General features: G+C 34.1%; 3 protein-coding genes across 46 annotated transcripts; all 3 read right to left on the bottom strand.

Moving 5' to 3' along the window:
• Positions 1 to 12,183: 12,183 nt before the first annotated feature.
• LOC141672407 (homeobox-leucine zipper protein HDG12-like) lies at positions 12,184 to 39,201 on the bottom strand. 8 transcript variants are annotated; one of them, XM_074479000.1, is made up of 22 exons: positions 39,045 to 39,201; positions 38,899 to 38,960; positions 36,535 to 36,673; positions 36,147 to 36,311; positions 35,136 to 35,273; positions 34,898 to 34,974; positions 31,080 to 31,147; positions 28,951 to 29,132; positions 28,058 to 28,381; positions 27,808 to 27,975; positions 27,510 to 27,685; positions 27,333 to 27,411; positions 27,180 to 27,242; positions 27,034 to 27,102; positions 22,824 to 22,919; positions 20,311 to 20,667; positions 20,066 to 20,167; positions 19,673 to 19,882; positions 18,966 to 19,140; positions 18,584 to 18,843; positions 18,397 to 18,486; positions 12,184 to 12,823 (listed from the first exon to the last, which is right to left on the bottom strand). In XM_074479000.1, exons 8-22 carry the CDS (start codon positions 29,128 to 29,130, stop codon positions 12,491 to 12,493), a joined length of 2,682 nt encoding a protein of 893 aa, XP_074335101.1. In that variant the 5' UTR covers positions 29,131 to 29,132; positions 31,080 to 31,147; positions 34,898 to 34,974; positions 35,136 to 35,273; positions 36,147 to 36,311; positions 36,535 to 36,673; positions 38,899 to 38,960; positions 39,045 to 39,201; the 3' UTR covers positions 12,184 to 12,490. The 8 variants fall into 8 exon arrangements, with proteins under 8 accessions (XP_074335101.1, XP_074335097.1, XP_074335099.1 ...); XM_074478996.1 differs by lacking the exons at positions 36,147 to 36,311; positions 36,535 to 36,673 and adding exons at positions 32,347 to 32,511; positions 32,735 to 32,873; XM_074478998.1 differs by lacking the exons at positions 36,147 to 36,311; positions 36,535 to 36,673 and adding an exon at positions 32,735 to 32,873.
• Positions 39,202 to 44,526: 5,325 nt separating this feature from the next.
• LOC141673025 (B3 domain-containing protein Os01g0234100-like) lies at positions 44,527 to 46,438 on the bottom strand. The gene is made up of 4 exons (XM_074479758.1): positions 46,239 to 46,438; positions 45,928 to 46,134; positions 45,399 to 45,489; positions 44,527 to 45,281 (listed from the first exon to the last, which is right to left on the bottom strand). Exons 1-4 carry the CDS (start codon positions 46,317 to 46,319, stop codon positions 44,527 to 44,529), a joined length of 1,134 nt encoding a protein of 377 aa, XP_074335859.1. The 5' UTR covers positions 46,320 to 46,438.
• A 9,517-nt stretch (positions 46,439 to 55,955) lies between these two features.
• On the bottom strand, positions 55,956 to 69,360 carry LOC141670562 (uncharacterized). 37 transcript variants are annotated; one of them, XR_012554624.1, is made up of 21 exons: positions 68,545 to 69,355; positions 67,657 to 67,836; positions 67,520 to 67,578; positions 67,272 to 67,361; positions 67,071 to 67,109; positions 66,351 to 66,444; positions 66,151 to 66,188; positions 65,041 to 65,129; positions 64,818 to 64,921; positions 64,619 to 64,739; positions 63,557 to 63,630; positions 63,016 to 63,096; positions 62,486 to 62,727; positions 61,760 to 62,361; positions 61,130 to 61,219; positions 60,319 to 60,433; positions 59,294 to 59,359; positions 58,905 to 58,983; positions 58,761 to 58,829; positions 57,624 to 57,699; positions 55,956 to 56,762 (listed from the first exon to the last, which is right to left on the bottom strand). XR_012554624.1 is itself a non-coding variant. In XM_074476477.1 (20 exons), exons 16-20 carry the CDS (start codon positions 61,151 to 61,153, stop codon positions 57,165 to 57,167), a joined length of 519 nt encoding a protein of 172 aa, XP_074332578.1. In that variant the 5' UTR covers positions 61,154 to 61,219; positions 61,760 to 62,361; positions 62,486 to 62,727; positions 63,016 to 63,096; positions 63,557 to 63,630; positions 64,619 to 64,739; positions 64,818 to 64,921; positions 65,041 to 65,129; positions 65,256 to 65,497; positions 66,151 to 66,188; positions 66,351 to 66,444; positions 67,071 to 67,109; positions 67,272 to 67,361; positions 67,520 to 67,578; positions 67,657 to 67,836; positions 68,545 to 69,360; the 3' UTR covers positions 55,956 to 57,164. The 37 variants fall into 37 exon arrangements, 17 of the variants coding, with proteins under 17 accessions (XP_074332578.1, XP_074332588.1, XP_074332589.1 ...); XR_012554623.1 differs by having other exon boundaries at positions 58,761 to 58,826; positions 68,545 to 69,354; XR_012554622.1 differs by having other exon boundaries at positions 58,905 to 58,969; positions 68,545 to 69,354.
• Positions 69,361 to 72,089: the final 2,729 nt, after the last annotated feature.

Raw genomic sequence — 72,089 nt, 5'->3', positions numbered from 1 at the left:
GGCATGATCAACTTCTTGAACTTCTTCCAGTGAATTAACTCCTCAAGTCTGTAGATGAACTTTGTTTCTGAATCCTTTGACAGATATTACTTTGCGAGATCTCTCTGACGGTAGATCCACTATTTACTTATTACATTCTTATTTGAGTTGAGTTGAATCCTCGAATATACAAATAGGCTATGACATATGACTTACAATCTCCCCCTATTTGTTTGTTAGACAATAACACACAAATACCTAGAGGATAACTCGACTAAAAAATAAGAAAAAGATATAAACATACATGCACAGTAAATAGCAGAAAATTTCTGGATGAGATTTAACATTTTCCAGATTCCAAGTAGATGTTCCTCTAGACTGAACATATCTTCAAGTAGTTTCATCTTCATTTGTACAACCACATTTCCTGTTGAGAAGCCCATATCTCTTGCTTCTCCCCCTATGAGAATCAACTGATTAAAGAAGATCACCTTCGTTTTACCACCTCTCCCGTACAATAGGATCCGCAGATAAAAACCAATGGTACTCCCCTAACAGCTTCTTCCCTTATCAGAAAATCACCTTGTGTTTACCACCTCTCCCGTACAATAGGATCCGTAGTTACAAACAACAATGGTGTGGTGTAGTGTACAAGTAGGATCTTTTTCTTACTCCCTGCTATTTCTCCCCCTTAGTTGAGGAATCCTCCAAACTATTACTTAAGCTTCTATCTTCCCCTTTAAAGAAGGAATGTATGCCGTCGTCTGAAGGAGTTCTCATATTTCACTTGGTTGGAAAAGAAATAACAAGTAGTTTCTCTGAACATATCTTCAAGTAGTTTCATCTTTCTTCCTCACTGTGAGTGTGTGATTGTGTTTTAGTGTACCTCACATGTGTTTCACTCTTCTCTCCACTCGTGTTTACACTCTTTCTCACAAGTGTATCACTCTTCTCTCATAGCTCCATAATCCAGCTGTACCTGCAAGGAAAATCACCTTAGCCATCCTTAAAGGAGGTCACAGGTGGTGCAATGGGAGTTCACAAATCCCCATCCTTGTTAAACTCGTCAGATAAATCTGAGTCATAATCTACAAGTTGCTAGTTTCCCTTTTAGGGTTCCAGATTTGAATTCTGGGAAGGTAAACAATGATCCAAAGATTTTAGTATAAAGATCAAGGTTCCCTTCTAATGTCTGTGAAGACACTTCCTTGTGACTCATCAGGTAATATCTGAATCATTGTCAACAAGTTGCCGATCTGCACCTATGTCAGATCCACTATCCGCAGATGCATCCAGGGGATTTAAGCCTGGGGAGGTAGATACTGACCACTGACATATGGCTTTTGGATCAGTATCCTCTCCTAACACCTGTAAAGGCAATTGGTCCACTAACGAACCTTGAACAATCGAATCTGACCTTAAAATGGTCGAAACTCTTGTTTCCGTCAACTCATCCTTTGTGTGTGTAACCTCTCCTTGTGCATCAAGAATTGATTATGTTTGAAGTGGTGACACTACATCGGATACCTTGGCCGACAGGCAAAATTCAATAGACTCACCCTGTTGAGAGAATGAATCTAGTAACTGTTTTTGTACCTTTTCAGCCATTACATCTTTTTGAGAAGATGTATGGGGGCTAGCAGTTGTCTCGGTTTAAATACTACTCATCTATGTATGAGACAGAGCTACTGGGTTGACTACAGAACCTTCCTTATGTGGTGCACTAGGCACTATCTCCCTCACGCTCATTCATACTACATTTAGTGGTAAGAGAGTGTTGGTTGGTTCTGTTTTTTTGTGTTTGTCTTTACAGTCTGGGATAGATGTTGTGGGTTTTCAACCTCATGACTGTCAATGAAAGAAAGTCATTGGAGACTGAACCTGTAACACAGAATATATGGTAATAGAGAGAAAATGATTTACAATAGTGATTTCAAAAGATTTTACATGACATAAGAAATCACTAATGTAGAAAGAAGTTTGATTTTGTTTTTCAATATGAATGGGTTTTTGATAAAACATTGATCACTTAGGGTAAAGTCTAAGTAATTCTCATTCATGTCAAAAACTTACAAATATCTGCAACATAATGTTAACAAGATATCATTGACCGATACTTGTCAAGTACTTTAGATACTAATTGTTATGTTGCATAAGCAATATACCACTGCACATATAAAACAATATGATTGTGCTTAGTGATAAGATAGTTATTAATATGACGACTCTACTTATTCATATAAAATTATAACTTCTGTTAGAGTGTCATACCATGTTCTTGACGATTGCTTGAGCAGTATACTAGTTCATACCAACCTGAAGTGAGATTGTGAAGAAGAAATTGCATAGTCCAATAGATCTGCAGCTGCAAAGTCCATGAACTGTGGTGCATTGACTTCCTCTTTTGACTTACCAACCAGGAGTACACTTGTACACATCTTACTAGAGTCCAATTCCAAGTGTAATGTGCAGCAGGTGCCTGATATGTCGTAATATTCTCAAGTCTCGTCACTGGTGCTATATGTTAGATACTGCTTCCTGATAATAACCTAGCACTATATACAAAATTACAATGATAACATTCCCAGCTTGCAAACAGCCATATCCCTCAGATAAACCTTTGCTGTTATCTCCAAAGGTAACCATGGGGCCAGCTTTCTCAACCACATTTGATAGCAGGGCTCTATCTCCGGTCATATGTCTTGATGATCCACTGTCAAGAATCCACACTACCGGTTATACTTGTTTAATGCCCTGCACTTCAAATGGATTAGACCTTCTTCGGAACCCAAACTTGGTTGGGTCCGGCATACTTGTAGAACTGTCCTTTGTCAGGCAAAACAACATTTTTAATTTTAATTGTCTCAACTTTCTCAATGACTGAACATTTGACCTTGTAAACAGCCTTAACAAATTTCTGTTTAAGCTTAGGCACAAATGTCTCCTTTCTAGCCTTAGAAGGACTAGCAGTCTTAGACCTATCATGCTTCTTGTTATTCACATGCTGACGAGGAGTAGTCTTATCATTAGACACATGCTTACCATTAAAATAAGCATACATCATATTAAAAGCACAAGACATACAATTAGCAACACCACATGCTTTATGAGAGTGATTAACAGCAGGCAATTTATGCATGGTAGACATGGAATTATTGTTATCCAACTCATGTGTGTCTGAGTTAGTCTCAGTTGCTTTCACAACTTTGACTGGAACTTTCGACTCACTTGACTTGGAAACAATCTTCTCATTAGCATGATCTTCAGCACGTATTTCTTCATGAATAACAGAAGAGGTCGCATCAAATGGTTCAGCAATTGATGCTTTATAGAGAGGTTCATCAACACCCTTAAGCACATGTGGTACTTCCCTCCCTTTAGCACATACATGAGGAGGGGAGTTTATGCCTAATTCTCCAATAGCAGCATTGTAATCATAACCTATTCCAGATGTTTGATTAACAGCTTGCTTACTGTAGAACTCTTTAGCCTTCGAACAAGAATTGAAGTAGGCTCTAACCTTAGTCTCAAGACCGGTGATCTTATCTTTGAGAATAGTTTCGAGTTTTCTATAACAGTCAACTCTATTCTCTAGAAAAGATACCTGTTCTTTTAATTTGTCTTGATTAATGTGCACAAGTCTTAATTCATTGACCTCTTTCTCAAGGTCTGTGATCTGTAAACTTAACAGTTCATTATCACGACGTGCACAATCTAAGTTACCTCTTAGATGATAAACCATTTCAGCATCAGAAAGTTTTACCTCTATTCTTGACGATGAAGCTTTTCCATCAATAGCCATAAGAGCAAGATTTCCTTCATCTTCATCTTCACTGTCAGTATCATCCCAGCTTCTTCCCTTTGCCAGATAAGCCCTTTCAGAGTTCTTTCTTACTTGCTTTGGCTTCCTACATTCTGTGGCAAAGTGCCCCAACTCATTGCAGTTATAGCATCTAATGGTGCTTCGATCAACCATCCCTGTTTTGTACCCACCACTGCTGGTGTTAGAGGATGAAGATCCACCTTTCTGGAATTTGTTGTAGTTGGACTTGTACTTAAGCTTGGGATTCCTCCTGAATCTAACATGGGAGAATCTCTTGACAATTTGGGCCATTGATTCATCTTCCAATTGCTCCAGCTCTTCCAAGGAATAAAAATCATCACTTGATTGATTTGTAGTAGGAGGATCATATTCTGCTACTAACTCATTTTCCTCACCCTTGGAAAACTGTACCATTCTTTCTAACTGTTGAGATTGTTGTTATTGTTGACCTTCAGCTACAAGTGCATTAGATGTGTTGACCATTCTATCCTTCCCGTAGACTTCCTTCTGTTGAATCTGCTCCAACTCATAAGTTTTTAACACTCCATAGAGCCTGTCCAAAGAAATCTCACTCAGATCTCTAGCTTCTCTAATGGCAGTGATTCTATGTTCAAGATGAGCTGGCAGTGTTAAAAGGAACTTTTTGTTGACCTCCCTGATTGAATAATACTTTCCATTGATGTTCAGGTTGTTGATCAACGCATTGTACCTCTCAAACACTTCAGTAATTCCTTCTCCTGGATTTGATTTGAAATGTTCATATTCAGAGGTTAGGATTTCCAACTTGTTCTCCCTAACTTCCTCTGTGCCTTCATTAATTACCTCAATAGTTTCCCACATGTGTTTGGAATTTTTACAGTTCATCACATGTCTGTTCATCAAGGGATCAAGGGAATCAATTAATATTAATTGAAGGCTGGCATCCAAGGAGGCTTCTTCCTTCTCAGCAGGAGTAAAATCTTCAGGCTCTTTTGGATAGGTTCTAGCTTCAGTAGTCACCACACCATCTATTATTACCTCCGGTTCAATAACCATCGGAGTTTTTATACCCTTCTTTAACAAGTTTGAATATTTGGGATTTGCAACTTGTAAAAATAATAGCATCTTCTTCTTCCACATGATATAATTCTCTTTATCAAATTGTGGAATTTTAACGGTTCCAACTTTATGTGAAGTCATTATGAATTTTTGAATAAATAAAAATTCAAGGAGTTGAAAAATCACAAAAGTCTAGGATCTTGATTTGTTCGTTAATCAGAAGGCTCTGATACCAATTGTTGGGTCCCAATGAGTTTGTAGAAGGGGGGGTTGAATACAAACAGTACCGAATAATCGAATTAAATGCGGAATAAAAAATGTGAAACAAAATTCAAGTTAAATAAAAATATTATTAAACTTGAAAGGTGTTACAACAACTGTATCGATTACAAGGAATTAATCTCAAATTAATTATCACAAATCTAGAATAAATTCGACATGAACTTTTTCTATTTTTGTAATAAAAAAGATTCAAATGCTAAACGCAATTTGAGATTAAGTTCTAGGGATTTTGATCCGCTAGATTGTTACACAAGAACAAGATAAAGATTTCTAGTTGATTGGATTTAACTTTACAAGCTAGAAATTTGATCTTTGAAATGCAGCAGAGAAAATGAAATATTTCTAAGGCGGCTGCTTCTTTGTTCTTGATTGGTTTCTGTATTTGATATTCTTGATAGTGAATGTATTGCTGCTTCTGTCTTTTTGTAATCAACCGAATAGAATAGAGCTGGCATGACAATCCTTTTGAACTAGCAAGACTTTCGGTGAGACAATCAGTTGAGCTAGTATGACTATCAAATGAACTAGCAAGACTATCTCATTGAACTAGCAAGACAATCTGCCTCTCAGTGTAACTTTCGGTGAGACTATTGAAAATGGCCTAGCATGACAATCGGTATGACAATCCTGATTGTCATGCTAGTTCATTTTCAATTGTCTTGCTGATTTAAGACTTGAATTTAATCCAATTAAAATTCTGAAAATTCCTAAAATTAATTCTGAATTAATTAATCAATTAATTCAATTAATAAATAAATTATTCTTCGCAGATATAATTTATTTTCTTAATTAAATTAGATGAATTAATTAATTAATAGAGAATTAATTCTAGTCTTGAGCAGCAACCATTCTTCTGCAAATCTTCTGAAAATCACTGAAAATTATGAATCAATTCCACCACTTCAACGTTGACACTCGATGTACTGTCTGGTTCATGAGTGACTAACTTCCGTGACGTTTCTTCATGTCTTGACTCTGACACTTTGATTTTCTTCAGATTAAATCCTTGTAATTAATTGATACTCTGACGAGATCTCTGTCACTTGATTAAATCCACGATCTTGATTTATATCACTGAGGCATGATCAACTTCTTGAACTTCTTCCAGTGAATTAACTCCTCAAGTCTGTAGATGAACTTTGTTTCTGAATCCTTTGACAGATATTACTTTGCGAGATCTCTCTGACGGTAGATCCACTATTTACTTATTACATTCTTATTTGAGTTGAGTTGAATCCTCGAATATACAAATAGGCTATGACATATGACTTACACTCTCTCTCTCTCTCAATTTATTGATCATTTCTCTTTGTTTCATTGTTAATTCGCTAGTCGTGTGACGATAGTGTGCTTCAATTTTGACATTCTATATGGTTTGAGGTATTTTTTATCAATTGATTTGTTTTATTAATTAATTTGCATTCATATGAATTTTAATTCATTGTTGATGTTCTAGGTTGTGGTCTAATTTGTTGGGTTTGTGAAATTAGGGTTTCGTAATTGATTAATTTTGTTAATATAATAAGAAATAGCTATTGGAATGTGAATTGGGAAAAAATGAATAGATCAGGTTAACATATTAGGAGTTTATTAACATAGTGATTGTGGTTTGGTATGAGATGGCTCGAACTAAGTAGGATGCTCGTAAGTCTAGTGGAGGGAAGGCACCGAAGAAATAGCTTGCTACAACCCCTACTAGCGGAGTTAAGAAACTACATCGATATTGTCCCGGCACTGTTGATCTCCGGTGTGTATTTCTTATCTGTCGTTGTAATTATAATGTGTTTATTATAGTTTATATTTTTTAAATGATGATCAGATTTGATAATTGTATTGTATTGTGTAATGAAATTCGCATATATCATGAGAGTGTCTAGTTGTTAATTAGGAAACTCATGTTCTAAAGACGGGTTCATTAAATTGCATAGGACTTTAAGGTTACTATTTGACTGCTAGTTTCTAATGATTTTCGATGTTGTGATTTCAATTGTAAGATATTTTAAGTTAATGTGCCTAATTTTGTGTTATTGTATTCGTGCAGACTAACAAGGTTTCAGAGTCATGATGTTTTAGCATTGCAAACTTGTGTGCCATTTGTGCAAAATGTGTCACCATTATGGTTAATGATATTCAATTGGCCAGGTGGATTCACGGTGAACGTGCTTAGGCTGCTGATGTCTCTCTAGCTTATTGGTGCATGATGCTGGAGTATAATGATGGATTGCAGTTTTTTGTTTATTGGAAATATATTTATGCACAAATTGGAGTCAAATTATTGGTCGTATAAGTAGGATATTATTACATGTTGGTTATATAAGTAGAATATGTAGTTGGTACGGTAGAATGTTCTCGTTCAATGTTGAAAACTTCTGGTATAATGTAAACGTAATATAGTATGTTGATTTGTTCTTTGTTATAGTTCTCTTGTGATAATGTATGTTGTTTGTTCTTATGTTATATCTCTGGTGATAATGGATGTTGTTTATTTATAATGTGTTTAGATTGGAGGGTAGTTCTTAATAATGTGACAACTTTTATCACTATTAGCGTGTAAGAATTCATGCTAAGTCTTTGATCTAGACGAACTCATTGTTAGTTGCATATGACTTAATTTGATTTAATTGAATTAGTTAGATCTGTTTTTGAGTGAGTTAGTTGTTCTGGGTTATTTGTTGAATGATAAAATTGCACGTATTTATGGTTAATTTTACTTGTAAACATATTTGTAAAGTTGCAAATGTTTTGATTGTATATAAAACACCCATTAATCTGCATTAAAATTTTATTATTAGTACAATAATAATATTGTTACATGTATGATTGAATGTAGTTGTATGTATGGTTGAGGTTAGTTGCACTTGCGGTTGAGTATAGTTGCACATGCTGTTGATTTTGTTGAATGTAATAATATGGTTGAATATGATTGCACATATAGTTTAATATAATTTTAAAGTTGATTTTAGTTGCATATATAGTTGATTTTACTTAAATGTAGTTATAATTGGTTTTATGATTAAAGCATATGGTAGAATTATAAACTAATTGAATTTTTAGTTATGTAATTGATTTTTTAGAGGCTATGGTTGAATATGGTTGTATACTTGGATTTTAGTTTTGAATATATTTACACATATTTGTATAATATAGTTTTAAAGTTGATTTAGTTGCATTAAATAGTTGATTTTAGTTGAATATTGTTGCATCATTGCATTTAAGTTAAATATAGTTGCAAAACTAATCTAGGGTGTGGGGCCTCCTAAACCTTAAGAACCAAAGTCCAATTTAATCTTGGACTTAGAGTATATAGCGAGGTTGCATTAACAGCTACATAATCGTCGTATTTTATTTGGGTTAAATGTGTTTGCATATCAAGTTGAATGTAGTTGTATACTAATTTTTATGCAGTGACAGTGGATTGCTTATTGTATCAGTCTTAGAGCATTTGGTAAGGGATGTGCAGTTTCCTAATTTTCCTTACGACATATTTACCTATAGATCTAAGATTGCTTTTTTATGTATTTCTATGTAATTGCAAAGGACATTTATTACTATGAAAGCGAGCCTGAGTATGTTGAACGTCATAATGGAAAAGAGCAAAGTCCTCCAAAAAAGACTTTATAAAAAAGGACCAAAGGTGGAAAAGTTCAATTGAAAAGAGAAATGCATGACAGACTCTGTTAGGAGGAAACACACACACGTATTCGAGATTCAATTCTACCAATACAGAGTACGCACACAAACACACAACAATATATTTGACGTGGAAAACCCATGTCCCAACTTGTATTATTAATCAAAACAATTATCAATAATACATCAATACATGACACCTTAATGGTGTCCCAAACTGATACTTGAGCCAACCAATGCTCAAGTATCTCCCACACACGATACCTAAGACGACTACATCTCTTAAAAATACTTTAAAATAATAACATGACTATGTATATATAGCCATCACAAACTTAGCCAACAAAACATACCTAATCTGATTACAATAATAATTGTCTGCCCATACAATTATTACCTATTCCCATTATGATAATAATTGTCAACACATACAATTATTACTCAATCCCATTATGATAATAATTGTCAACAAATACAATTATTACTCAATCCAATTATGTCTTGTATCACCAAGCCCATATCACATATTGGGTTTAACCCCAACAAGACTCTACATATATCAAGAAGCAAATATGGGATTTTACTTGTGATTCACAAGTTGTGAATGCTGATTTGTCATATTATATTATAATTTCTAATGACTTTAGATTTGTTGTTAAGTAATAGTTATGTTGATGTATATGACTTGTAAAATTTGAATTTCATTAATTTGCATACTAAGTTGAAAGTAGTTGCATCTCTTTGATTATAGTTGAATATATTTACATATTTAATTTTTTGTTAAATTTGTATTCATCTTTAAGTGAAAGTGTGCCAAGCGTCTTCTCGTGGGAGTTGAACCTTTTATGACTATAATGTAACATATAGTGGTTTAGGTTGCAACAATTTTATAATTTAATACTCCACCCCAATTTAACATTTTTTTAATAGTTAAGCGTTCACCAATTCCCTAATTGGGTTTTAAGATTTTTTAAGTGAATTTATAACGTACAACGACTTAAGAAACAATGTAGCAATCATAATCAATGTAGAAACCATAAACAACCAATCATCCTTCATTGTATTAAGAAAAGTCCTATTATGTTTGCACCACTGTATCTTATTTTTATGTTGCTGAACTTGTGTTTGATCACATTTGCTATAATATTTGTTGTTGCTTGTCTCTGATCTTTAAACCTTATCTCTAGATCACAGGTGTAATTGTTGAATAATTTTCAAATTACAAACTGATCGATTTTCCCATTCCAAGATACTCGCAGCAACCACTTGCAATTCTGGTCAACACATATAACTAAGTATATATTTGTGCAAGACTTCTTCACCTTTTACTTGATACTCCATTTTTAGGATTGTTGAATCCATTTGAATCTTTAGTTCTTCATATATGAGTTTGACCAAGATTGTATAGTTGCAATCTTTTGGAATGCGCAAACCAAAAACTTCAAATTTTATGTATTTTGTATCGTCATTCCAACATCCACCGTATTGTACTATAATAAAATGATTGTCCATTCCTACAATAAACCAACATCATGAAATAAACTGATTAAGAGCCATAAATCTATAATAAATAAGAAATGATTTTAACTAAAAAGCAACTACATCTTTATCGACAGATCGTTGTGCTAAAATCAACTCAAAAAAACCCTTACAATCTATAGTATATGGCTGCCAACAAACCAAAATCAACTTAAACAAAAACATCTACTGCAAGTCATCGTCGTCAAATACATATACTAAAATCAACTTAAAGCAACCATAACAACCTTTAGTACATGAATTCTAACACAACAATATAAAGTCAAACAACAAATTCAACGACAATCATTGTCGTCAAATACGTCACAGCAAAATTAACTTAAAACCAAAAATTCAACGACAATTCATCATCGTCAAATATATAGTCTAAAATCAACTTAAATCAACAATAATATCTTAACTATATGAATTTTAACACAACGTCAACCCAAACTAAAAATTCAACCAAAACTCATTGCCGTCAAATATGTACACTCAAATTAACTTAAATCAACTATAACAACCTTTACTATATGAATTTTAACACATCAGCATGAAAAACAAAAAATTCGACCAGAACTCATTATCGTGAAATACGTACACCGAAATCAACTTAAATCAACTATACAATCTCGATTATACGGACTTTAACACATCAACATCAACTGAAACAAAAAATTCAACCAGAACTCATTGTCGTCAAATTCATACACTAAAATCAACTCAAAACAGCAATAACAACCTCCAGTACACCTCGTGACATGATCAGACACCTCCAATGCAACTGAAATCAAACAAATTCGTAACACGATAAGCTGTTGATTAGAAAACTTAACACAACTCAATATTTTTGACAAAAAATTAACACATGGTATGATTCGAGACCTCAATTGCAACTAAAATCAAAGCAAATTAAGGTGCTTCTTTCAAATTCCAAAAAATAATCCCAATTTTTTAAGAATAACTTAGAAAACTATATACATACATATAGTAGAAGAGAACTCGCCCATTACTTCAAATAAAACCTTATTTAAGCAACTAAAGTAAAAACAGATCTAACATTTTGAAGTTAATTCAAGATTACGAGTTAGTAATTAATCTGATTTACCTTAGAAACGATTTCCAAAATTAGATCAAAATAGATTTTGATGGTGAAGAAAGCATGGAAGTTGTGTGGTCTGGTGATAGCAAGAAAACTGAGAGAGCGAATTAAGAAATACTTGTTTTCAATCTAATTGGGCCAAAAATAAGTTACTATATTTTTACAATTTTTAAACAAAAAAAAAAGTATAACTGCATTTTTTTTTAAAAGTTAAAGTAAAATTGCAAAATTTTACTTTTTAATATATATTTATGAAAAAGCTCAAATAATTATAGTACACATTAAAATTACATAAATTAAAGATCTTAAAAATAACTATTGAACACATTGAAATTACAGAACACTAATAAAAAATACAGATCACTGGTATAAAGATGCACTATACACAAAAATATTAAAGAACACATTAAAATATACAGTACAGAAAAATATAAAAACCATTAAATAAAAATGACAAATGAAAAAAAATCAGAATACAAGAATGACAAAACTGACCGTCTGTACCAATAATGTATGATTAGTTCTAACATATTGAAAGCATTAAGCAAAAAAATTATTAATTTTCAAATTAGACACTCAATCCCAGTAGTTCTTCATCAATGTAGTAAATATTAAGCCTTAACTTGCCCGGACAAAATCAGTTGAACCGGAGATAACTGAAATTAATCCACAAACTTTGCATCAGTAACTGAATAAGGAATCAGGGACCCAAGTCCAAGCACAAATGAACGTAGTTTTCAAATGTTTGTGATTGTTCATAGGCTATTAGTAAATGGAGATTTATAATCAATTATCTAACCAAGAGCTTGAATACAAAAACGGTGCTTTACTTCCGCAATAGAAAAACAAAACTAAAGTAGTAACATTTCCTTCACGAAAAAATGCAGTACAGAAGAAAGAACAGAGTAAAACAAGTAGTTGATGCCTGAAAATGGTACGGACGTTTCAGGAGAACCAAAAATAGTAGCAGAAGCATAGCATGTAGCATTAAGTTTGCACCAACAATACTGATAATATGTTATCAGAACTCTCAACTAACCTTCACTGTCTGTTAACTATCCGTACATGGTAATAAAGATCGATGCACTGAAATCTAGACAAGTATATTTCTCTCAATCCTAATTAGGACAATTGAAGGCAGCTTTAATTTTCTTCCGGAGGGTCTCAACCAGGTACCTAAAAGCATCCACTGACGCCTGGGTCAACTTAATTGACTTTGAAGAATCCACTATAGTTTGCACCACAATTGTTACAAGTGATCCAGTTGATATTTCCCCGGCATCAGGTGATATTACAAATCCCGAGGGCAAGACAGGTATGCATGAGGGGTCTTCACTACTCATGATTTTCTTCATATCAGATTCGTCTAGAGTGCAGAACACGACAAGGGCATCTGTTGATTCAAGAAAACTTTCTTGAAGTATGAACTTGTTCTCGATGCTTTCCGAGCCCTGATCATTATAAATATAGAATTCATATATACATGTTCAACAAAATATAGATCAAGAACTTGATTGAAATTTGAGGTAGTAAAATCATGACAAATTATTCTGGCCTTGTCAAGAATTTTGTTTAATGAGACACACAATAAAGCAGCCATTGCTAGTAAACTACTTGCCGATATTTGCAACTCTGTACCATTAAAAGGAGTCACTTTCTTGAAGAGGGCTAAACTAAATTTATGGACTAAGATTATTACATCCTTATTATTGTTTGTATGACAATCTCCTCTTGGTAACAAGAGTGTTAGTGAGAGTAGTGAGTCTAATGCAGGCTAGTTGGAGTTGACCTTGTTACGTTGACTTTTGTAACAAACTCTTGTAACAAACTTTCTCATTTTAGAGTCTGTATATAAGACATTTTAGAGTCTGTATATAAGACTCATATACTGTACTGAGCAACTTAATGAACAATATACATAACATTTCATTCAATCTCTCTCTCTCTCTCTCAATCTCTCTACTCTATAACTGATTAGCTTTGTTGATGTAAGAATGATGAAGATTGAGAGTTCTAACATGGTATCAGAGCTGCGTTAATCGTTACTACGCTTCGATTTGCTGCCAATACTCCAGAATATCACAAATTATTGAATTATCAGGTTTTATTGTTCTGATCTTCTTCATTGTTTTGTCTCAATTACAATGTTGAATTACTACAAGTGTTTGATATCACAAGTGTTGTGTGTTCTCAATTGATCAAAATTGACGTCTTTGTGAGTATCTGTGTAAAGTTAGGGTTTATTTGCAATTCAATCCTCAGAATTGTCAATTGATAAGTGCAATTATGACTACTGGAGCAACTTATGCATCTGCAACTATTGGATCTACTAGTACAACTAATACTACTAGTATATTACATTCATCCTTCGGATAGTCCTGGTATGCAGATTATTGGTATAGTTTTAACTGAAAATAACTACAATCAATGGCATAGATCAATGGAGATAGCTTTATCTCCAAAACTTAAGCTAGGTTTTGTAGATGGAACCTGTGTCAAACCTGCATCTACTTCTCCACTATTGATGTACTGGAATCGTTGTAATAATATGATCACGTCTTGGATCCTGAACTCTGTATCAGAAGATATACGTAACAGCATTGTGTACATTCAGTCCGCTAGAGAGATTTGGTTGGACTTAGAGGTACGTTTTGCTCAAAGCAATGTCCCGAAACTGTTTCATTTACGGAAGGAGATTGCACATCTCTCTCAAGGAACTTTGAGTATCTCGGCCTACTTTACCAAGTTCAGAACACTTCATGATGAATTAGAGTGTCTACTCACTAAACCAAAGTGTGTCTGCAATCTTTGTACCTGTACTGTCAACAGCAAACTTGCTGAGTTTGATAAGAATCTTCAACTTACTCAGTTTTTGATGGGCTTAAATGACTCTTTTACTGGTATTCGGGGTCAGATCTTATTGATGACACCACTGCCTTCTTTGAACCAGAGTTATAGTATGTTGTTGCAAGAAGAAAAGCAGAGAGAAAATTCTGGTGGTGGAGGCTTCAGTTCTATGATGGTAAAGGCTTATCCTAATAATAAGGCTCAGGGAACAAAGAATATATCATATGGAGTTAAGAAAGGGCCAGAGAGTTCTGTTGTATGTGATTACTGTCACATGACTGGCCATTTGCGTGACAAGTGTTATTGCATTCATGGTTATCCATCATGGCACAAATTATTTGGAAAGCCAAAACCTAAGCCAAAGTTTCTAAAGGAAAGAAATTCTGTGGTGGCCAGTGTTTCTACTATTGACAATGGGGAATCTATGACTTCTGACAGTTCTACTCAATCAGATAACTTCAATCTTTCTGAGGGACAGTGCAGGCACTTAATCCAAATACTTCAGAAAAATTTGTTTGCATCTCAGGCTACAGGTTCCTCTAGTGCTGGTCTCCCTCAAGTTCCTTCTTCTGTGCCCTGGCCTCCTCAACCTTCTATTAATACTGTTAAGATGGCAGGTATGACAGGACATTTTGTTAGTCATGTACATAATGTAGACCTGGGTCAATACAGATGGATCATTGACACAGGTGCTACTGATCATATAACTCCATTTTTGCACTTCACAATGTGCAATCTTGTGACACTACTTTACAATTACCTAATGGTGCTACTGCCAGCATCACTCATGTTGGTACTCTCTGTCTTACTTCTCAGCTGACCTCGAAAAATGTGTTTTGTGTACCATCTTTTACATATAATCTCCTCTCCATTTCTAAGTTGCTAAAAGATACCTCTTATCAAGTACATTTTTTGGCTGATACTTGCTATATTCAGGACCCTGCCTGGATGAAGGCTCTAGAAATTGGTAGGGAGGTGAATGGATTATACATCTTAGAAGCCGATGGTCATAAAGCTGTGAATGTTTCAAATGCGGAATCCTCTTCTGGTTCATCTCAGGGTTGTATGATTGCTGCTCATACAACAAATAGTGATCTCTGGCATGCTCGAATGGGTCACATACCTGCTAATATACTTAGATTGTTACCACTTTCTATACAATCCAAGATGACAGATGTTTGTGACAGTTGTTACCTAGCAAAGCAGCACAGACTTGTATTTCCAAGTAGTAAACATGAAAGTGACTGTATTTTTGATCTTGTGCATGCGGATTTGTGGGGTCCGTATAGGTACACCACTCATGACAATTGTAATATGTTTCTCACATTAGTGGATGATAAATCAAGAGCTACTTGGGTTTATTTGTTGTCTGATAAGAGTGTTGTTTCCTCGTTGCTTAAAGAGTTTGTGATTCTTATACAAAATCAGTTTAAAACAACCATTAAAGTGTTACACACTGATAATGGAACTGAATTTTGTAACAAAACTGTGAGTGTTTTCCTAAAGGAGCTTGGTATCATTCATCAGTTCAGCTGTGTGTATACTCCGCAGCAAAATGGTCGGGTTGAGCGAAAGCACAGACATATATTAATCTGTGCTCGAGCTCTTCGATTTCATGCTGCCTTGCCAATTATTTTCTGGGGTGACTGTCTCCTAACTGCAGTCTACCTTATTAATAGAACTCCTTCCATGTTGTTGCATGAAAAGAGTCCCTTTGAGATATTGTTCAAATGTCTTCCTGATTATGAAGAACTTCGTGTGTTTGGCACCTTGTGTTATGCTACAATTGTCCCACAACCCAGTGACAAGTTTGCTGCTCGTGCAACTAAAGGAGTTTTCCTTGGGTATCCATATTCAAAGAAAGGATACAAAGTCTTAGATTTGAATACAAAGAATGTCTTTGTGTCCAGGGATGTTAGATTCATTGAATCTGTGTTTCCTTTTCGAGATATTGAGGCTACTCCGCCTCAGTTGATGTTTCCAAGGTCATCCATATTTGTTGATGATGATCCCTTAGAGGTTCATCAGGATGATTCTTCTTTCTCTGATGTTAATGAATCAATGGTTGATTCTCCAGCTAATTCTGGTGACACTGAGGTACTTCCTGTTACTCATGAGGGTTCTACTTTGCCTGTTACCCCTGTGTCACTTCGTGTAGTGCCTGTTGTTTCACGACCACACAGAAATCGCCAAGTACCTGTAAAGTATGGTGATTATACAGGTTTACCTCCAAATTTGATTTCTAATATACATCTGGCCGATGATTGTCAGTTTTCTGCTGAAAGATCTCCTTATATCACCAGTTCGATTCCTTCTGTGTTACCTGAACCAGAAACTTTTAAACAAGCTGCTAATGTTGCCGAGTGGTGTGAGGCTATGAACGTCGAGTTGGCTGCTCTGGAAGCTAATGAGACATGGGAAGTAGTTCCATTGCCTTCCGGTAAAAAGCCAGTTGGTTGCAGGTAGCTTTATAAAGTAAAATATTGTTCTGATGGTCAACTTGATCGATACAAAGCACGATTGGTGGCGAAGGGTTTCACCCAAACTGCCAATATGGACTACTTTGAAACCTTTGCCCCAGTGGCAAAGATGACCTCTTTTCGTCTATTGATTGCTCTTGCTGCTATGCATAATTGGGAAGTTTCACAGCTTGACGTAACAAATGCATTTTTACATGGGATATTGAATGAAGAAGTCTATATGTCTTTTCCTCCAGGGTATATTGTTCCTGCTCACATTCAAGCTCGATATCCTAATCAACGTTTGGTTTGTCGGTTGCTTAAGTCGCTTTATGGGTTAAAACAGGCACCACGCCAGTGGTTCATTGCCTTGGCTGCTGCTTTAATTTCATTTGGGTTCACACAAACCACTGGTGATCCTAGCTTGTTCGTTTATTCTCAAGAGGCTGTTTGTGTGTATTTACTTGTCTATGTTGACGACATGGTCATAACCGGTAACTCTTCTGATCTAATCACGCATGTTACTGAATTTTTGAGTACTCAATTCAAAGTTAAGGCACTAGGGGCTGTGCATTATTTTTTGGGTATTCAAATCTCTAGGTCTATTGATGGGGTGTTTCTCAATCAGCAAAAATATTTGCATGATCTCCTTCTCGACTTTCCTGTTACCACTGATAGGACTTCTGTGATACCAATGGATCAACATCATTCGTTGTTGGATGAGTCTGATAGTCCTGTTCTTGGTGATATCACTGCTTATAGACGGTTGGTTGGGCGTCTGATTTATCTTACAATTTCTCGTCCGGATCTTGCCTATCCTGTACATGTTCTTGCACAATATATGACCACTCCTCAAGCTGTTCATTGGCATGCTGCACTCAAGTTAGTTCGATATCTGAGACATACTGCAGGGCAAGGACTGTTTTATCCTGCTGTGGCTAATCCCGTTTTAACTGCCTATTGTGATGCCGACTGGGGCAGTTGCAAGCGCACTCGTCAGTCTCTTACAGGTTACTGCGTTACTCTAGGCTCTACTGTTATATCTTGGAAATGTAAGAAACAGTCGACTGTATCTCGTTCTTCTGCAGAGGCAGAGTATCGTAGTATGGCTGATGTTTGTTGTGAGATCTCTTGGCTAGTGTCTTTGCTCACTGAACTTCATATCTCTAATCTGACTCCTGTTCCACTCTTTTGTGACAATCAGTCTGCCCTCTATATTGCATCAAATCCTGTGTTTCATGAGCGTACGAAACACATTGAGATTGACTGTCATCTTGTTCGTCAAAAGTTTGTTTCTGGCCTTGTTTCCCCGCATCATATTTCAACTTCTGATCAGCCTGCGGATTTGTTTACTAAGGCTCTTGCTTCAGCTCAGCTTGTATATTTACTGTCCCAGTTAGGGGTTTGCACTTCACCCTCTAACTTGCAGGGGGATGTTAGTGAGACTAGTGAGTCTAATGCAGGCTAGTTGGAGTTGACCTTGTTACGTTGACTTTTGTAACAAACTCTTGCAACAAACTTTCTCATTTTAGAGTCTGTATATAAGACTTATATACTGTACTGAGCAACTTAATGAACAATATACATAACATTTCATTCAATCTCTCTCTCTCTCTCAATCTCTCTACTCTATAACTGATTAGCTTTGTTGATGTAAGAATGATGAAGATTGAGAGTTCTAACAAAGAGCAAGTTAAATCAAAAACTAAAGATCATACCTCAAGAATAGAGATACAATTCCCTTCATGATTTCCATACACAACATTGTTAACAGCTTTAATGTCACTGATCTCGGAAAGAACATCCCACTAAATAAAAAACAAAGAAAATATTATTGAATATTTATTTAAGTCAGGCGTGAAATATTAGGCAGCAGAAAAAGAAACTTCATGCCATATATCTTACCTGCGGACGGTTTGTTTCGTCCCTCAAGAAATAAAAAACCTTTTGAGGAGTAAGTGGGAGCCGAATGATAGTTGCTGTACTGAGAACAATCCTATCAGAAAGGCCGGTGCACTTTTGAAGAGATGCACGTACTTCAATATCATTCATCCAAGATATCATCATTTGCTGCCCTGTGTTGATGTTGATGCTAGAACAGAAGCTATTAACCATTCTCTGGGAATGTTTCATCAAACTTCTTTTTCCCTGATGGGATTCAATTACTGGATAGGATAATAGGCACAAAATTAGTTTTCATTCATTGTAGTACCTCTAAATAGATGTAACAAATATAAATAGATAAAATGTGATTATGAATAAATTGTGAAGTATTAAGAAGGCTTACTTCCTCCAATATCAAATTTACGAGTGCTTATTTCACGAGATAGCCTCTCACATCTTCTTTGGAGTATTGCAAGCTTTCTTGCAACGCCAAATGCTATCCCGCTAAACACATGTTTTCGGTAAAGATCATTGATGGGTTTTAAATCGAAAATTTCTATGTGGTCCATCCAAGTAATCTGTTATCAAAAAATACACGTCCATAACTATAAAATCAGAACACATCATGGACGAGAAGCCATGTAGACAACAACAATGTATTGAAGAGTACGCACAAAAACAACACGTTTCGGAAGCACAAAAGGAAATGATAAAAATGTCCAAGAAATGAGAGGCTACTATCCAGGAGGTAAGATGATAATTTGTTTTGATGAAAATTAAATATCTAAGCAATGAAGAGTGTTAAAATTATCTTTTGATTTTAAATTTAAATTAAATAGATTTAATAATTTGTTAATGTTGACTAAATTTTTAGGATAATAGTTTAGGATTATTTATGATTTAATTTAAATGTTTTTGAATTATAGTTGTGGTGTTTTTAGGGAATAAGATGTTTATGTTATAAATTATTGGCTTAAATAAAGGCCACCAGATGATTATAACAAGACATATGCAGTTCACTTTATCTTTTCTTCTTTTATCTTCATGTAGACACCTAGACACCTATAGTCCTAAATATATACATAAACCTAAAATATCTACAGGAAGTACCTTTGAGTAGCCAACAGCATTTTCTTCAATTAAGCATCCAGAAGGTCGACGATGAGCTCCAAGTTGAGAATCTGAATTTGGATCTTGGGTGAAGTCATAGGAAACGTCAACTATAGCCCACAATTTCTGGTTAATCTGTTCACAAAATCTAAGGAAATAGATTTCGCGAACTGGTACCAACGGGGACAACATATGCGATTCTTCGTACATCTGCAATTATAAAACATTAATTTTTAGTTAGTACCAAAATATATATAGGCCTATATTCATATGGAAACTATTATTACTTTAGACCCCTGAGACTAGTTTACAGGAACATTTTATGATCAAGATTTTGGTTAACTAGTCAAAATACCTAAGCAGAAAAAAATGATAAATTGAAAAAATTCTAACCAATTGAAGCAAGCCATTGCAACTTCCTGTCAATCCAGTCGATAGAACCTCAATAGTTATTGCCCTCGAAATAATGGTAGGAAATAACTCCATCCATTTCTTCTGCAAAACAAGAACACAATGATCATATCAAAATTTTAAATCACAACATTCTTATTAATAAGTGTAGGTGTCAAAATTTTAGATCACAACGTTCTTATTAATAAGTGTCGGTGAATATAATTATATAAAGATAGAAAACTAACCTCATTCATGAACATTTCTACTAAATCCAAACACTCAATCTTTACGATACTTGAATCTTTTGACAATTCAATCCGACCATCAAGATTTTTAGCAACTTTTGGGAAAATTTTGTCATAAGCTATTTGATCAAGAACATCATGTCCATCTGATGACCTTATCCAAAATGGCGATTCATTTTCCAACAGCTTGACCAACTCAACCATTGCCTTACAAGAAACTTGAGCCATGAGTGACCTGTCCTCGTCTCTAATGCAAATTCTCTGGAACGGAAGAGTTTGATAGGTCGAGGAAATTCCAGAAAGAAGATCAAGTGATATACCAGCCATGCCATTATGCTCAAAACCAAATGGTTGTTCCTGATGGAGTGTAAAATAACAAATCACATTCAAACTTCCTTGTATAACGCTTAAGGACATTTACATAATTGCATTATAATTGAAAACTAATAAATTATAGAGCACGCCGTCAACTTTAATTTAGAATCTTATTTCATAAAATGCAGTGAAGATCACATTTCCGAAGACATAGAACTCTACTCAAATGAGCAGTAAAGTAAAAATGAGTAAAGATCACAGTTCCTAAGACATAAAACTCATCTCAAATGAGCAGTAAAATTAAAATGAGTACTGACTGGATGCTTGATATTTAGCTCGACATCAACTACGATCTTTGACAGAATTTACAAAAGAGGACAACACCAACTTAAAAACCGGCACTTAGGATAAAGACACTTCTCATAATATTTGACTTTAGTTATGAGGTAACAATGAAATGTCCATAACACATTCTTAATCATAAATATGACTTATATTGGAAAAAAGTGGTTGGCCAGTTGGTAAATACTCTGAGCATTTTCAGATATACTTTCATATATAGTGACCATTATTAAGGGTAATTTCTAATTCAATTTAAAGTTAATTATGCATTTAGTTCATTTTCCTATCTACATTCTGAATGATTTAATTAAGGTATATCATTCTAGAATTTGTAGCACTACTATAATGTGTCAGGCTAAATAGTACAGGGTAAAGTATCTAAACGGTAGTGTCTGAGATGCCAAAGATTGCATAGAAAAGTCACAAGTTGAAATGGTTGTTCCTGATAGAGTGTAAGATAACAAATTACATTCAAACTTCCTTGTGTGACGCTTAAGGACATTTAAATAACTGCACTATAACTGAAAACTAATAAATTATAGAGCACGCCATCAACTTTAGTTTAGAATCTTATTTCATAAAAATGCAGTGAAGATCACATTTCCGAAGACATAGAACTACACTCAAATGAGCTGTAAAGTAAAAATGAGTACAGATCAAAGTTCCCAAGACATAAAACTCATCTCAAATGAGCAGTAAAATGAAAATGAGTACTGAATGGATTCTTGATATTTAGCTCGACATCAAGTCATCAACTACGATCTTTGACAGAAATTACAAAAGAGGACTACACCAACTTAAATACCGGCACTTAGGATAAAGACACTTCTCATAATATTTGACTTTAGTTGAGAGGTAACAATGAAAATGTCCGTAACACATTCTTAATCATATATATGATATATTACAAAAAAAGTGGTTGGTCAGTTGGTAAATACTCTGAGCATTTTCAGATATGCATACATATATAGTGACCATTATTAAGGGTAATTACTAAATCAATTTAAAGTTAATTATGCATTTAGTTCATTTTCCTATCTTCATTCTGAATGATTAATTAAGGTATCTAAACGGTGGTGTCTGAGATGCCAAAGATTGCAAGAAAAGTCACAAGTTGATTGCGGATTGACCCTTAACGCTATTAATTTACAGCCGTTTCAATATCTGTAATGCATCTGCGTTAAAATTCTTTTCAATTAGGTCACCTTTTTCTCCTCTCATATTTTACATAGGTTTGCTATATATTATGCATGAATTCGAGCAATTTATATTTTATTTATCAGTAAATAGTGTTGGTTCTTATGAAAGATCACTTCCGAAAGATCAGTTCAATCTTTGTTGTGGAATTTTAACTTATGTACAATACTTCTGTGTATGAATTTTAAATGTCACTTTTTATTAATCTCAGAAAAAATATATATATTCATCCATATATTTATACACCATCTGAATTCCTACTTAGCTCCGAAATAGGCATGAAACTTTTTTAAATTTTAATTGTCAAGCCAGTTATCACTAACATATTTTCATATTAATCACCAAGTAGGCATACTGTAACACCCCAGATCCGGGGTCGGGGATCCGGGTCGTCACGGTCTTTCTTTCCACAATATCACTTCACTTAATTAATAAATAACCTTATGCTGTGACCCCACACTAACACACACCACAACCCGTTATAGTCTCAGAGATGAAATTTAAATAAGTACAAGTCTTTGAATCCACAATTTAAAAGTTATTACAACCCAAAAATGATTACTTGATAAATTTACAGTTAATTGTCATTATCTGCCACAAGTTATAATTATACATAATTGATTCTCAAAAGTAGATGGTCTGATCTACAATAGATCTACCTCTGCAGCTATAGCAGCTACAACATCAACGGGAAGACGCAGGACGCTTCCCACGCGCTTGCGCTGGGTCTGCTGGAGTCTGGCCATCTTTCCTAACTGTTGTTGTGTGATGAAGAAATAAAGCAAGGGTGAGCAGCAAGCCCACCAAAATAATATGTATAATGATTAACAATATATGAGTCTTCTCATAGTACTCATGAAAGTCTTGTTCAAAAGAAATGAACCAAGTTGATATCTTAATGCGATGAAGTCGCAAAATATTCAGTGTATATATATATATATTCATATATACTTTTCAAAATATTGGAAGTCCTCTTCCATGCATAATACACACAGAGTTCCAGTGTATAACTGTATAAAAATATCGTTGCAAGGTGATCTCATATATCTAACCTTGTCTCAACATTATTCTGAAAATCTTTATCATGCATAAGATAATCATTTACTAGATATAAGTTTAAAAGATGAAGTTACAAGATACTCCAATATACTTATATCTTTTCCAAATACTACTTGAACTACCACCGTTCAAGTTATAATTAGTTCAAAAGTTCATCACATAGATGAGACTACAAGATAATACTTGAATAGATTCAACCTTTAAAATATCATCAAAATAAAATGAAGTTATGAGATACTTCATTTGATTTAAACATCATTTTGAAAACTTGACCCTGCCAACACTCAACAATCGCCCAACCGTAGCCTTTCTATCGAAGTGCTCTGGGTAGTGTTGCAGAAATTATCCAATTGGATGATGAACTCATTACGGGAGTTTGCCGCGCCAGGAAGACCACTTACGATGATCAGTCGTAGTAGTACAACCCCACCATTTTCTACATGTAGAGGAGAACCTGTCGGATTTACTTGTCAACCGAACACTGAACTCCTAAGGAATGGACCGCCTTAGCGGAACTTCCAGGCCATTTGGGCCAATATAATAAGGCTGGGCCGGCGCTACTCGGCCACTTACGCCACTCCTAGTTCAGATGAAATCCATGACTCTGAAACGTAAAGCTCGTCCCCACTTTCCCCAAGTAGAAACTTGTTGATACGGCTCCACCAAGAAGTCGTATCCATTTGGAAAGGAGAACTCACCGATATTTCCCAGGCGATGCCTGTTAATGGATTAACTTGTTCCAAGAATTTTACTTCCCTCCCGAGTGTTGGGTAAGTAATCAATTCATTTATCAAAACAGCAACCTTGTTGCGAATATAAAACACACCACAGAGCCGGATCCCTCAGGTTTTGAGCGAGTATTTAAATCCCCTTAAAAAGGAAGATCTTAAATATAAAAATGAGTTTTGGGATCCGCTCTAACTTTTAAAAATCATTTTGAAGACTCGAAAACACTTTATAGAGTGTTTGGAGTAAAGCTGATTTAATGAAGTAAATCAGTCCCCAGAATATTTAGAAAATGACTGAATATTATTATTTAAATAATATTCCCATAAAGAATAATCTTTATAAAAATAATTGAAGTAGAAGTATTAAAACTTATACTTGAAATGGATATCAAATAACCAAAGATATACTTATATGAAAGTACTATCTTTATTTGAATAATCGAAAATAAGTTTGATTATTGACACCTTATTCTTTAATAAAATAAAGAATATATCTCAGCAAATAATCGGAGTCATAGATCCTCAAATGAATATTCAAATAATATTCATTAAATAATATAAACTGAGTCATAAGCCCTCGAATGAATATTCAAATAATATTCAGATAATAAAATAAAAGGAGTCATAAGTCCTCGAATGAATATTCAAAATAATATTTATTTAATATAAAGGAGTCATACGCCTTCGAATAATATTCGAAATAATATTCAATAATAAAATAAAGCTAAAGTTATCGAATAAACCTTATTCGATTAATAGTTTTAAAAACTATATCCATATATATATATATAAATAAATATATATATATATATAAATACTCGGGAACATCGACTCCCGGTTTAGAAATATGTTCACCTTTTATCCCCTATACTAAGGGTATACGCAACTACTTGCTTATTTCTAGCATAGGTATTATGCAACTATAAGCATTGAAATCAACAGATAGATAACCAGATTACGAAACAGACATGCATATATACCATATTAGCATGCTCCAATATATCGCAAAATTGGCTAATAACAATCATGCAATATCACAAGATAATGCATATACATATATTTACATCACAACAACAGTATAACGGGTAGAAAACTTGCCTGAGCGACTGGGGGTTACGAATGGCTCGGGACGAGTCTGGTAACCTATAAACAACAAGTAAGTTGGAATTAAACCAAAGTCACTTGTAAATCTATACTTTAACTAACTTAGACTCTAACGCTTGTTTTGCGCTCACTGATTCGCTTAAGTCACTCGGGTACCCTCGGCTCCACCATTTTTAATAATTTAACCTTTACGAGTTTTAAAGCGATTCCTTCGCGAGTGTCTTACCAACTGCCTAAAACACTTACCATAAATGTTTCATACATTAATTAACCCTTTTTGGTCTTTAACCTATGCTTCAAAGTAAGGCGAGGGGAAAAGTTTCGTTCGCGAAACGCCATTACTTGAAACGGTCGTTTCTCCTAAACCGTGAATCGGAATCGAACGAACTACATATCAAAACGAAGCTCGTAACATGAGCTATCTAAACATGGCAGTGGTCATAATATAATCTAGCAGGGGGTTCTCGGGTCCTAATGTTATGCACAAAAACAGTCTACAGAAAATCGGACGTTACGACGGCCATGTTTACGCGATTTCCCAAATTTTAAACCATTCAATACCAACCACAAATCAACCCCAAATCAATCATACAACCAATATCCCTCCAAACCACATCATAACAGCCCCAACAAATCCACATTAACCATTTATACTTATTCCTCACATGAACTAAAAGCTTTACTTAGGTTCTTTAACTAATTACCAAGATTTACAACTCCAACAATGCAACAAAACCAACTAATCTCTACAAACTCAACCAAACTTCAACCAATCAAGCATCATGCTTCACATATGCTATATCAAACACATTCAATCCTAATTACTCAAAACTAAAGCTAGGGTTTGAAGTTTATACCTTCCTTGGAGAGTGGAGAATCAAGAGAATGGCTTGGAATCACCTTTAAAGCCCTTATCCAAGCTTAATCTAAACAAAACTTCAAGAACACAAATTTTAGTTCTTGAAAACACTATTCACCATCTTCTTTCATGATTTATAGAAAAAGATTGGCTTGGAATTAGAAGCTTAAACTTATAGGAAGTATGTAACTATCCATGGGGAAGCTTAGATAATTACCTTGCTAAATAGTAAGTGGAGGAGCTTGGACTTCCCATTTCTTAAGAAAAAACCCGAGAGCATGAAGAAGAAGAAGAGAGATTTTTGTGTTTTGGCTTGATTTGCTTTTGGTTGGTTGATTTTTGTTGTTTGCTTTAGTGAATTACCTAGTTGCCCTTGGTTTTGTGTGGTTAAAAAGTCACCACATCTCCTTCCTTTCTTGTCATGCCTATGTCATTCACATGATGTCATCCTCCCTTCCTTGTCCTCTTTCTATTGGTTAGATGACATCATTCCCACTAATCCCTTTGATTAACTTCCTAATCGTTTGCCTAATGACCGCTGATCTGTTATACGGTTCGCTTAACTTTCGTTTTCGTTTATCGTTTGAGGGATCATACCCGGGATCTTATTATTTAGGTTCCCTTAACCTTTCTCAATATATTATATTTCTTTTATGATCCTCTCCTATAATCCTTTTATTTAAATCATTTTTATCCTGTTACCTTTTTCTCAAATCTTTCCGTATCTAGTGTATTTCCGGGAAAAATCAAAGTGTTCGGATTTGGATTCTGACGATCTTTACATACACTTATATCCCATATAAAGTACTAATAATATCCCATAAGATCAATAACAGAACCCCTACATAGCGTGGCATGAAAAGTTTTCTCGTTCAGCAAAAACACTATTCATAAGGGTTTCAAAAATTTCCAAAAATTGGGGTTATTACACATACACATGCAGACATATATATTATCATATTATGAGTTTTAATCAAGTAGGCAAACAAAAATAAAACAATCATCTCGGAGTGAAAACTAATGAGAACCTAACATTCAAATGAATATGGAATGAAATATAATTTTATGTAAATAAACTTTACAAAATTTTAACATGTAAGATTGTAATTATCATTATACCTCAAGAAAGGGATGCTTAAGAGCATCTTTAGCTGTGATTCTATCACGCGGCTCAATCATGAGGAGTTTCTTCACGAAAACAATAACATAGTGTTATTAACATAACAAGAAAGAAGTATGCATTAAAAAATTTATATAATTTTTACCTTCAATAGATCATTACCCTCCGCACCAAGACTAGGAGATAAGCCGGTAACAACATCAGATTCCTTAAAAAGTAAAGGTCAAAATTAGAAAATACTATGACATAAATACTCAGACACAAAATGGAAATCGAAATAAAGTGAAAAAATAATCACCTCGGGGTAATCATGATCATCCTTTGGATAGTCTGGGAGAGATAATAGCTCACTTCCTCGTCTTGGTTTGCCAATTTTTCTGGAACGAAACGATATATAAAAGCTTATATCCGAATAGTAAATGAAGATAACTTAGTGAAGGAAGATAACTTATTGATAAAGTACCAACTAGTATACCTTAATATATCCTCCAACACACCACTCACTTGATTTCGGCCATCTTTTACACTAAAAAGGGCCTCATTCTCCGCCATTTCGAAAATAATACAACCAGCTGACCACATGTCAACGGCCTCTCCATACATCCTATCCCCCGTTAGCATTTCAGGCGCCATGAAGATAGGGGTAGTGGCCTAAAAAATTAATACACAAATAACAAACACAATTCAAATTTTATACAAACATCATGTCAAATACACATATACATATTCAATCATATACAATTAGGAAGGAATTTATAGGCTAGTTTATTTACATGCGGGGTTAACATTGTGGCATCCCTCAAACTCCTTGCACTTCCAAAATCAACTACTTTAAGCTTGTGATCAGGCCCGACCATGATATTCTCGGGCTTCAAATCCCGATGAATAAGACCCCTCTCATGAATATAGCAAAGAACTGATAGTAATTCTCTAATCCAATCCTAGATACAAAAGTGAAAACATGTAAGTTTAGTAATGCATGAAGATAATGTGCAAATTTAAGACGTGTGTGTTTTTTGTCACCTTGATAGTTGCAATAGAGACTTTTTCCTCTTTTTTCATGAAAGCATGCAAATCTAAACCACCATAGTCCATAAAGAGGAATAATCGACTATTGTAGGCCTCCACCTTCTTCAATTTAATAATATGATCATGATTAAGATCAAACAGAATCGATATTTCTCTCAATAAAGAAGAGTGCAGGTTATTATTAGGCATATAAATGGATTTCATGGCAAGGCATTCCTTTGTCTTCCTATCCTGCACCACCTTGTAAACTACTCCTGATGCCCCTTCTCCAATATATTCAATATTGTCGTACATAACAAATGGATCCAGTTTTAGAATCTGTTACGAAACATAACAGGTGTATAATATTAGGTAATTTCTCATGCAAGTGTGAACAAAAATCAATAAAATCTAAGAAACAATGTTAGTAGGAAAAACAATATAATTAAAAACAGTTAAAAGTTCTCGAATCATACTAGATAAAGCAATTTTACTTTCAACTTGGAACTGGGGCAACAATAGGAAAAGTGTGATAAAAAAAAACTGACATAATACATACATGGTGCTACTGCATCGGAAACCAATATTATACTAGAGACTAGAAACCTGTCACATCAGGGTCACTAAACCAAATACTAACAATCACTACATATAAAAATAATTTGTATATTAACAATTCGGTGGGGATCACTAAATTATGCATCACTGATTACTAAATTACACATGGCATCACTAAATTACATACTACTAATCTCATGGGTGCAAATGCCATAATATATAAATGGATTAGTTAACAATCACTATTTATAACTACATTGATCAGTGGTTCTAGTTTCTATTCTATAATTGGTTTTTATTCGATCATTTGCCTATACCTGTACACACACACAATTCAGATTATGAAATACCTCTTCAGCTGCTTTTGAAACCTTTGGAGCCTCCAACCTAGCAATTTTTACGCTAATCTCCTCCATCTGATCTGTAAGTGTCCATCGAGTATCCTGAATCTCTGACTTCAGAGATTTTTCCAGTTTCTTCACTGATCTTTGCACTGATCTTTCCATTGATCTTCTCACAGATCTTTCCATTGCTGAATCATTTTATCATTACAAACATACATCAAAAACTCAATTAAATCATCAAAAGATCACAAACACTTATGTTGTATTTGGTTGGGATGAATGAAAATTGGGAAATGAAATGAAATTTGAACTATAATATGTATGACTTTTAACATTTTTCATTATTCTCTCAAATACCTCATTTTGATAATCAATGCATTTACTAAAAACAAATCAATGCATTTTCCTTACCCTACTCATTTTCTTCACCTTTTCATTCATAACAAATTTGTATTTACTCATTTTTTTTCCTCAAATCATCACTCCAACTTCTAATATTTCTCATTAACTTATCCAACTAAACAAACACAAATAAATCCAGTTCCCTTCCATTCCATTCTCCCCGTCCAAACACAACATAGAAGTATAACAATTGGAATAACTCAAAAAGCTCTATGTAAGACTGTTCCTCTAATCAAAGATCAAATACAGAAACCAATATATAACAGCAGTTCAATTCCATGCCTAATTTTAACTGCATAATCAAATTCTACCATGGTACAACCACAACCACAACCACAACACTAAAAAAAATCAAATTTATGAAGAAAATTGGTGAAAAGAACAAGAAACGTCTAGACTTTCCTACTGCCAAAGTATAGGCAGTACATCCCCCCACTCTAATGGTACAACCACACAACCAGAACACTAAAAGCAATTAAATTTATGAAGAAAATTGGGGAAAAAAACAAGAAACGTCTTTACTTTCCTACTGCCAAAGTATAGGCAGTACATCACCCCACTCTAACAAATTTTACTTTCCTAATATGGTACTAATACAATCAAAAAGACTATTGGTGAGGAGCACAACCTCTTGGAGTCAGACCTGCAATAAATTAGCATGCTATTGCCTGAAGTTCAAGGCAAAAATAATGCTACTAGTTAAAAGACAAAGGGTAACATATTTGGAGTTACAAGGTTTAAAGATACCAAATCAAATCAAGCAAAGAAGCAAAGATTAACAGCATGATAGGAAACTAAAACAATTTCAGTATCAACACAACACAAATAGAAAACTAAATAAAGAGATGTAAATTATTAACACATTTCTCAAGGAACGACTACAAACACCTACTTTTTTGCCTTCTCAAATATCAACCATTTAAGTTATTAAATTCTATAAGCCGTCCAATTTATATTTATTTCTTCTTTTTGTTTATCCACCGCAAAGAGGCGTGGACACCTCTCCTCAAATATGTATTTCTTCTTTTTGTTTATCCACCGCAAAGAGGCGTGGACACCTCTCCTCAAATATGTGACCCCTATCGGCTCCAAGTAGCACCGACTAAACAAGTTAAACCAACTATATTTATCCTATTATAAGGTAAACAATATACAGACTATATTCCAAACACACAAAATGACAAAACAACACTCACAAACACCGACAAAACAACAAAAACATATACCGACCAAACAAGGTCGTTAAACAAATCTTAACCATAATATTTACATCACAAACACGAAAACAAATTCTCATTTTCTGTTGTCACCATCCTTAGACACACTAGATTTTAATAAAACCTAGTTACGCCTCGACACACACCAATTCCAATTTAATTCCTCTTAGCTAAAAACACACAGACCGGTAACTAATTACAGACACGCACATCGAGAATTATACACAACAAACACATACACATCGAAAAAACAAAACAAGGACTCAAACAAATCATGATTGAACTATTTACATCATATACACAAAAACATTTTTCTTATCACTTTCGTTTATCACCACGCTTAGATGCACTTGATTTTAATAAAGCTAGTAGACATGCCTCGACACACCAAATCAGTTTAATTCCTCTTAACCAAAAACAAGGTCGTCAAGCACACATACATATAGATAAATAAATTGTAAGCGTATATATATATATATATATTTAGAGAGAGAGAGAGAGAGATAATTTGAAAACCTGTAAAACAGAGAGAGAGTGAGAGACAGATTGGGGAAAGAGCTTGGAAGTCCAGTTACACAGCAAATCTGCAATCATATGAAAGATTATCAATAAATCAGTATGCTACAGCCTGAAGTACAAAGCAACACTAATGCTACTAGCAGATAAAGGATGACATATTTGAAAGATGACACTAATATTTCAACAATACTAGTCATGAAATTCTACAACAGTCCAATTAATATTTATTTCTTCATTTTGTTTATCCACCGCAAACACCTCTCCTCGAATATTCCCCAATCGGCTCCACGTTGCACCAACTAAACATGTCAGACCGATTATATTTATCTTATTAAAAGGTAAACAAAATACGAACTAAATTCCAAGCACACACACCGACAAAGCAACACACAAAATGACAAACATGGTCGTTAAAGAAATCTTGACTGAAATATTTACATCATATACACGAAAACCTTGTTCTTATCATGTTAGTCTGTCGCCACGCTTAGACACACTTGATCTTAATAAACCTAGTTACGCCCAACACACCAAATCAGTTTAATTCCTCTTAGCTAAAACAATATTAGCAACACGAATACGAAATTAAAACAAGAGATGTAAATTATCAACACATTTCTCAAGGTCCCGACAACAAACAATGAACCACATATCCATTTTAAAAAAATATGCAAGTACAACGAATTTTTTGCCTTCACTCATATTACAACACTAGCAGTCATCAAATTCTACAACAGTCCAATTAACATTTAATTCTTCCTTTTGTTTATCCACTGTAAAGACCTCCCTCGAATATTCCCCAATTGGCTCCACGTTGCACCGACTAAACATGTCAGACCAAATATATCCTATTAAAAGGTAAACAAAGTATGAACTAAATTCCAAACACACACATGGATCACAACAACAGACACAAAGACAAACAATCTTAACCGTAATAATTACATCATATACACGAAAACACTTTTCTTATCATGTTCGTTTGTCACCCGCTTAGACACACTAGAATTGAATAAAACCTAGTTACGCCTACACACAACATATCATTTTAATTTCCTCTTAGCTAAAAACAAACAGAACAGTTACTAAATTACAGACACACGCACCAAGAATTTTAAACAACAAACACATACACACCGACAAAACAGGATGTTAAACAAATCTTAACTGTACTATTTACATCATATACACGAATTATAATCGAAACATCAAATGAAATTAGTTAGGACTAAATACACACAAACAGCTAATGCTCCATCCTTACCCTACTCATTTTCTTCACCATTTCATTCATAACAAATTTGCACTCACTCATTCTTTTCCTCAAATCATCCCCCCAACTTCGTTTATTTCTATTTAATTTTCCAACACAAACAAACACAAACAAATTCCGTTCCATTTCATTCCATTCTCCCCGTCCAAACACAACCTAGCAGTTTAACAAATGGAATAAGTCAAAAAGCTCTATGTAAGACTGTTCCTCTAATCAAAGATCAAATACAGAAACAAATATATAACAGCAGTTCAGTTCTATGCATAAATCTAACTGCAGAATCAAATTCTGCAATGGTACAAGCACACAACCAGAACACTAACAGAAATTAAATTTATGAAGAAGATTGGAGGGAAAAACGAGCAACGTCTTTACTTACCTACTGCCAAAGTATAGGCAGTACATCCCCAACTCTAACAAATTTTACTTTCCGAAACGGTACTAATACAATCGAAAATACTATCGGTCAGGAGTACAACCTCTTGGAGTCAGTGTGCAGTAAGTTAGCATGCTATTGCCTGAAGTTCAAGGTAAAAATAATGCTACTAGTTCAAAGACAAAGGGTCACATATTTGAAGAGTTACAGGGTTTAAAGATACCAAATCAAATCAAGCAGAGAAGCAAAGATTAACAGAATGATAGGAAACTATAACAATTTTAGTATCAGCACAACACAAATAGAAAACTAAAAAAAAGATGTAAATTATTAACACATTTCTCAAAGAATGACTACGAACAATGAGCCACATATCCATCATAAAGAAATATGCAGGTAAACCTACTTTTTTGCCTTAACACTCAAATATCAACCATATAAGTTATTAAATTCAATAGGCAGTCCAATTTTTATTTAATTCCTCTTTTTGTTTATCCACGCAAAGAGGCATAGACACCTCTCCTCAAATATGTGACCCCTATCGGCTCCAAGTTGCACCTACTAAACATGTTAGACCAACTATATTTATCCTATTATAAGGAAAAAAATACGAACTATATTCCAAACACACACGACAAAACAACACTCACACACAGAGACAAAACAACAAAAACATATACCGACCAAACAAGGTCGTTAAACAAATCTTAACTAAAATATTTACATCATATACACAAAAACAATTTTCTTATCATTTCAGTTGTCACCATCCTTAGAGACACTAGATTTTAATAAAACCTAGTTACGCCTCGACACACACCAAATCTAGTTTAATTCCTCTTAACTAAAAACACACAAAACGGTAACTAAATTACAGACACGCATCGAGAATTATATACAACAAATTTATACACAGACAAAAAACGGACTCTAAACAAATCATGATTCAACTATTTACATAATATACACGAAAAACATTTTTCTTATCACTTTCGTTTGTCACCATGCTTAGACGCACTAGATTTTAGTAAAGCAGGTAGACATGCCTCGAAACACACCAAATCAGTTTAATTCCTCTTAGCCAAAAAAAAAGGTAGTCAAGCACACATATATGTAGATAAATGAATTGTAAGCGTAGAGAAAAAGAGAGAGAGAGAGAGAGAGAGAGAGAGAGAGAGAGAGAGAGAGAGATATTGTAAGTTTCGCTACACAGAAAATCTGCAATCATATCAAAGAGCTACAGCCTAAAGTAAAAGGCAACACAAATGCTATAAGCATAATGACAAAGGATGACATATTTGAAAGGTTACAGGGATCAGGGATATCAGGTGGAGAAGCCAAGATCAACAGCATGATTGGAAAATAAAACAATCTGAATAACACCAATACGAAACTAAAACAAGAGATGTAAATAATTAACACATTTCAAAGTTCCGACCACAAACAATGAACCACGTATCCATCTTAAAAAAAATGCAAGTACAGCTAATTTTTTGCCTTAACCCTCATATTTCAACACTAGTAGTCATAAAATTGTACAACAGTCCAATTATATTTCTTCCTTTTGTTTATCCACTGTAAACACCTCTCCTAGAATATTCACCAATCGGCTCCACGTTGCACCAACTAAACATGTCAGACCAATTATATTTATGTTATTAAAAGGTAAACAAAATACGAACTAAATTCCAAGCACACACACCGACAAAGCTACACACACAATGAAAAACATGGTCGTTAAAGAAATCTTGACTGAAATTTTTACATCATATACACGAAAACCTTGTTCTTATCATGTTAGTCTGTCGCCACGCTTAGACACACTAGATTTTAATAAACCTAGTTACGCCCAACACACCAAATCAGTTTAATTCCTCTTAGCTAAAAACAAACAGAACAGTAACAGACACACACACCGATAATTATAAACAACAAACACACACACCGACAAAACAGGAAGGTAAACAAACTATTTACATCATAAACACGAGATATAATCGAAACATCAAATGAAATTAGTTAAACTAAATACACACAAACAACTAATTCAATTAAATGCAAAACAATGCATATATATATGTATATATGTATGTATGTATATATATATAGAGAGAGAGAGAGAGAGATACATAGATAGAGAGGGGGGGAGAGAGAGGGAGCTGATACCTGCAAAAGAGAGAGAGACAGAGAAATTGGGAAGTGATAGAGGTGAGCTGAAGAGTATGTATTGTTGTATGTACTAACTGAAAGAGAGAAGAGAGATTGTAAGCACCGATTACATCACATGCATAAACCGAAAACAAACAGAACAGTAACTAAATTACAGACACAAGCACCGAGAATTATAAACAACAAACAAACATACATTCGAATTGTGAGAGTAGAGAGAGGGAGAACAGAATACCTGTGTAAAACAGAGAGAGAGAGAGAGAGAGAGAGAGAGAGAGAGAGAGAGAGATTGGGGAGACAAGCTGAAGAGTGAGACGGCTGTTTTGTATTGTTGTATTGAGCAAGATATTGTAAGTTCCAGTACACAGCAAATCTGCAATCATATGAAAGATGATCAATAAATTAGTATGCTACAGCATGAGGTACAAGGCAACACAAATGCTACTAGCATTAAGAGAAATGATGACATATTTGAAAGGTTACAAGGTTTAGGGTTATCAGGTGGAGAAGCTAAGATTAACAGCATGATTGGAAACTAAAACAATATTAGCAACACAAATAAGAAATTAAAACAAGAGATATAAATTATCAACACATTTCTCAAGGTCCCGACAACAAACAATGAACCACATATCCATTTTAGAAAAATATGCAAGTACAACGAATTTTTTGCCTTCACTCATATTACAACACTAGCAGTCATCAAATTCTACAACAGTCCAATTAATATTTAATTCTTCCTTTTGTTTATCCACTGTAAAGACCTCCCTCGAATATTCCCCAATTGGCTCCACGTCGTTGCACCGACTAAACATGTCAGACCAAATATATCCTATTAAAAGGTAAACAAAGTACGAACTAAATTCCAAACACACACATGGATCAAAACAACAGACACAAAGACAAACAATCTTAACCGTAATAATTACATCATATACACGAAAACACTTTTCTTATCATGTTCGTTTGTCACCCGCTTAGACACACTAGAATTGAATAAAACCTAGTTACGCCTACACACAACATATCATTTTAATTTCCTCTTAGCTAAAAACAAACAGAACAGTTACTAAATTACAGACACGCACCAAGAATTTTAAACAACAAACACATACACACCGACAAAACAGGATGTTAAACAAATCTTAACTGTACTATTTACATCATATACACGAATTATAATCGAAACATCAAATGAAATTAGTTAGGACTAAATACACACAAACAGCTAATGCTCCATCCTTACCCTACTCATTTTCTTCACCATTTCATTCATAACAAATTTGCACTCACTCATTCTTTTCCTCAAATCATCCCCCCAACTTCGTTTATTTCTATTTAATTTTCCAACACAAACAAACACAAACAAATTCCGTTCCATTTCATTCCATTCTCCCCGTCCAAACACAACCTAGCAGTTTAACAAATGGAATAAGTCAAAAAGCTCTATGTAAGACTGTTCCTCTAATCAAAGATCAAATACAGAAACAAATATATAACAGCAGTTCAGTTCTATGCATAAATCTAACTGCAGAATCAAATTCTGCAATGGTACAAGCACACAACCAGAACACTAACAGAAATTAAATTTATGAAGAAGATTGGAGGGAAAAACGAGCAACGTCTTTACTTACCTACTGCCAAAGTATAGGCAGTACATCCCCAACTCTAACAAATTTTACTTTCCGAAACGGTACTAATACAATCGAAAATACTATCGGTCAGGAGTACAACCTCTTGGAGTCAGTGTGCAGTAAGTTAGCATGCTATTGCCTGAAGTTCAAGGTAAAAATAATGCTACTAGTTCAAAGACAAAGGGTCACATATTTGAAGAGTTACAGGGTTTAAAGATACCAAATCAAATCAAGCAGAGAAGCAAAGATTAACAGAATGATAGGAAACTATAACAATTTTAGTATCAGCACAACACAAATAGAAAACTAAAAAAGAGATGTAAATTATTAACACATTTCTCAAAGAACGACTACAAACAATGAGCCACATATCCATCATAAAGAAATATGCAGGTAAACCTACTTTTTTGCCTTAACACTCAAATATCAACCATATAAGTTATTAAATTCAATAGGCAGTCCAATTTTTATTAAACTCCTCTTTTTGTTTATCCACGCAAAGAGGCATAGACACCTCTCCTCAAATATGTGACCCCTATCGGCTCCAAGATGCACCTACTAAACATGTTAAACCAACTATATTTATCCTATTATAAGGCAAACAAAATACAAACTATATTCCAAACACACACAACGACAAAACAACACTCACACACAGAGACAAAACAACAAAAACATATACCGACCAAACAAGGTCGTTAAACAAATCTTAACTAAAATATTTACATCATATACACGAAAACAATTTTCTTATCATTTCTGTTGTCACATCCTCAGAGACACTAGATTTTAATAAAACCTAGTTACGCCTCGACACACACCAAATCCAGTTTAATTCCTCTTAGCTAAAAACACACAAAACGGTAACTAAATTACAGACACGCATCGAGAATTATATACAACAAATTGATACATACAGACAAAAAACGGACTCTAAACAAATCATGATTCAACTATTTACATAATAAACATGAAAAACATTTTTCTTATCACTTTTGTTTGTCACCATGCTTAGACGCACTAGATTTTAGTAAAGCAGGTAGACATGCCTCGAAACACACCAAATCAGTTTAATTCCTCTTAGCCAAAAAAAGGTAGTCAAGCACACATACATGTAGATAAATGAATTGTAAGCGTGGAGAGAGAGAGAGAGAGAGAGAGAGAGAGAGAGAGAGAGATTGTAAGTTCCGCTACACAGAAAATCTGCAATCATATCAAAGAGCTACAGCCTAAAGTACAAGGCAACACAAATGCTACTAGCGTAATGACAAAGGATGACATATTTGAAAGGTTACAGGGATCAGGGATATCAGGTGGAGAAGCCAAGATCAGCAGCATGATTGGAAAATAAAACAATCTTAATAACACCAATACGAAACTAAAACAAGAGATGTAAATAATTAACACATTTCTAAGTTCCGACTACAAACAATGAACCACGTATCCATCTTAAAAAAAATGCAAGTACAGCTATTTTTTTGCCTTAACCCTCATATTTCAACACTAGTAGTCATAAAATTGTACAACAGTCCAATTATATTTCTTCATTTTGTTTATCCACTGCAAACACCTCTCCTAGAATATTCACCAATCGGCTCCACGTTGCACCAACTAAACATGTCAGACCAATTATATTTATGTTATTAAAAGGTAAACAAAATACGAACTAAATTCCAAACACACACACACCCAAAACACAACACATATAAAGACAAACAAGGTCGTAATAAATTACAGACACATGCACCGAGAATTATAACAACCAACACATACACGCCGACAAAACAAGGACCTTAAACAAATCTTAATTGTACTATTTACATCATATACACTAAATGGAATTGAAACATCAAATGAAATTTGGTTAGGACTAAATACACACAAACAACTAATTCAATTACATGCAAAACAATACATACATAGATACATATATATAGGGAGGGAGGGAGAGAGATGAGAGAGGGGGAGAGAGAGAGAGAGAGAGATAGCGTGAAGTGAGAGAGAGAATGAGAGAGAGAATGAGAGAGAGGGAGAGAGGGGGAGAGAGGGAGGGAGGGGGAGAGAGGGAGGGAGGGGGAGAGAGGGGGAGAGAGAGGGGGAGAGAGAGAACTGAGAGAGAGAATGAGAGAGAGGGAGAGAGGGGGAGAGAGGGAGGGAGGGGGAGAGAGGGAGAGAGGGAGGGAGGGGGAGAGAGAGGGAGAGAGAGAGAGAGAGAGAGAGAGAGAGAGAGAGAGAGAGAGAGAACTGAGAGAGAAGAGGTGAGAGAATGAGAGAGAGGGAGAGAGAGAGGGGGAGAGAGAGAGGGAGGGAGATATATATATATATATATATAGAGAGAGAGAGAGAGAGAGAGAGAACTGATACCTGTAAAACAGAGAGATTAGGGAGAGATTGAGGCGAGCTGTATGTATTGTTGTATGTGCTAACTGAGAGAGAGCAGAGAGTAAGCGCCGATTACATCATATTCGAAACCTATAATAGCTAACCAGAGAGAGAAGCAAGAGTAATACCTGAGCAAATAAGTAAAATCAGAATAATAAACTTCACTCCACTACTACACTACACCGGCTGTGATGTAAGATACATTTCCGATTGAACTCATTTTAATTTTCATAATGGTATTTTCAGTTCACATTCTATCCGTTTCTCCTTTCTTTGCTAGCACTTGGGTCGGATCATTAACACCTAACCCATTTAGGATTAATCAAACAAGGGAAATTTAATCGGGGATTAATTGTAAAAAAACTTATTTGCATTTTAATATTTTGATTATATTTAAATTTATGTTTTTATTTTATTAGTTATTTATTTATTTTTTCATTTATAGTTATTTATATTTAACTAAACTTTTATTTTATATTTAATAACTTATTTACAATATACTGATTATGAAGAATCAATAAACTTGATATGTAAAAAAAAAAAAATCAATAACAATTAACGAATTTTATAATCATACCTTTCACATGCCTTATGCAACATTAATCGGGAATTGTTAGAATTATGATTAATAACTATATTTTCTAAAAATTATGTTCAACATTAATAAATCATATATAACATCCATGCATGTTAAAAATTGCAAATGTACTAAAATTATTATCAAAATTTGAACTCTAAAAACAAATTTAAGAAAACACTTCGTCAATATTTGAAAATTAAACATATTTGAGAAATCTAAAATTGAATTATTTTGCTTCACTTTTCTTGTATAAAATTGGAAATCAGTTTGAAAGACCTTTTTTTGACCATTTTATTTTTATCTATTGATTGTTGTAGACATGTCAACTCAATACCACTTGCTTCAGGTAAGAACTTGTCAAGTAAGTTCAGTACATTTGAATTTGATATTGGATCAATAGTGGGGTACATTTGATATTATATCAACAGTGTCACTGTCTCAAATAGAACAAGCCTTTTTGTAAATCATGCTCCCTCCGTCCCGATACATTCTTACTCCCTCAGTTCCGTTAAACGTTTCCTAATTTGACTTTCGGTACTGTTCACGGTAAACGATTAACTACTAATTTACGTCTAATCTATAATTTCAAACATAGTCATGAGTGATCTCCTCGGATTCGTATTTATCAGTATTTTAATACAGTGAAATTTTTATATTTAATACTAATACGAATTTAAAGATATTAACAATCAAAAGTGTGTATTTGTAAACATGTCCAACACAAATAGGAAACGTTTTTAGGAACGTAGGGAGTAATATTTAAAATGAAGAGATTAATACGTATTTTAAGATTTTTATCTGATATAATTCTATATATTATTTTTAAGATTTTTTTATTTTGAATAGAAATTTAAACATTTAATTTTTATATTAATAAAAAAAGTTTTTAAAATAATTTATGTAAGTATAATAATAAGATAAAAGTCTTCAAATACGTGTCTAACAATTTATTTCAAATATTAAGAATTTATTGGGATAAGGAGACGTTATAGCACCCCAGAATTTAAACCTCCAACAGCAAGTTATTCAATCCATGACACAGCATAACACTACAGACAGTAGAATTTCAGGCTCAAACCAATCCACTTTGGTAATTTCTGGAGAGATTAGATTATAAAGATTCAGGATGAAGACTTTTCTTACAGGACTTCTGACATATCATAGCCCAAACTCCAGAAGTAAAATATGTGGAAAGCAGGTCAAGTTTTTTACAAAAACTACTTTCATGATTAAAAAACGGCAGAAATACCAACATGGTTCACAGGTAACAACATAGTTGGTAATTTACAGATACAAGTTTATGAACTGTAGATAGGCATCAATACAAGGCTTTTAACTCGTACGCCATTTGACACAACCTGGGGTGTTTGGTTGAGGGTTAATGTGCCCGGTTAACGGGAATCGGAACCTTAAATCTAAGTGATAGTGTTTTGATTACCAATTTAGTGGTGGGGAATGGGAATCACATTTCTTCACCATTACCCCTTTGTTTCCATTCCATTCCCATTACCATTAACCCTCATTCCCATACCCTTCATTCTCATTCCCGATTCCCATTCCCCCGGTGCATCCAAACGCCCCTGATTTGGCGCTCTCAAGGACCCCGGACAGACTGAGGCACATAATTACTGCATGCCAGAATGATAAAAAATAAAAAAGAAGGAAATTTAGTGCACATTCAACACTGCTATGCAGCCAACTAAAACTCCAGTCCTGGAAGAAAATAATGCAAACATATCAAACAAAAATACCTGGGACGCACAAAGTAGATTTGCAAAGTAGGACACAGACAGGCTAGTACATGATAAAAATTGCTGAATCAGGACGCACGTAGTAGTAGGGGTGAGTATCGGGTGAAATGGGCGGGTTTAGAACTCATAACCATCCAAACCAAATTTAGCGGTTTTACATTTTATTTAACCATTACCGTAACCATAACTGTTACTGATATAACCAAACCACCCAAACTATAACGGTTCGGGTTGGGCGGTTTCCGTTTAAACCGTTAAGAAAAATATGTGCATATATTTATTAGGTAAAAAATTTAATAAGTTAATAAATTATCAACTAAACAAATTCATTATTTAATAATTTGGATCTTTTAACTTCAATATGTAACATTCAAGTGAACTTAACATAGCATGGATTCAACTACTTATAAATATTAATAATTTATCTAATATATGTATCCTCAAAATATATAATTAAAATATTTTAATAGATTCGGGTGATTTGGATATAACGAGCGGTATAAAAGACAAATCCAAAACAAACCGTTATTTTTCGGGTTTTGGAAAAATGAAACCATAACCGATCCAAACCGTTACAAAACCATTAAATTTCGGTTTGGGCGGTTTGAAACGGTTGGTTTGGACGGTTATGAAATTTTTTGTTCACCCCTACGTAGTAGATTCAGTAATTTATAGAAATTTTTGTAATGAATCATACTCTAATGTCCTGATGTCCAATTTATTCACTATTAAATAATCTCACAGAAGTACAATAAGCTCAAACTTGAAAATTTGAGAGTACAATTACAACTATATTGACTTTCTGGTGTTGAACCCGGGGAACTCTGATACTCAGGCTACCTTCTCCAACAGACATGTCTGTGTAGTTCCTCAACAAGTGGTTAATGGTTCAACAACTAACTCTGAGGATACTCCTCCCATTAAAACTCCCTCGGGTATTTCAAAGTTCGGTTTTTGGTTTTCTATACCTGTGATGGCTTGCCAACTGTGTAGGCATCGGAGAAAAGCTAACAACCCACCCCCTTCCCCTCCAACAACAAGTCTCTAAAACTTTAATCATGTTAAAATTTTCAGTTATGATAATCTTATGGGGTTTATCTGAAAACGAGTTATGGCTCGATAACCGGGTGCAAGGTAGGAGAAGAAATCACCATTAGCAACTGGCTATTGCAGCTCACCAGGTCTGAAGCAAAATTACACCAGGGCGTTTCAGAGCACTGTCCAACTGTTGTTTCTACTTAAAAATTATGCTCTTAGTATCCCCAAGCCATTGCCGTACTCTTTTTCATGTTCCAATTTGATGAGTTGGTTCCTCAAAGCTGGACCACTCAAGTCTCTTGGAATCCTCTTCATGTCCTCTTTGATAAACTCAAAATTGCTAAAAGGGCCTTATTTTTATTGGTCTAAATAGATATGATGGCAATCTTCATACCACTATTTTGAAGCAGAATGTTAGCAACAGTGTGTAAATTTGGATTCTCTTCATCTAGATCAGTACAGCTGTATTTCTCTCCACCTTGATGAATTTATCTCTCTTGACAATATACTTACACAAACTCTAGAGTGCCATGGATCACAAAACAGGGAGTCTAATAGATGCAAGGGGATTTTAATTACTCTTACTTCTTTAGTCAAACAAATTTTGGATGGATCAATCTCAAAAGTTCTCGTTGTTCAAGATAAGGATAGATATGCGCATTGACGACATACTGATGTAAAAAAGAGTGGCTCCTAACCATTTTCAAGAAATTCTCAAACGACATCTTGTTAAAAACTTGGATATGCCCCTGTAGCTAACTTCTTGCAGATCGAGCATTGTGCACAACAGCTGTGGGTCATGGTTTTAATATTTAATTCTTAATCAGTAACAGGGAAGCTTACTAAGCTGATTTCTTTGGTCCCTAAAATCGTTGTGCCAGCCTCCATGGGCGATTATAGGCCAACTGCATGCTGCACCAGAGCATAAAAGGTCATATCAAAAATTCTCGCAAACCAGACATAGGCGAATTTTTCCTACCTTCCTAACAAGACTCAGTCAGCCTATTACTTTGTAAATCTATCGGATCCTATACGGGGAGAGGTTTATCTCTCTTCTTAACCCTGCCCTGCATAAGTACTCTACCTAAATCCCAAGAACACACAAAAGCGGTTTTGCCCCCGCCTTCAGAAATGCAGACAAACTTATCGCCTCCCTTGGCTGTTCAATTTAAATCCTACCTTAATCACCTGCTACAGCTAAAGCCACCCTTATCTACTCACACTCAAATCATTTATAAGTTAATGTCATCCTAGTAGGTCATTTACATGATTCTGTGTTCAGAATGTCTATAACAATCTATATTACACAACAAACATCAAACAAATTTAGAGGCTAGCAGAAACAAAAGAATGTAACAAACTAACATAAAAAATAAATCTTTTTTAAAATATATGATAATCAAATTTGAATTACATTAAAGTTCAAATCTTTATAACCTAATTAATAAAATCTACAATTTCAAATTGTGAATAGGCCTAATTACATCAAAATTTAATCAGATTACCTTTTGTTTTTATTTACAATTTTAAAAGATAAAAACAAAACACCCCCAAGAATCGGAAAGATAAAGAGCAGGGTAGATTGTTACCTGCCAAACGGCCGGTGGGTGGGGGGGCGAGAGAGAGAGAGAGGGGGGGGAGGGAGGCTGAGACAAATCAAATAAAAGAGAGAGAGAGAGAGAGAGAGAGAGAGAGAGAGAGAGAGAGAGAGAGAGAGAGAGAGAGAGAGAGAGAGAGAGAGAGAGAGAGAGAGGAGGAGGATTTATCACGATTTTTGAAAAATCAGCTGATTTAAAAAAATCGAGTAACTCAGAACTCTGCCGGGATATCGCAACTCAGAACTGCGAACAAGGTTACTTCCTGACAATATTGTATTCTGACCAATAAAACATACAATGGTAAGTTTGTATTTATTCAGGACTATGCTTACTTCATAAGATTAAACTCAGTAAGAATCAATTTCATAATTATAATGACAATTTAGAATTTGTATTTAATCTACCGACCATTATAAATGCTACTTTTGATCCTCATTCTATTTTTCATTTCCGGGTATATTATGTTCTTACAAACTGGCACTGCAAAATCTTCCCACTCCAAAATTAAAAAGAGAAAGTAATCAGTTAAATCTATTACATTTATATACTCTATTACTTTTGCCACAGGTAGCAGTTTCCTTATACCTAAGTTGCACTAAACTACTATGCATCCAAAGACAACATTTAGAATTCATTCTGTATGTCACCATGGAGCATCAACCTCTTCCTGAAAGTCAGACACATGCTTCTCAGCTTTTGATCTCAGAATTATAAAGTCAGCCTCATTTTTCTCGGAAGCTGCCTTCAATTCCACAAGCTTTGCTTCAGCAATTCTGATTTCATCTTCAGCATGAATTCGTTTAGGTATTGCTCCTAGATAATTCTTGAAGTCTGAGGCACCTTGAGATTCGAAGGCAAGGCCTCTTAGTTTATGGAGACGATCACGTACAAATCCAACTTCCATGCCCAAAAGCTCAAATGATTTCAAGGACTTGTCCCAAACTGCAAACTCATCCCAAGAGGTAGTATGTTTGCAACCTTTTATGGCATCTGCAATGTTCACAGTTTCACCAATGATGCCTGCAATAAGTTTTGGATAGAGGCCTGGGAAAAATTTGCCGTGAAGGAATGCTTTCTTCTTGCAGCAAAGGTCGTAATACTTTAACCTTATATCCTCAGTCAATTCAGAATCTATGCACACATCATTTACCACAATGTGGAAGTCCTCGAAGCTGTTAACATATTTAAAAGGAACTGATGTTTTAGACAACTTCGAACCTTCCAAAATTTCTGAACCAACTTCTTCACTGTCATTCCCAGATTGTTCCGTTAGCTGGCCCAGGTCCCATACTGATCTCGACACCAACATTTTCTTGTTTTTCTTCTGAATTATAGTTGGTTCACTTGGATGCTTCCGCTTCCTTATCGTTAGAGGTTTTATAGTTCCTCTCTCATTTGCTATTCAAAAATTTGAAGAAAGTTTAGCACATCAAAACTACGCAAAAGAAAAAAGAAAAGACCAACACATCAAACATCTAAAATATGCTATAAATACTGATTTAGGTACACACAAACCTGCTTGAATTTGTTTTCTATTCTCATCCATATTCAGTTGGCTGACAGCACCATCCTCATCAGTCAGTTCATTTTGCCTTACTACATATACCTACGAAATGAGGATGGTCTAAATCATGCGACGAAATAATCACAAATTAACAGAATAAGAATGCCAAAATAAGAATGCCAAAGTTAAAATTCTAAAAAAATATAATTTATAGTCAGCTGATCGCCTCTCCATGTAACAAAAGCTCTGAGTCTCTAATACCAAGGCATTAAACATTTCTAAATATCATTTATAGGTGTGCACATACAAACATAAGTATGCTTTACACTGTGACAGCTTCTTGACATAGGTCCTGACAGTAAAGTGGGGGCTTGGAGTCGTGATACATATGGACTGTTGTTAGTTTGTAACTAGATGCTGGAGTGGGAAATAGAACTTACTCCTCCATTCCCTCTGTTTGTTAGAGACATAAGGTATATGTCGAACAAAGAATTTTAATGTGCAAACCTAAGGCACGGATTAATCAAGTTCTAGTGTCACCTTGAACTTCAGGGGCTCAACTAGATGGAAGAGCAAAACATCTCCTTCAAGCAATTTCTGTCCTACAGCAAACTTTCTCCATCCAGCGTTAAGTCCTGTCTTCTCTGCTACATACTCCAGTTCAGTACATTCACCATTTTCATCCTCCAGGATAAGAATGGCGTCTTCATTTGGTAGATGGACCTTGCAAAATGGCGTAGGAAGGCCCTGTACTCAAAATGAGCAACAATATATTCATGTACCATGGTATCAAATTATAAAAGCACTTGAGGGATAAGATAATTAAAGTCATATTGTTTAAGCGTGCTTACGATCCAGAAACAGCTGGAAACATGTGATTGTGCCAACAACTTGACAAAACTAGGAAATTCAGATCCTAGACCCGCCTGCATCTCCTCAGCCCGTATCACCGTTGCCGATTTGACTTGAGGAGGAGTAGCTTTCTCCCTATTGCACCATCATACAACATCAGAGTCACTACTGTCCTTTAAATGATTACAAAATCTCAAAGAGAAACAATCTTACTAACTCACCTCGCAACCCTTATCGACATATCTGGTAATGCCTGTCAATTAAATAACCACAATATTCTCCCACCATTAACTTCACCACTCCAAAACAGAAAAAACATAATGCAAGCAATCACTAGAACACACTAATGTCCAACAATTACTAAACCTAACGACGGATACCAAAAGCAAGAACACACGGGTAAATTAACACATATCATTTTTTAAGCACACAGACAGTACAAATAGAGCAACCAAAACTGTCAGCTTAATTATGATCACAATCAGGAAGCACAAATTGTTACAATTAACACCAAGTAAAAGATAGCTTAAGAGTTTAGAGTTCGAAGAAATCTTAAACACGCACACACACACACACACATACAAGAACATAAAATCATGTAAAATGAAGAAACCTGAGAAGTAGAGGGGCTAGAGTTGGTAAGATCAGGAGTTAACAGGGAGAGAACCGAGCCTGGTTCCTCATCAGGGACCTCTTTCTCGATGAAGTTTTGATGATTGTTAACTCCACAGCTATCGAAATTGAACTTCATGATCGAAATGAAACGGAGGGAAATGTTTGTAACAAGAAACCCTGGTATGAAATCAGGTACTCTTTTTTACTTTTTTACTCTCTTGCTGTTAATATGTCGGCCTATTTTGTTGGGGGGTGTTTGGTCGAGAGTATTAAGGAAAGGGAAAGGAAAATAAATGGCCTAATTTTCGTTGATATCGTTTATTTTGTAAAAATTGTATTTATATTACTCACGTAATGTGACACAAACAACCGAATTTATATTACTCATCCAATGAGGCACAAACAATCGGGAATATGACCAACATATTTTGTGATTACTACACGGTGAGTTTGAAATAGAGAACTTGTGTGATATTTGGTATGAACTCTAATGCTAATGCCTTCTTGCTTAATTCATTTCATATTTTTTTAGTTGCGATAGTAATACTAAGCGAGAAAAGCCCTTTTTATCTTATTAGTTGCCATTGATTTTGTGTTTAGCCGGAGTAGAAATAGAGCCATATGTTCCTAAATCGGATACGTGGCAGAGCCCATGATAGATCATTCGGGAACAGTTTCCTTAACAAAGACCCTGGCGGGTTCAAAAAAGGAAGAAATCAATAAAAAAAATGTTAATTAATCAAAGAGATTATTACTCTGCTCTCAGACATGTATAATAACATTGCTGGAAATGATATCCTCCTCCCAGCAAACAAAATATGTCCAAATGCACGGAGTAATAGACCATTAGACCTGCTAGATTAACCTCCGCTTCAGGTAGACTTGTGGAATTCACTTTGCACTATAGCAGTCCAAGGAAACTATCGGGAAGAAGGTGAACTATGGCCAAAGGGTTTGAAGATGGCACATCTTTGGAACTCAAAATGTCACAAATGCACTCTTCAACTGATGTTTTTCAAGATTTTACTTTATGAAATGAATTATTAAATTTACGCAATGTAATTGTGTTATCTTCAATTGAACCTATATATCTAGAATTTTTATCTAACTATCTGTATCCCATATTTCTATAACCTTATTTTGATTACAAGATTCTTGACGTATATGTTGTGCATACCATGTTTTTGGTTTACGGACACATTTCTAACTTATAGTGGAAGTTTAAAGTGAATACATCTTTCACAAATGTGTCAATGTTTGACAATGGAATCAATGTCTGCATTTTTTAAATGTTATCACTTGCATCAGCCTCAAATGCAAGTTGTGATTCACATGTTCTATTGTTTCGAGTCATATTGTGTTAGTCACAATATTCATCAGTACAGTTTTTATAAGTAATAGATATGACTGTTTATCAAGTATAATGTGCAATTCCATCTTCATGTTTTCTGAAATGTATCTAATAAGAAGATCTTATAAATCACAGGATATTAATGGTCTTCATTTTCACCATATTGAGCATGTTTAGGCTGTTTAGAGACTAGCTGTGTCATTCTCATTCTTGATCAACATTTGCTTAAACTGACCAGCTGAAATAAATAACACCTCTAATGAAATGTATAGTACTGTCACCAATACTGATATAAGAGGAAGAGTGGAAGAGATGATTTCTCAGCTTTCAGATATGTATGCTAACATTTGTGGATATCATCTCAGGAACTCAGATTGTCACAATTGTAGTGTTTGACTTGTGCTCTTGAAGATTTAACGTCATTGCTATAAATTCTAATGTCAGAAAAATGAAGTTTTATTATCTTAGGTATAACTTATGATCTCAGTTATCTATCTATCTATATGCTATGTTTTATAAACTTCTTATAAGAAGATTGTTGACATGTATACTATGCATAACATGTTTTTGTTATACAGCAAAATTGTAAGCTAATAGTGGTAGATTAAATTTTCTAAATCTATTTCAAATGTAATTATTTTCTAATGTAATCTTACTCAAATGTAATCCTTTTCGGGCTGGTTATGCTATTGATTTGCTATTGATGCTATTTATGTGAAAATGTTATCAAGTACAAGGAGACGCTGAGTAATATTCAACACGTCATGTTGTCTTACTGTCAATAGAAAAATTACGTAATGTGTTATTAGCTCAAATTTAATAAATATATTTTCTCATTATATGTGAAAAGAATATTCGCGTAAAAAAAAGTCGTCAAAAAAGTAATGCTGTGTTAGTGTTCAACTGAAAAATTACGTAAATATTTCTCTTTATATTATTTAATAAATTTAAAAAAAATAATAATTTTTTAGCACGCGTAGCGCGGACAAAAATCCCTAGTTAATCAAAGGTCCAACTAATTGCCGTGTTTGTATTGTAAATATCCAGTTACGAATAATCCAAAAATGAATAGGAATTAGACCTAACACGATACCAACTAAAATAAAAAAACTTCAATCATTTCCGTTTGTTTGAAAGGATAAAAAGAAAATTCGAAGAAATATCGTAAGTAACAATAGTACAAATCAATCTATAGCTTGGAGTTGCCAAATTTTACCACGATTATCATCAACAAACAAAACCAATCAATCATAGGTCAAAAACCTCCTTTTTTTACATCAAAACAAAATGGGGTCTCATTAATTGGGAACAAAAGATCCCCAAGTCCATCAGACGGCGGCGGTATCATACACGACATTTAAGATATGTAATATGCTTTTTATGTGAACTTTGAATATTGTTTAGCTTTCTGCGGAAATGAACGCATTAGAAATCAGTCTCGATAAAGTAAGAGAATGGGAATAATGCATTTGATGATACAAAATTACAAATACAGTAAAAACTCTATAAATTAATAATGTCGGGACCGGAGAAATTTATTAATTTAAAGAGTTATTAATTTATCGATAAATTAATAATTATTAATTTAAAGAGTTTTTAACCTATTATAATGTACATACCTCTTAGAATTAGGGATGACAGAAAAATCTGATCCGATGGATACCTGACCCGTTTCAACCCGATTGGATTTTACCGAACCCGATATTTTGGATTTGGATTTGGATTCATTTTTTAAACCCGAATGAGTTTGGATTTGGATTTGGATATTAGGTATTCCGAACCGAAACCCGATCCGAAATCCAAACCCGATCCAAACCAGATCCAAACCCGAAATCCGAAAAAATCCAATACATATATATATATAATATTGTATATAAATAATATATATGTATTTGGATTACCAAGATAAGTAATATATATTTTTAATCCATTAGTCCAGGGGTAGGCATGTGTATATTAGATGGTGTATCAGTATTATGTGTATCCCTAATTCCCTATCACACATCTATTATTCAAAACACCGCCGCTGTGACCATTAGTGTTGTTCGTGTTCGCCGAGCTGCAAAGGAAAATATTCATCATTCATCAAAGGACAATCTTTCGAATTTCAATCAACACTCATAGGTAATTTACTAATTACTAATTTATATTTTCAAATCGATTATGTGCAAACCCTAGATTCTTTAATTCCATGTTTCGAATCTTTAATCCTAGATTAGTAGATTTCGTGTTCGATACTTTTTAGTTGTTAGTTACGACTTACAACTTACTTTATTTGGATTTTTGTTATTTACTATCTTGTATTCATTAGAAACCTTAAAATGTTGTATTTTTGTTAAATATCATTCCGTATATAGTTATTCTGTATTAACTAATTATGATTCCATTGTTGTTACTTGTTAGTTCGTAGTTGTTCTTTTTCCGATATTTAATATCATAATGTGAGTATGTGTGTGACAAATCGATATATTTTCTATATTGTGCAGCCATGTCTTCACAATCAATTCCTAATTCCCAGTTTGTATCCGATGAAAATTCTCAACCTTCGTCAAATGAGTTGCAATCTGCCAACAAAGACAGTAACTCAGCCCCTGATCCAGATGTTATATTAATCGACAATAATGATGCTACTGCCGAGTGTAAAAAAATTGTAGAAGGAGGTTCAGGAAGGGAAAAGAGTAATGTTTGGAACCACTTTACTAAGCAGGTAATTGACGGTAGTTTGAAAGCTATTTGTAAATATTGTAAGAAGCAAATGAAAGGTGATTCGGGCAGCGGGACATCGCATCTGAATAATCACTATGTCAAGAAACATAACAGGAAGCCTCAAGAGAGTATAAGGCAAAAGCTTTTGGCAAGCAATTTCAATAAAGATCATCCGGAATTAGTTGCTTATAGCTTCAATCATGACGCAGCAAAACAAGAGCTTGCAAAGATGATTATCATGCATGAATATCCTCTATGCATCGTTGATCACATTGGATTCAAAAGATATTCAGCACGGCTTCAACCACTCTTCAAAGTGCCTAGTAGAAATACAATAGAAAATGAGATTTTTCATATTTATGAATATGAAAAGGTGAAGACCTCGAGTTTGTTGGACAGTATTTCGAGTCGAGTAGCAATTACAACTGACATGTGGACTGCGAGTAATCAAAAAAAGGGATATATGGCGGTCACATCATATTTTATTGATGATTCCTGGACTTTACAAAGTCGCATAATGAGGTATATAATATTATATATAATATAATGTAGTACTTTGCTTCACATAAAATTGATATATGGTTGAGTTTGCTAAGACACATTTTATTTTATTTTTTTAGGTTTATATATGTGCTTTGTCCTTATACTAAAGAAGTTTTGCGTGATCAATTATTGGAGTGCTTGATGTATTGGAATATGGATACCAAAATTTATGCTCTCACTGTAGATAATTGTTCCACGAATGATGCCATGGTTGAGACTTTATTGGAGAAGCTGGATAGTTCATCCTTAATTGCAGGTGGTAGTTTGTTTCATATGCGATGTTCGGCTCACATTCTGAATTTGATTGTTAAAGACGGATTAGATGTCATAAAAATTGGAGTTGAAAAAATACGAGATTCAGTAGCTTATTGGACAGCAACTCCAAAAAGGGAAGAGAAATTTGAAGAAGCAGTCCGACAATTACGCAATACAAGTACAAAAAAACTAGGACTCGATTGTGCTACAAGGTGGAACTCAACGTATTTGATGCTCAAAACAGCTTTGGGTTATAAGGATGTTTTTGGTCGATTAGGTCAACGGGAGTCTCAATACAAATCTATACTTCAAGGGAAGTGTGGGAATTTGCTCAGAGTGTGTGTGACAGGCTGAAATGTTTTTATATGGTGACCAGAGTTTTTTCTGGGACAAAATATCCAACTGCTAATCTGTGTTTTATAAACATTTGTGAGATTCATCTAGCAATTACACGATGGCGTAGAAGTTCAGAATTCGTGATTAAGACTATGACATAAAAAATGTTGATTAAATTTGACAAGTATTGGCACGTAATGCATGGTGTTGTTGGAGTTGCAGCAGTGCTAGATCCAAGATACAAGATGGAGGTACTAGAATTTTATTTTGAGAAAATTTATGGAGAACGATCTAGTAATAAGGTTGAAGCTGTTCATGATCTTTGCCATTCTTTGTTGAAAGAGTACCATGAGAGACGAGTTGCAAGTAAGGAGGGAAATGGCGAGTCCAATTCAATAATATCTGATTCTACTTCTGAAAAAGTGTCTCAATATGATGTGTTCATCAGCAAAAAGAAGCGTAAAAGAGTTGATTTTATAAAATCTGAATTGGATCATTACTTGGACGAGGATGTCTTGCCCAAAACCGAAGGTTTCAATGTCTTAACATGGTGGAAAGCAAATGCAGCTAAATATCCAACCTTGCAACACATGGGTCGAGATTTCCTAGCAATTCCGGCATCTACTGTCGCATCTGAGTCATCATTTAGTTCTAGTGGCAGGTTATTGAGTCCACATCGTAATAGGCTACACCCCAAAACAATAGAAGCACTAATGTGTGCTCAGAGTTGGCTATGGGCTGCTGAAATGAAAGGTATAAGCTTTAAATTCTGTAATTTATATCATATTATGCATTCAATAATTTTATAATAATTGTTTAACGTATAGGTGAGTTATCCGTGGGATATGCAACTATATACAACGACATGGAAGTAGAAGATTCTTGTCTGACTCGACATGTATATTTTAGTTATTGTTTCTAAATTAATGAGGACTGCATAAACTGACTGACTTGTTATTGGTTTTCATGATTTCATGTAGTTCTGATCATATGATGATCTGATCAATGTAGGCTTCAGACTCTGATCATATGTTGATTCTAAGTTAGAATCAACGAATCTTGGGATTAAACGTAATTAGTAACCTTGAGAAATTAATAATGACTTTTGAAGTTGTACTATATAATTAATGTAAACAAAATTAATGAATAAGAAAAGTTAGAAATGAGCTCCAAAAAGACTTGAACTTTAAAATAAAACAGACAACTATCGAATCATATCTCAATAAGGTGTAATATATTTTTCAGTTCCTATGAATTATTAATTTATGATTTTCTTGGGATTGAAAACCATAAAGGATTTTCCTGAAAAATTATTATCTTATTATTTTATCGAGTTTTTCAATTTTTACATTGGCCCAAGTCGGGACCAGACATATTTATTATTTTAGAGAGTTTATTAATTTAACGAGTATTAATTTAAAGAGTTTCTACTGGAGATAACTTTTCTTGTCTTTATACACCGTAAAGTTGTGAAATATATGAAAAAGAATGTGTTCATGTTGTCCATCATTGTCAAGAATTGATACAAAACAATTGGGGATTAACCTTTGTTCACTACTAGAGAGTAGGAAATAGAGCAGTAGATTGGATGCCAGTTACTTAAATCAGAGTTACTTGGAGCAAGTTCAACAACTCGCTTATATGAGCTCTTAAGTTCAATTATAATGATTTTGACAAAAAATGACACTCTCTTAGTATTTCTTTAAATCATGACTTTTATTTTTTATATTTAATAAACTTCTAGTGTTCCCTTATACTCCCTCCATCCCCTCAATTTTTTTAATTGGGGACGGAGACTCGGCACACACTTTAATGCTCTTATTAAATGTAGTTGCATAATTATTTTTAAATTTTTTTTCTTCTAAATAAAAATATAATGTTCAAACTTTTATACCAAAAAAAAAATTAAAAATAAATTACGGAAGTATACTTTATAGTTGTCTTAAAATGCGTGTCAAGCATGTGAAAAAAGCTGTAAACAAATGAGAGGGACGGAGGTTAGTAACATTTTTAACAATAAAATATTCATTTTCTCTCTTTTTTTACTCTTATCTCTCTTTTTCTTCAACTTTTTGTCCATATTTTTTTAAATTTATTAATATAATAATAATTAAGAATGAAGATAAAAATCATTGTTGGCGTTAAAATTCAAAATCATGTCTTAAATCATTAAGAATTAATAATATTCATAGGTAATTTATAAGAACACTGTTGGACTTACTCTTAGCTATCTACCAAGATACAAATGTTTCGGTTCCACCTCTAGCTAGGGATGACAAAATAATTCTATCCGACGGATACCCGATCCGAAACCCGAAATTTTGGATTTGGATTTGGATATGAATTTAATTTTTAAACCCGAAATTTTTTGAATTTGGATTTGGATATTAGGTATACCGATCCGAAATCGATCTGAAATCCGAAACTCTATCCGAACCCGATCCGAACCCGAAATCCGAAAAAAACCCAAATTATTATATATATATATATTAATTATATATATAATATTAGAATTTTATATATTACACATTATAATATTATATTATTATAAAATATATATATTAATAATATACATTACACATATATTTTTATATTTATGTTAAAAATTAACTAATTATAAAGTTTAATTAAATATAATTATTTAATCATTTAAACGGGTGATAAGGTTTATAAGGTTAACAAAATATCTTTTAGTAATAAATCTAACAAACTGGGTATCAATTAAGTTGATTTTTTAAATATTAGTTATACATATAATAACACAATTAATGATGTGGTGTAGTGGTTGAAAATAACACGTTAAAACTATTTCTCTACAAGTCGCGTGTTCGATCCCAAGCACTTGCAATATCAATATTTATACAAAATTTCAGATTTCGGATTCGGGTTCGGGTATTTTTCGGGTTCGGGTCGGTTTCGGGTATAGATAAAATTTTCGGGTTTGGATATAGATTATGCAATACCTGATCGGATTGCCATCACTACCTCTAGCGCTGAGTCAGAGTTACTTAACTAATAAAATTAAAATGTTTCGATATCACCTCCAGAACTGAGTCGTATTCTTCATAAATAATTAACTGAAGTATCATGATCTCGTATAATTTCTAGTTGATTTCATTTATTTTTTGTCGGAGTTTGGCCCCTCTCTAGTGCCAAGAAAAAAATGAAGAGTTCAATAGCTGTCATAAGCAAAATTTTTGCGAGTTAAATCGCAATTCAGGATTAATTTAATCAGAACTAATTCAATATTATTTTTATACACAGCTACTACTATTACTCCATTTATATATACTTATATTTTCATTATATATCTATAAAAAAAATTAGAAATATATTTAAATTAGTTGATTTTGTTGTTATTTTTCTAAATATTTTCATTATTTACAATTGAGGCCGATTTTTTAACAATCAACTTTGTTTTTAACTGCCAAATCCAATTTTTACAAATCCGTGACCAATTTTGACCTGATCTTCACTTTATCAAATCAATTAATTACCGTCTCGTCCAATTTATCTGTCATTTGTGGTCAAATTAACTCAATTTTGACCGTAAATTAAATATCAATTTTTCATTATTTTGAAAAACCGAAAAATACATATTGAAGTAGATTGCGTGTACTTTCTAATGATATAATTTTTATAATTTTTTTCAATTATATACCATATGAAATTTTCAATCAATAATGGATCAATTTAACCGCAAAATGTCAAAAAATTAGAACAGATAAATTGGGACGGAGGGAGTAATCGACAATTACACCCAATTAAATGGCCAACTTTTAGAACCCCAGACAAAGTATTCAATTATCTAGTTTACTAATAAACATTGACTTGAACAAACTTGACAATTAGGGCACGATCTGGGATTCAGTTTTCAGTCCCTTGATCCAATATTAAAAACAGCAAGAAATGAAAAGTCACTGTGAAGAGACATCTGGTTTTATTTCCAAGTACAAGTACAAGTGCTTCCCAAACTCATCTACAGACCCAAAATAGATACCAAAATTCCCAACATTTACTAAGACCAAATTATTGATAATTAAATTGAACCCCGAACTTCCATTTCAGTCACCATAGTTCGGTCATATACAAGCTCTCATGTTTCTAACTGTACAAGGTGAAGCGAATAGTTGACTGAAATCAGCAAGTTCATTAATCAGCTTCAAGTTCAGCTCCAAACTCCTCCAATCTTTTGGCAGCATACTCCAGATCCCTTATAGCGGCATGGTTAACCGATCCATCATCTCACTAGCCTGTATTTGCCTACCACCAAACCTAGAACCACAAAGACGGATATTAGGGCATAATTTAGAATCAATTTAAGTGAAGGTTGACAATATCAGGTCAGTAGAGGCTACAATCAGCAGATAGTCAAATAGTACAAAGTAACACGAATTATGGCCTAATACTTATAAACCCATTATCATAACTGATAAATGGTAATGTATGTAAAATCAGCAACAAGTTAACAGCAGAATCACTTAACTTATAAGTCACTTAAAAAGTATGCTGACCAAAAGTCTTAACATTTGGAGAAAATGAAGTCCTATGCTGATTATGTAGAACATCACACTGTTCTCTTCAGAGAAAAAAACGAAAGAAAGCGTAATAGAGGTCCAAGTAACCATCTTCCATTCATCATTTCTATGCATTTTCAGGAATCTTTCATATCCTTGAATCTCACCAGCACAACACCCTGCAGATAATTCTCACGGACCTACAAACATGACAAACAGCAACTTAACATGTGCATGCCAATTAAACAGGGTAAGATAACAGCTTCACGTTTAATGTCTAATATAATTCAACACCAATTGACCAGGCTTATGAGATATAAGTAAAAAGATCCCCTGCTGTAATTCAAATTTAAACTAGCATGAATGCCCGTGTATGAAATGTCATTATAAGCATAGTGTTAGCGTGTAGTAGATTTGGTGCTGGGACACTTGATCATGAAGGGAATGGGTAAAAGGAGCATTAGGGTAGCTGCGAGACAGCCCGATGTAACAGAGGAGAGATCATCATATATATGAAAAGATGTTGCAAAAAATAAAGATAATATGTTGCACCATGATTAAATATATGCATACAGCCATTGGATAGATGTTTAAAACGTTTACTATTTAGTAGAAGTACATGAAATGCAATGTATCCAAAATTGGGCCATGCTCCTTGTATTTAAGTTTGTATATCTTCGGTCGCATAGGTGTTTCACTGAGTTTTCAACCTTTTGGTTTGTGCGGATGTTTCGGAGTTCGGGGATCTCGTTTAATTGTTTTTGGGAATGAGTATGGATGGTGTCTATAGGAATTCTGCATGTGACTTGCCCATAATTTTTTGCATCTATATGTTGTAGACATTTTAGTGCCCTGTATTCTGAATTGAAATGTATTATCGTTGCTGGTGTGGAAGCCATATGCACATGACCTACAATAAGGTAACACGGAATGACATGTATATTTGAAAACATCTAAAGGATAAAATACTAAATCAGTAAAAAATTGGGCTGCAAGTTTTTATGTAATTTACCAAGAACCGTTTTCACAATCGGGCCGGATATTACAAGAACTGCATTTACCTTGCGGTGTAGCCTAAATTCTACCTGGAACAATGATGCTTGATGACCCCATAAGATGATTGGAAACGCAACGCCACTGCAAGTGATATTTGGGGGACAAGGATTAGTATATACTATGTCGGTAGACTTTAAATTGATTTGGAAAGTATAACATGCTTCTCATATATAGGAGCAGTTCAAAATGTGTGGTGGAGAACTGGAACATGATCATATTTAAACATAGAGGCATGGTAGTATTGTATATAGTGTATTGTAGGAATATTGCACCAGTTAATGACTCACAAACTGAACTTTGAGGTATACAGTAGGTATAAATAATTTAAATCTGATAATGGAACAAGCACAAAAGGTTACATACACTATTAGTATTTAGTAGCATATGGACGTGTTGATATTTTGAGCCCCTAGCCCTGAACATAATTTGTAATTATATGTGTTGTAAAGGAACTTTAAAATGGCATTTTCTTAGTTCCGCCAAGCTAAAATGTCTGACTTCAATCACATGCCAATTTGGTTATGAGGAAATTACCCTACCCTCGAACCTTGTCAGTTCATATATATAAAGGTGACTAACTACATATATACCATTCAACATTATGCAGTTTGCAGAGAAATATTATCCAGACTTTTAGTATTAGATTATCATTGTGTACTAACACAGATGCAAGTTAATGCGGGAATGGCGCAATGATATTCATAATATTCTTGTAGTGTCGCACCCAGACCTTGTATTGATTGAGGAAGGCAATAGTGGGTGGTCGTGTGTTCACATACATATACAGTATATGATAAAGCAGCTTGTAAGTTGCCTAGGCAGGACAAAATTTTCGCGATATAGGAAAACTATAATGATCAGTATGCCTGCATTTTAAAAATAAGTGTAAACTATCACCATGTCTAAATCTATGATTTAAAACCAAAAACACGATGTTGAATATATATTAATTTTTGATCTGTAGCTGTCATTATAGAATGAAGTCGACAGCCTGAGAGTCTGATCACATGCACAAACAATGTGAAATTATCAAAAAACCAAGAAACATGGAAGAATTATCAATTCTACAATCTATCAAAGTCGTCATCAATAGGATCAAGAAAAATGTCACCGGTCAATTAATACTTAAAGCAAGTAAATACCTGAAAAACAGAAGTACTTATAGCTGAACCAAAAATTTGATCAGAGACTTTGTCCTCTAAAGCTTCCTGCTAAAAGAGAAATATGAATCAGATAACTTTGTAAAAAATTGAAAAGGAATAAAAAATAGTACAAAACCAAGTTACCTGTTGCTAAATTTACACAATTTCATTTTCACCTTATTGGAAATATTTGATCCATCTAATTATCCCTGAAAAAATATAGCTTCAAATAAAATTATTTTGATTCAAACGTCTGTTTCTCTACCTGACTACTTGAATCTTATACATACATACATACATATATATATATATATAATACCAATTTAATTCTTGAATACAACGAATCACGTAATATCCCCTTCATTTAAAGTCAGAAAATTCGTTACGTTCCCACTTTAAAAAATCACCATTAGTTTGTTCAATTTTAAACGATTTCGTAAAAATGGATTCCAACTGATTTCATAAAATGGAATGTACGGAGGCTTTTTGAGTTGGCATAAAATAAAAATATGCAGACTTGAAGAGGCAAATACCTGGAAAACAGAGCTGTTTATAGCAGAACTCAAAACTAGATCAGAGACTATGACTTCTAAAGCTTCCTGGCATAAGAGAAATATACATCAGAAAAGTTTAGCAAAAAAAAATAGAAAATAGTACTGAAGCGAATTAAATACAATCAAGTTCCAGTTTAAGCGTGTTTATGTTGCCTGGTAGCCTACAAAACTCATCCTATAAATGATGAAGAGGAGCAATCACAAAACAGACCTCCTAAACTGAATCATTAATTGTTAACGATGTTGGAATTTTGTAGATAATTCATAAACACCTCAGCCTATAATTTATCCATTCCCGGAGATCCTATTAAATGGCACCCGACCTTAATTTCTGAAATTATAATTGTTAACATTGTGCAGGTGCTTTTAATTCACCCCTGCACTTTGTAGTTCAAATTTGAGAATCATAAGGAATGTGTACATCAATGTATGCTTGGTGAGTCTTATTACCAGTTTTTTTCGGAAGAAGATATTATCAGTTCTTATATATTATAAATTTTTTCGAAACTTCAATTTTATAGCGAGCACCATTTTGGTTCTCAGACCCCGATTAAATAAGTTTGTAAATACTATTTGGAGCACAAACAAGACTAAGACATGCAGAGGATGAACAGTGCGTGTTTACTATTTTTAACCTATAGGACATGTTCAGTACATTGGTGTCAGCAAGAAAATGCCTGCAATTTTTATAACCGACTTTAAGGTTATTTGCATGCACGGATATCAAAGGTTTTGAGCCATACAGACCAATAGTAGATAGCATTGAGGATATTGCATATGCAACAAGTTAATTTGATGAAATTTAAAAAATTGGAGAGGACGAATATGGGAGAATATATTTTGGGGTAGTAGGAGAGAAGGTAAGAATATTTCCCTTCTCTAATGGCCCGAGGTTCTTTACATTCCAAACATCACTATAGCTGATTGCTACCTTCAGGAGATTGCTGTAATGAAGATGAGATCTAACAAGACCAAGGAGTTTCTAGCAGAGCTCAAGGTCTTACGTAAATACACCACATAAATGTGGCAAGGAGTCGTTAATAAACTTCCATTCCATTTTGTATTCCTTCCGCCTTTGTTTCCACGCGGCTAACAAACAGGCTAATCAAGCTTACGTACCTTTATTAAAAGGTATTCAAATTATTTATTTAATAAAATTGAATCCAATTCTAGTGATGTAATTTCATATATATGCTAATTACCACATTTAGAAGACATTAAAGCTGAGCACATCAATCATTGTAGAGGACACAAGAAAATATCCTATATGAGTCAATGTGATGAAGTTCGCAACCAAAAAAATTAACGATGAAGACAACATATGCTCCTCTACCATGTAAGTTAGTCTAATTTGGAAAGCAATGTAGATAGATAATACAGTCTAATTTGGAAAGAGATGTAGATAGATAATACTGGATAACGCCAGCCCGAGTGCATGACGTTGAACATCTCAAGTCAGCAAACATCTGAAGTACAAGGCAGACAATTGTTTAAATTGTATAATCACGTACCAAAGAATTCTTTAAAAATGCACATGGAAAATGGACGTCAAATACATATGACATCTTATCAGCTAATCACCCAACAAGCTAATCACCCCTACCTGAGCGATTAAGGTCTACACGGGATCGATTGAAAATAACTTCCTTAACCTACATTAATTTGCATAATTTTTTACAAAGTGTTATGTATCAAACTATCAACCAAAATGCAGCAGCCAAACAATATTTTCCTACACATTCTGGTGTAAACAATATATAGAAGTAATAATGTCATTTTACAAATCGAGTAAAAAAATTACAAAATTACACATACCATGTTTGGCCCAAAGAAAGCCATGCTGCTTGTAAGATTGCTCAGTGGATGCGAGTATTGAACTCCAGCAGCCTGTGCATGTAGTCTTGTCTGAAAAGAAAGGTGATTCAGTGATAGTCCAAACACAGATCTACCGACAGAATGACATAAAGGGTAAAAAGCTGAAAGCATTTTAGGTCAATCACCGTGACTATGTAAATCCAGCTATAGATAAATTAATTAGCAAAAGAAAGACTGAAGAAACATAATGATAAGTATATACAGACAATACAGCAACAGGGACAAAAAACAATATACATTGGTTAGAAATGTCTTAGCCTTTATACTTTTTTATTATCAAAATTGCACAAAAACAAACAAATTGCAAATGAGCATGATATGCGTATATTTTAACTGCTAGCTATTCATAAAATCATACAATCAGACTTATTTAGTTATTTTACAATTGAAATGTGAAAAACCTGAAATGACATAACAAAATGAACCGTTAAAGATGAGAACTGTCAAATAACTTGATAAGAGAAAAGTTCTAATTAACAACTTGAAAACATTAGAAAATAAAGCATAGAACATCAAAGCAAACTAACTTATAAAAGTAGGTAATAGAAAGTACTGTCTAACATGAATTACCTTGGCCAAGTCAAGCGGGTTATCAATAATCGTAGAAAGAAAAGCAGCTCCCACAGCAGAAAAAGCTCTCTCAGTCAACCCTAAATTCCCACCAGAACTACCTTTATCATTAACATAACAACCTTATGCTGAGGCACATAAACTTCTTCACTTCCCTGTGTGCCCAACACCAAACCCGATAAGGGAAACCTACCTTCCCTCAAATTTAACTCCTGAAAATTTATCCGAATTCGACTCCGACTCTATCCATAATTTGTGGAACCCCTTTGATTCCACTTCTACATTTATCATTCTCTTTATAATATTATTATATATCACCTCTTCACAAACCTAAGATCATCCAAAAAACACCACCCTTCATTATAAAAATGAAATCTTTAACAAGCATAAACAAACAAATAACTAACCTACTTTACCACCAACGCAAAGTTGAAAAAAACATACGAATTAACACAAAAGATTGAAAGGGGTCATTGAAAAGCCGGTATCATATAAACATATGGCAGATATTTTTGAGTTGAGGAAAAACTACCCTGACAGATGTAGTTAATTCTGCGGCAGAGTTATCTTTCCAGGTAGCTGCACACAACCTTTCGCATAACCTGAAGCAAATATTAGAGGAAAACATTCATAATCATGTTTGTAGTGAAGAAATGCGATTATTGGAAGAAACATCGATGCCAAAGCAATAATATCAGTGCCGAGTGTAAAAAATTTAGCCCATACATTTCTTATCATAATTGCAAAAAATAATGCTGGGAATCCTAAAGTCAAGCTTGAAGCAAGGCCTACTATTGTTGCAAGCTTTTCCTTGTTAGGCTGGTTTGCTCTGAGGTCGTTCCCCTACTCTTGTCAATAGACCAAAGGTGTAACTACAGGAATGGGAAGAGCTGGCGGATGATCCATAGGTCATAATGTATGTGCAGGAGTGAATGTGTTGCGGGGGTACCGAAGACATTTCCAAGCACCTGGAGAGGGCATATACGTCATTTCCTAAATGGGAATAAAAACCCCTTGTACACCATAATATACATAATGGATTTCAAATGTTGTAATTTAAGATATATAAGTTGGCATCAAGATACCACTAGCATCCTAGTATTATATTGCACTATAAATCTGTGGTAATGGTGATGGTCAAGCAAACAAATAGATTGGTGTGCACTAAGCAGAGAAGGTAATCACAATGTCAATTTACCAAGATGCAAAACTGACAATTGTAAAAGCCAAACTGATTGACAGATTAGTTATAATACCTTCACTGATTCCACTGGACCTTGCTTTCCACACTCATCTTCAAAATCTGCCACTAACTCAGCACGTAGATCCTCATCCGCCTAAGAGCATAACTATTTTTTGTCAGAATCTTAATTTTAAAAATAAATACACATATATACAGATAATCCCACTCGGACCCAAAATTAATATTTATCAATCTATATAAATCAACAGTTCGCATAATTTTGATTTAAGCACAAATCTATACATATAAGATTGTCGGCAATGTAGTATGGCCCAGTAGGTACTTTTAAAAGTTGAAAATTTTAATATCTTTAACAGATGCAGGGACCATTCGAATTGTGAAATAAAGTTTTTTCTTAAAACATAAAAAAACATTCATGATGGCACTACTACAATGTTGTATGTCCAAGTTAACCATGTCAGGCTTGCCATGACATATAATAATTTCAAATTTTTCTTTCATTAAGATTTTTGGTGTTCCGTGTGTCTAAGTGCGCTCATGCACACATGATGGTGTGTGGAGTGTGCATAGTTGTAAGGAGCATAATAGTTTACCCTCACTTCTGGAGGGGAGAACATAAAACAGAGAACAGTTGTTGGAATCATCAACTTTGAGTCGTCACGGCCACCTGAACCATAATAAAAGAATGTAATTGAAGGTCTATGAATCATGCAAAAGTTTTATGAATTATGTCATTTTAATCAGTAAATTGCCTTGGGGATACAAATCAATAGCAAAAATCGAATTAGATCTCCTTATAATCCCTATATGAGTCTGCCTACCAATATTTACTTTTTCTTATGAAGCGTTCTTGGAAATGCTTTTAAAGTTTGTGGTATAGTAAAGCCATTATCTCAGGTAGCTTGATAATTTTCACAAATACATCTATACATGTTAGAATACTATCATTTTTATACGTGCAATATAAGAAGAGGCGCCCAGAAAAAATCTCTCTCACACACACGGGACTCAGATATTCCACAATTTGAAGCCACTTCAAAGCATAGAACTGATCATTTGCAGGAAAGAAGATTTCACCCTCTAACACCAAAATTAGTAATAACCAATTAATGGTATCCATATTCCATAGTAGTTCACACTAAATAGCTAAAGATCAGGTCGCCACAAAAATAAGCAACAGGTGAAGTAAAACCTAACACGCCAACATCTATACCAGTCACATCGCCACTAAAACTGCAATCACATCAAACATGTTCCCCGAGTCCGACTCTCCCTCTCATGAAATGAACAAGAACTTAACTTGATAGCATGTCACAAAAAGTTCATATAGAAAATAACATCCTTATTATCCATTATATTTAATTGCTTCTGGCTAAAACACAAAGTAAAATACATATGGAAGACAGATCTCGATAAACACCTGATTTAAGGACAGATCAAGTTATTGCGAGAAAAAAGTAGAAGTATCCGCTATATTTTTCTTATTTAGGCCAGGATAAATTTCTGGTTCAAGGACATGAAGTTACCACCGAAAAAAGGCAAAATTACGATTGCGGTTTCGAATATTATCACTCTTAGTCCCTTAACCAAGGAAGATTTGACCAAAAACAGTAAACTAAAACAAAAACTTTATCACATGTGATGTAAGAACCTACCCCAGCGAAGCATCTTGCGTTCAACCTTCTCAAGTTTTCTTTTCTTCCTCTTGTCCACTTTTTCGAAATAATTTTCTCCCCTCTAATTTGAACCAATGAAAATGTTTCAATGTTCTACATCCTATGGTAGATATAGTTAATGAGACATATTAAACAATAAAATGAAACAGACAGAATTCCCGTGGCCCAAGCATCATACCTTTCTGCTCAAACTTGGCTACAGTAACTGACATGGGAATCTTGTCACCAAAGCCTTAGAAGTCAACCGTCCAAAAGTTGCAAAGCAAGAAGAACTGAAGGCTCCTGACAAATAGAAAGAGCATAATAATTGACATAAGAAACACAGTTTTTTTGTCAAGGACATAAGAAACACAATTATATGTTATAATTGACATAATTTTAACGAACAGTATGAACATTACCTTCATATATGAAACTAGAGCATCCCCCTTCTTTCTACCAGTCTCCTTGTCAACATAAATCTTCAGACGAGGATTTTTGATTCAGGGTCCTAACGAAAAATACAGCACCATGAAAAGTTCAACTGATTAAATAGATGTATCAGTTGAAGGTTAGTCCAGAATTAGATACAACATAAGGATAATCAGCATGGTACAATGAACTTAAGTTCTCTTACAGCAATCAAAACATAGCACCATGGTGCATCGAGTTTGCAAAATAAAACAAACGGTAATCATAATTTGGATGTTGTCTAGGTCAGGGAATGTGCTTTTACAGGTCATGGACACCTTGGCTCCCACTTCAACTTATAAGCTGCTACCCCAGGCAACCTCCAACTTAAGCAATAGGAGATCCATCCTAGGATGCCATAAGCTGATAGTGATACACAACGTTCTCTAGAATTACCGAAAATTGAACCTAGGAGTCACCTGACAAAATTTAGACTACACCTTTGTAGCTATAATGGTCGATATTTATATATAAATATGTATTATCTAAATAATTTTGTACAATCTCCACATGTCGTTCATGATACACCATGCACAAGAATTCCACAAAAAGCATATACTACACCAAGAACATTTGTTACAAAGACTTGAACCATAAACCAGTATTCAATATATGTTTATGACTGTTCCACTATCTGCCAAGCACAATACATGGCCAAAGGCTGTTTATAACAACTTAATGTTTTAGAGAAAAAAGGAGACAGTGACAGACATTAAAATAATTAAGCTCTCTATGATTAGCTGGAAGATAGATGATGCTGTCCCCAACAAGTAATTTAGGGTAGAAAGGAACATATATAATTTCGATCGGCATGCTCATTCGTATGTCTTAATATCCTCTTAAGACCTGTCTACATAATTTTTTCTTTTTAAAGCTTTCTTACATCTGCACATCAACATATCTTCTGAACAAATTTACCCTACAAAATACACCTTTTCAATTATCTATCACTTAACTATTAGTCTTACTGATTGCTACCAAGTTTGGAACATTTATTTCAAAACTAAAGAGACATTCGCTAATTAAAATAATATGAAAACAGTAAAAATAAAAGAACCCACCTCTTTTATGATTCAGCACTTGGAAAAACTTCGACCACCTGAATGGTAATCCATTGTTAGTATCAGAAACAAAACATAAGTGAAGTGTAAAGAAATACATAGGGCATCCACACATGAAGATTATACTTTGTTTATACATCCAAAGTACTAAGCATAAAGCTTTTAAAGATACAACATAATAAAAGGAACGACAAGATTACCTCATCAAAAAGTAACATCTTCTGGCAATCCAGTCACATAAACATGTGTATTAACTTTTAATTCAAACCAACTGTCATGAGGTTTATTAGGTTCCTGAAATAAATTTTAAAAAGAAAAAGTTTAGTTTAGAAGAAAAATATACCGTTAAACCAAAAAAAACAGCTCAAAATAATACAAGAACTATTTAATGTTATGAAGTGTATGATTATACAGAAGAAAAGAACTTAGATACAACTTTCAGTCATGATTACCTATACAAGTAAAGAGGTATGTGCCAAAACATATTTGTAGTATGATTGTAAGTTGTATCTACAAACATATAACAAGTTGGTAACCATGGATAACTTAAGTAAAGACCAAGGACATCAAAATCATTAAGCTCTCTGTGATGATTAGCTGGAAGTTAGATGATGCTGTCCCCAACAAGTAATTTAGGGTAGAAGGTGCATATACAATTTCGATTGTCATGCTCATTAGTATCTCTTAATATCCTCTTAAGACCTGTCTACATAAATTTTTCTTTTTAAATTTTTCTTCTATCTGTACATCCACATATCTTCTGAACAAATTTACCCTACAAACTACACCTTTCTCAATTATCTATCACTTAACTCTTAGTCTTACTGATTGCTACTAAGTATGGAACATTTATTTCAAAACTAAAGAGACATTCGCTAAATAAAAAATAATATGAAAACAGTAAAAAGAAAAGAACCCACCTCTTTTATGATGCCGTACTTGGAAAATACTCCGACCACCTGAATGGTAATCCATTGTTAGCATCAGAAACGAAACAGAAGGGGACTGTGAAGAAATAAATAGGGAATCCACAAATGAATATTATACTTTGTTTATACATCCAAAGTATGAAACATGAAGCTTTTAAAAATACAAGATAATTAAAGGAACGACGAACTTACCTCATCAAAAAGTAACAACTTCTGGAAATTCAGTCACATAAACATGTGTATTAACTTTGAATTCAAACCGTCAGGAGGTTTATTAGGTTTCTGAAATAAATTTACAAAGAAAAAGTTTACTTTAGAAGAAAAATGTACCGTTAAACCAAAAAAAAACAGCGCAATATATTACAAGAACTATTTATTGAAATGAAGTATATGATTATACAGAGGAAATGAACTTAGATGCTACTTTCAGTCATGATTACCTCTACAAGTAAGGAGGAATGTGCCAAAAACATATTTGTAGTATGCTTGTATGTTGTATCTACAATAAATATAACAGGTTGGTAAACACGGATTACTGAAGTAAAGACCAAGGACAAGAATATACAACAAAACCTACCTTCTTATCAGCTGGATTTTCAGGTGACTTCCATTTAGCAGCAGGAACTGCAACATCGCTGCTAACAGTAACATTTTCCTGTCCTATATCATCATCGACTGTTGGAAAGAGTTCCTCTTCTTTCTCAAAAGTCATTTTTTCAACATCATACTCACTAATTTTTATGGTGCTTTCACTCTCCTGCCATATATCAAATATGCCAATGCTAACTCTGATTACAAATGTTTCCTTCTTGCTAATAGCTTGGTAAGATGGCAAAATAATACACATGTACAGTAAAAATAAAGTGGATGATATCATAATACCAACTTCACAGAAGATAAATTATTGATACTCGATATATTTGCTAATTGTGAATATGATTTATAAATCACAGAATTATTGGTTACTACATTTCTAAATAGGCACCTAATAACCACCCAGAAAAGAGCTGAAATCCAAAGGAATAGCTATGACAAAGTTAGAAAAGAGTTTTTGAAGTGTTATCTTTCTTCTACTATCTACAATCATCTACTTCTTTTAAAACTGTTAATCACGAACCAAAATTTACAAATCTCAATAACATTTAATCTGTACCTACTCACATATCTAAGTATGTGTATGATAAAGGAAAATGCTGGCAATTAGTTTTTACATATTAATTAAGAGAATTCACCACTTGGTACTGTCTCTTGCTAGCATTGAATTTTTATAACCGTTTTAATACGAGAATTAGAGAATGGACCATATCCATGCATAACTTTGGATGGTACTCAGAAATTTCTATTGATACTGTCAATTATTGTCAATTGTGGCTAATATTCCTATTAAAAAAAACCTTAAGCATGTCACATGAGAAAGGAATCCCGTGTTCAAAGAGTAGAGGAAAATTAAAATTTTAATGCTTACTTGAGGAACCCAAGCTCTAAGCCTCCTCTACCACTTGTAGGTAGTCTCATCGTCATCAGTGGATTTGATACTAACCAAGCAGCTCGGAAACAGCATAAGGCCAAAATGTTGTTGGTCTTCACTAAGAATAAACCATCCTACTTCACTTACATTCTCCGAACTCTCATTCCCACCATCGTTTTCCGTACCAACAAATCTCAAAACATGAGCCTTTACATACACCCAATACCAAACCAAGAAACATGACATTTCAACGAAAGTAAGAAACCCCGTAAACAGTTACTTGCAAAACTCAAATTTCCACTACTTTCTTCTATACCTACAGAATTCAAAACACGAGCCCTTCACATATACAATATCAAACCGAGAAACGCAACATTTCAACCCAACCGTCATTTGCAAACCCCAAATTTCCACTAATTCATCTATCTACAGAAACCGAAGTAAGAGACCTTCACATAAACAATATATTAAACCGATTAATGCAAAAATGATATAAGAACAAAACAGTAAACATTCCTATATCTTTCGAAAAATTAAAGACTTCTATACACATAAATATAATTCATATACCTGAAGCACAATTAGGGTTTCAATTCTAACATAACATAACACATACACACATATATAATATAACAATACAAAACAGAGTGTGTGTGTGTGTGTGCGTGTCATAATCAAAGACATATAAGTAACACCTATGTACATTATAGCTCATACAAGGTTAATTAGGGTTTGTAATAGTAATAATAATAAGAATAAATATGAGATAAAAATAGACACACATATGTATGTATGTAATTGTGGGTACTGGCCTACTGGGTTTTGTTCGGTAATAACATGCGGTTTTGTGATTTTGCATCCGTGCGAGTAAATGTTTGGGTTATTACCATGTGTGGGCTGATTTGTAAAGTGGGCTCAAGACCAAACGGTACTTTTCAACATTACTTCCCACAAGAGATGTTCAAAAAATCCCAATCCCAATCCCGAAATCCGAATCGATCCGATCCGGAAAAAAATCCGAAAAGCTTAATCCGTAAAAAAGTCCGGCCAGCTGGCCTTAAATGTGCCTCCTTTTTCTCAAAAATCTGACCCGAAACCCGAAAAGTCCGGATTTAAAAAAGCCCAGATAAAAGTCCGGGTCTAAAAAAATCCGGATAAAAGTCCGGTTCGGCCCGGATAAAACCCCGGATTTTTTGAAAAGTCCGATTAAAAAGCCAGATTTTTTTATATAAAATTTGAAAATATAAAATGCTTTTTATGATTTTTAAAATATTATATCAATTAAGGTATATATGATTATTTATATATTATAGTAATTATTTATTTCGGTGTCTAAACTACTCTATCTGATATATCAAGATATTATTATCTCCGGTATATAAATAAAAAGTCCGTATAAAGCCCGGTTCGACCCGATCCGGCCCGGCCCGCGGGCCTTAAACGGGCCTTATATTTCTTAGGAAGCCCGGCCCGCGAGCCTAGAACAAGCCTTATATTTCTTAGGAAGCGCGGCCCGGCCCGATCCGTTTTCAAAAAAATGGGTTTTTTAAAGCCCGGCCTGATGGACTTTTTGTGCATCTCTAACTCACACGTATCTTCTTTTTAATAAAACTAGTTATTTTCACTAGATTATTCCCTTGCAAAATTTACAAATATATTATATATCTGTCTATCTATCTATCTATATGTATCTATCTATACTATTATATTATATTAAAGATGAAACATTGAAAGTTTGGTTGGTTACCTTTATTTGGGCAACTTAAAATCTGTAATTATATTTAACATAAAACACTTATCTTAGTATACTAATACTCGCAATATAATTATATAAATACAAATAGAATTAAATATGTATAATAGTTTCTAGACGGAACAAAATAATATATACTATTAGTCGGGCAAAAAAAATAATACAATTGAGCCGGTGTAAAATAAAATAATTGAATATGTATAATGGTCTCTTACTAGAAAAAAGTATATATAAACTAATCACCCGGGCCAAAAAAATTATATTATTGAATTGTTCTAAAATAAGATTAAAATTAGAATAATTGATTGGTATGTATAACAACCCAGTATAAAATATAATAATAAAAACTAAATATAGTTCGTTGATTTGTTGTATTGGGCTAAAACACAATACTTAATAATACTGGTGTTGTTTAAAATAATATATAGTACTGATCCGGGTTAAAACTAAATAATACTAATTTGTAATTATCCATGCTAAAATTAAATACAACCAATTCGTTGGTTGATATGATGACATCGAGTTAAAACAAATAATATATATTACCCATTCAGGCTAATACTAAATAATATTCAACTTGAACTAAAAAATATAATTGTTAAGGGTAAAAAAACTAGGGTGTATTTAATATTATAGTTAATGCTAGGGTTTGCGAGTTTCGAGGCTTTATTTGACTGCTATCGTGTTTCGTGACTCAATATGCCTTCACAAGATGCCTACATACCTTCCTGTATGTCAAGGATCAAGTCAAAAAATGTAGTTCTAATTTGTGGGGTGAGGCCTCTTATATAGGCATGGGATACCTTGAATTGGATTAAGGTTAGGAGACTTGATGGGCAAGTCTCAGATCTAGAATAGACTTTAGAGTCCTAGAATGTAGGGATTTGCTTCCTTATAGTACCGTGTGGCTCGAGTACTACTCTTTTGAGAGTTTGATTCTGATTTGAACTTGTTTTCTCAATCACAACTTGGGCTGATACGAGGCCTACGAATTTAATAATAAATCCCGAGTTTGTGGGTCCTTTGAGCCCAATTAATGACATATTAATTATTGGGCCTTAATAACCGGGCTTCATCTTTGAACCAAATCAGGCATAATTAATGCGCTTATTTATTACGCAGTTAGGATTATTTTTTCCCCCTATCATTTGCCCCCCAACTTCTAGCAAAATATATAAAATTTCGTAGAAGTTAAGTTTTCAATTTGCCCTTGCTGGGTATCGTTTTTATCGTAAAGTGTGGAGCGACCTACACATTTACAATAATTTACCATTCTAGAGACTTCAAACTATTTTCTGGAAATTTTTCATGCTCATTTTTCTTATATACTTCCTCTGCTAGAATTGGTTAGTTCCCCTAATGCTGGGACTTCGGGGGTCTCGCTGCCCGGTCATTGAGTCAGGGTCCAGGGGCAAAATGCCCTGTTTTAGGGGTTCAGGGATGCAACGTGGTCCCTGATGGGAGTTCAGGGGCAACGCCCCCGACCTTTAGTAATTTTCAAGAATTATCCATTTAATTCCTTAATTTTCGGGATTTTTTTCAAATTTTCTGCTATTTTCGACCATGATTCTGGTCGAAATTTCAACTAGGATCCTAGTCGAAATTTTTGTCAACTCATGTAGTCTAATCGAAAATTTTCGACCAGGATCCACGACCTAGAATTCGATTAGGATCCTGGTCAAAATTCTAGTCAGTTGTTATATCCTAGTCGAAACATTTTGACCAGGAACGTCGACTTGGATTTCGACTTCAATTCTGGTCGAGCTTATGGTTCAATTCCTATAGTCTA

The sequence above is a fragment of the Apium graveolens genome, chromosome 7 (assembly GCF_009905375.1).
Source record: "Apium graveolens cultivar Ventura chromosome 7, ASM990537v1, whole genome shotgun sequence".
In the NCBI taxonomy this organism is placed as follows: Eukaryota; Viridiplantae; Streptophyta; class Magnoliopsida; order Apiales; family Apiaceae; genus Apium; species Apium graveolens.
This window is presented reverse-complemented; position numbering and strand designations above follow the sequence as displayed.

Coding starts and splice junctions, on each gene's coding strand:
- LOC141670562 (XM_074476477.1), bottom strand. CDS start 61,153: ATGGCTTTCTTTGGGCCAAACATG. Junction 59,360..61,129: donor CTTTCTTTGGGCCAAACATG/GTATGTGTAATT, acceptor CTCTTATGCCAG/GAAGCTTTAGAAGTCATAGT. Junction 57,700..58,760: donor TAAGTACTTCTGTTTTTCAG/GTATTTACTTGC, acceptor TATCACTTGCAG/TGGCGTTGCGTTTCCAATCA.
- LOC141672407 (XM_074479000.1), bottom strand. CDS start 29,130: ATGGAAAGATCTGTGAGAAGATCAATGGAAAGATCAGTGCAAAGATCA. Junction 22,920..27,033: donor TTAAGCATCCCTTTCTTGAG/GTATAATGATAA, acceptor ACACAACAACAG/TTAGGAAAGATGGCCAGACT. Junction 18,487..18,583: donor ACGAAACAAACCGTCCGCAG/GTAAGATATATG, acceptor TTTTTTATTTAG/TGGGATGTTCTTTCCGAGAT.
- LOC141673025 (XM_074479758.1), bottom strand. CDS start 46,319: ATGCAGGCGGGTCTAGGATCTGAATTTCCTAGTTTTGTCAAGTTGTTG. Junction 45,490..45,927: donor TTGAGCCCCTGAAGTTCAAG/GTGACACTAGAA, acceptor CTCATTTCGTAG/GTATATGTAGTAAGGCAAAA. Junction 45,282..45,398: donor TAGAAAACAAATTCAAGCAG/GTTTGTGTGTAC, acceptor ATTTTTGAATAG/CAAATGAGAGAGGAACTATA.